The 72089-nt window shown below is 37.0% G+C and overlaps 4 protein-coding genes across 5 annotated transcripts; 1 reads left to right on the top strand and 3 right to left on the bottom strand.

Annotated features, from left to right (window-relative positions):
• The first annotated feature begins 16674 nt into the window (after positions 1–16674).
• LOC118490510 lies at positions 16675–17503 on the top strand. The gene is made up of 3 exons (XM_035988183.1): positions 16675–16960; positions 17058–17321; positions 17478–17503. Exons 1-3 carry the CDS (start codon positions 16903–16905, stop codon positions 17501–17503), a joined length of 348 nt encoding a protein of 115 aa, XP_035844076.1. The 5' UTR covers positions 16675–16902.
• A 9089-nt stretch (positions 17504–26592) lies between these two features.
• On the bottom strand, positions 26593–36490 carry LOC110932078 (disease resistance protein RPV1). The gene is made up of 7 exons (XM_022175439.2): positions 35908–36490; positions 34665–35760; positions 34298–34573; positions 31690–34191; positions 27774–27863; positions 27486–27609; positions 26593–27185 (listed from the first exon to the last, which is right to left on the bottom strand). Exons 1-5 carry the CDS (start codon positions 36384–36386, stop codon positions 27822–27824), a joined length of 4395 nt encoding a protein of 1464 aa, XP_022031131.2. The 5' UTR covers positions 36387–36490; the 3' UTR covers positions 26593–27185; positions 27486–27609; positions 27774–27821.
• Positions 36491–52287: 15797 nt separating this feature from the next.
• On the bottom strand, positions 52288–52800 carry LOC110932077 (ALG-2 interacting protein X-like). The gene has a single exon (XM_022175438.1). It carries the CDS (start codon positions 52798–52800, stop codon positions 52288–52290), a length of 513 nt encoding a protein of 170 aa, XP_022031130.1.
• An 8176-nt stretch (positions 52801–60976) lies between these two features.
• LOC110929728 (disease resistance protein RPV1) lies at positions 60977–66655 on the bottom strand. Of its 2 annotated transcripts, XM_022172914.2 has the most exons (7): positions 65980–66655; positions 64745–65840; positions 64361–64654; positions 62158–64281; positions 61870–61993; positions 61446–61569; positions 60977–61354 (listed from the first exon to the last, which is right to left on the bottom strand). In XM_022172914.2, the coding sequence occupies exons 1-4, from the start codon at positions 66456–66458 to the stop codon at positions 62206–62208; spliced, it is 3945 nt and encodes a 1314-aa protein (XP_022028606.1). In that variant the 5' UTR covers positions 66459–66655; the 3' UTR covers positions 60977–61354; positions 61446–61569; positions 61870–61993; positions 62158–62205. The 2 variants fall into 2 exon arrangements, with proteins under 2 accessions (XP_022028606.1, XP_022028605.1); XM_022172913.2 differs by having other exon boundaries at positions 60977–61569.
• Between the last annotated feature and the right edge of the window lie 5434 nt (positions 66656–72089).

Below are 72089 nucleotides of genomic sequence, written 5' to 3'. Positions count from 1 at the left end.
ATTGCCATTTTGATCCAATTCCAAAAAATCAAAAAAATTCCAAAAAATCAAAAAAATTCCAAAAAATAATAAAAATTCTAAAAAATCATAAAAACTCTAAAAAATCCAAAAAAATCTAAAAAAATCCAAAAAATCCGTTTTGGCGCGAACCGTTTCGACCCGTACCGTTTCGAAGCTGAACCGTTTCGACGCGAACCTTTTCGACCCGTACCGTTTCGAAGCCGAACCGTTTCAAGCCGAACCGTTTCAAGCTGAACCGTTTCGACCCGTACCGTTTCGAACCGAACCGTGCCGTATCGAACCGAACCGTGCCGTATCGAACCGTGCCGTATCGAACCGAACCGTTTCGAGCTGAAACGTTTCGACCCGTACCGTTTCGAAGCCGAACCGTTTCGACCAGTACCGTTTCGACCCGTACCGTTTCGACACGTACCGTTTCGACCCGAACCATGCCGTATCGAACCGAACCGTTTCGAGCTGAACCGTTTCGAACCCGAACCGTTTCGAGCTGAACCGTTTCGACGCGAACCGTTTCGACCCGTACCGTTTCGAACCGAACCGTGCCGTTTCGACCCGTACCGTTTCGAACCGCACGGTTCGGTTCGAAACGGCTCGGTTCGATACGGCACGGTTCGGTTCGAAACGGTACGGGTCGAAACGGTTCGGCTTGAAACGGTTCGGGTCGAAACGGTTCGGTTCGAAACGGCTCGGTTCGATACGGCACGGTTCGGTTTGAAACGATACGGGTCGAAACGGTTCGCATCGAAACGGTTCTGCTCGAAACGGTTCGGGTTCGAAACGGTTCAGCTCGAAACGGTTCAGTTCGATACGGCACGGTACGGGTCGAAACGGTACGGGTCGAAACGGTTCGGCTTGAAACGGTTCGGCTTGAAACGGTACGGGTCGAAACGGTTCGCGTCGAAACGGTTCAGCTTCGAAACGGTACAGGTCGAAACGGTTCGCGCCAAAACGGATTTTTTGGATTTTTTTAGAGTTTTTTGGATTTTTTAGAATTTTTATTATTTTTTGGAATTTTTTTGATTTTTTGGATTTTTTTTTTATTTTTTGAATTGGATCAAAATGGCAATTAAAAACATTTAAAATGAAAATCCCCAAAATACCCCTGGTTAAAGATGGAGTTTTTGGATGGAGTTAGGCAAAGTGATCAAAATGGCAACAAAATGTAAAAGTCAGGGACCCATATGCGCAAAAAAAACTATTTGGACTAAACTAGCAAATTTAGAAAAAATTCAGGGACTAAAATGACAATTTACTCTTTTAAAAATATGAGTAAATTGTCATTTTAGTTCTTGAGGTTTATCTAAATTTGTTATTTTAGTTTAAATAGTTTTTTTTTCGCCTCTGGGTCCCTGACTTTTTCCTTTTGTTGCATTTTAATCATAAACCCTAACTCCATCCAAAAACCTCATTTTTAACCAGGGGCATTTTGGGGATTTTCATTTTAAATCTTTTCAATTGCCATTTTGATCCAATTCTAAAAAATCAAAAAAATTCTAAAAAATAAAAAAAATCATAAAAATAAAAAAAATTCTAAAAATCATAAAAATTCTAAAAATAAAAAAAAATCTAAAAATAAAAAAAAAACAAAAAATCAAAAAATTATAAAAATTCTAAAAAAATCAAAAAAATACTAAAAATAAAAAAATCTAAAAAATCAAAAAAATTCTAAAAAATAAAAAAAATTCTAAAAACTCAAACAAACATATGATTGCAAATGTTGATCATTCTTTTCTACCTCTTCTGTAGTAGTATTTCATTAACGTTTTAGTTTGCTATCTATATCTATGTTTATAGGCTGTTTCTGATGTTATATTTGTCTTTTTTACCACATACATGTTGTATATTTTGAAGCACATCCCCGATCCCACCTATTCCCATAATAAACTCTACTGGTAGTTTTGCTATTTAGTGGATTTATTGAACTTGGTTGTTGTTGGATTGTTGGTTTAGTTTACTGTCTTTGGTTGGAGAATAATACAGAGTGGTTTAAAGGGGTTTAGTTTACTGTCTTTGGTTGGAGAATAATACAGAGTGGTTAGCTTTAAAACCGTTTAGAATAAACTTGAATGATATGTGAATTAGTTAACAAGACCAGTTATATGTTTACTAAATTAATAAAATCTAATTTGGTTAGTCAACAATTCTAATTTATTTACTATCATGTCCAGTAATTTACCCAACTTTTCTCTTCTTTTATATATGGTTTCTCAGGTAATAATTAATGAACACAAAGTCTAATTTTGTAACTCAATGTGACAATTTAAACTTTTTGATTCTTGAACATTTAGTTTGACAATCTCTTATGAAACAAATTTACTAGGTAACTTGTTTGTCATTTTAAATTAATTGAAAGTATACCTTGTTATATTTTATATCAGTAAATATTTCTGTGCTATCGATCGATCATATGTTTAACAACATTTGAAATAATGTTTGGGTATGATGAAGATGTAGACACATTAAAGAAATGTCTGTTGCTTGGACTAAAGCCTATAAGTTTAGCCAATGACTGCATTCACCAAAATAAAGCCAAATACGATTTCCTAATAGAAATTAGATTATTTTTTTTAAGATTTTTTTATTTTTTAGAATTTTTATGATTTTTTTGATTTTTTAGAATTTTTTGATTTTTTAGAATATTTTTTATTTTTTTGATTTTTAAGATTTTTTATTTTTTTTTTTTTTTTGATTTTTTAGAATTTGTTTGAGTTTTTAGATTTTTTTATTTTTATGATTTTTTTTATATTTAAGAATTTTTTTGATTTTTTGGATTTTTTAGATTTTTTAGAATTTTTTTTATTTTTTAGAATTTTTATGATTTTTAGAAATTTTTTTATTTTTATGATTTTTTTTATTTTTTAGAATTTTTTTATGATTTTTTTGGATTTTTTAAAATTTTATGGATTTTTTAGAATTTTTTTTGATTTTTTAGAATTGGATCAAAATGGCAATTAAAAAGATTTAAAATGAAAATCCCCAAAATGCCCCTGGTTAAAAATGAGGTTTTTGGATGGAGTTAGGATATGTGATCAAAATGGCAACAAAAAGGAAAAGTCAGGGACACAGATGCGAAAAAAAACTATTTGGACTAAAATGACAAATTTGGACAAAACTCAGGGACTAAAATGGCAATTTACTCTAAAAAATACAGTTTTTGTATGGATAAGAACAATTAGAACAGGTCAGATGCCTTTTTTCCATTGATATCCTAGGTGGAGATACAATAGGAAGTTTATTTGGCTAGGAAGGCTATGAAGTAATCTTGACCATTCATTTAGTTAATCAAGGGCTAAGATTTAATGATGGAAATTGAAGGGAAGAAACGAGGCGCGTGAGTTTGTTTAGGGCATTCTAGTCAATCCAAGCCAATAGTTTCTCTCTCCTCCAACCCCCCCCCCCTAATTTGTTAAACGTTAATAACTCTTTCATACGACATTATTTTTTTTTAAAACGAGTATACTATTGCTATATTTTCAAAAAAAAAAAAAATTAAAACGCAGTTGCGTAAAACGCAATAGAAAAACCCTCAGTTACGTAAAACGCAATGAAAAAAAAACCTAAAAAATGACATTTTTCTAAAATGCAATGCATCAAAAACACAAAGAAATGACTTATTTGTAAAACGCAATGGCCAGAAAACAAAAAGAAATGTCTTATTTCTAAAACGCAATAGCCAAAAAACTCAAAAGACAATGTACTTTCTAAAACACAATGGACTAAAAACACATAAAAATGTGTTTTACCTAAAACGCAATGCACCAAAAACACAAAGAAATGTCTTATTTGTAAAACGCAATGGCCAGAAAACACTTAAAATGTCTGTTTTCTAAAACGCAATGGACTGAAAACACATAAAAAAGTGTTTTACCTAAAACGCAATGCACCAAAAACACAAAGAAATGTCTTATTTGTAAAACGCAATGGCCAGAAAACACTTAAAAATGACTCATTCTAAAACGCAATGGACTGAAAACACCTAGAAAATGTGTTTTACCTAAAACGCAATGACTAAAAACACTTAAAAATGTGTTTTTTTCTAAAACGCAATAGCCAGAAAACACATAAAACTCTCTTATTTCTAAAACGCAATGGCTAAATCAAAAACCCAGATCATAAAAATGAAATTAAAGAATTTCTTACATGGATCGAAGTGATTTCTTCAACAATTGACGAATTTTGAATGATTGAAATACTTATCAGCGCTCGAATCGAACGAATCGAGGGATTATCTCCAAAATCACCGGAAAAAACGAGATTTTTTTTTAAATTAAACTGGGTTTTCTTCAAAAAAAAAAAGATGAAGAACACGTTGATCGGGTGTTTGAATCATTGATTGGTGATGAAAATCGCACTATAATGTAGTGATTATTGAGATAGAAAATGAAGAAATGGTTGAAGATGGTGGGTTTTGAAAATGGTGGGTTTTGAAGTTACTGGGTTTTGAAAAGGAAGAAGAAAGGGTTGGATTGACTAAAATACACTTTTTCTTTATTATAAATGTTGTCACATGTCCTAATCATATTACTTCCTACACTTCCTAGCCAAAATAAACTTCCTATTTGATCTTTTCCCTTGATATCATATCAATTCTTTTTAAAAATACATAATTTACACTCTTTTACTTGTTTATTTATTGCACTAGTATTACGCCCCCGCGTTGCAGCGGTTGTCATAAAACTGTGTCAAGTAGTACCGATGCTATACAACTATAAGCAATCACCAATGATAATTATTAACTTCATTGGTTAAGGTGTCCTATTTGGACCAAGCTAGCGGGACACAAACAACTTGTCACACCCCAACCAATGGCGGAAACATCAGGATGAGACGAAGTGTGAAGATTGCTCGAGACATCATAACGCTATTTGTGACAATAATTTAATAATCCAAATTTCATTTCCAAACTTCAAGTAGTCATCAATACAAGATCCTAAATAACAACAAGTTTAATCAAGATAACAAACCAACATAACCAAAATTCGATACAACATATTAAACCTAACGTCTAAAGTGTGTATCTAGGCATCGTGCTACCTCTTTCATTTCATCATCATCAACCTGTAACATGTTTAAAATACAATTCAATGCAAAAGCAAAGGCGGGTATACAAGTTTGGTACATACATAGCATAAGATAAAAGTGTGAACAATCCCTCATAGCAAGCATGCGATTCAAGATAAACATTAAATATGGCATGTGTCTAACATATCAAACCAAGAAAACGCAACTTGCTCATGACATAACCAAAGTTTCAGTAGAGGCGGGTCGTTAATCCTATAGCGCTACATATGTCAAGGTTTGGCTCGTACGAAGTTAATGATAAGTTCAACACATAAGAATCACCCAAATTTAAAGTATCAAGTCATCACATATACAAGCATGTTATAGGAATGTTCATGTGTTTAGACAAAAGTTCATGTGTAAGTTTCAATAGGTAAACATGTTACACCCCAAAAGTGGTAAAAATAAAAGGGGGAAATACGAGTATACTCACATTATTGCAATTTCTTCCGATTATCCAAGTGTCGACGAGTGTGAGGTTAGGATGATGGAACACCGATGTCACCCTATATGGGCAAGCGAAGGTGTATGAGTATTCGGAAATTATGACGGAGGATTCGAAGTAGAACCTAGAGTATAACTAGTCGATTGTTAAGTATATATATTTTTTGTACATAAAGTTTATACAAAGATTTTAATCTAAGTTTATCAAAAATATTATAGAAGTTTTGTCAAAAGAAAAGAAATTAAGTAAATAATTTAATTAAATGAATTTACATTTATAATTACTGTCATAAAAATTTAATTTAATCCAATGCGTTTTCATTAGTGGTTCGACCGTTAACACAAAACAATAATAGTGTATATTTCATTTATAAAGATATTAGAACTTCGAAAGGTTTTGTTTTATAAAATTAACGCGTTTCGATTTACGGAATTTTACGAAAAAAACGGGCAGAGTTTCCTCTGTTTTTGGACGATCCCGACAACAAGGTGTCGATTATTATTTTCAAAATTCAACAACAATAAACGAAACAATATATTTATATATATGTTTACATTTTTGTTACAAGGTACATAGCGTTCGCGATTAAAACAATACTTAGATAAAAAAAAGAACATAAATAATATTCGCGACCTTATTATACCGTGGCTCGTGTTTAACCCGCTGACCCGAACTCGATTCTGACCGTTGACCGCGGTTTGACCGAGACCCGAGTCGGCACCAAAACTGAAACATAACCAATGAACTCGATTAGAATTAAATCGAATTTGAAGCTTAAATAGACAAAACCTAAATTAAAATGAACCGAACGAAGACCGAGCAAATCGAAATGAGCCGAACCAAAACCTGAACTGACCTGAACCAAGCCTGAACCGGCTGAACCGAGACTCGAACCAGAGCCAAAAATCTGACCCGATCTTAACTGCCGGAACTGAACGGGAATTGAATCGAGTAAATCAAAACGAAGTTAAACCAACTGACCTGGACCGGAACGAATGGTGAATCTGGACCGATGTCGCTCACCCGAGGCTCGAGTGAACAGAAACCTGAACTCGCGATTTGGACATGACCCGAAACTGAACCGCAATAGAACCTGACCCGAGACGTGAATGTCGTCGGACCGAGCATTCCCTCTGCCGCCGCCGTGCGTCGTCGTCGGCTTCTTCTTTTCACCTCCTGACCCCTCTCTCTCTCATGCTCTACGTCTCTCTCTCTCTTTCTCGTTCGTGCAGACGCCACCATATGCCACCACCGAAGATGGTGGTGGCCGGCCGTTCATTCAACAGAGGTGGCGGAGTGGATGGTGAACAACGAAATTGGGTGTTCGGACCAGGAAGGCATGAAGTGAGGGTCGTGATGAGTGTGGCCCGCCAGAAAACGATGCCGGAATCATCGTCGGAAATCGGGTTCCGGTGGCTGGACTATGAGGAGAGAAAGGGGCTAGGGTTTGGAGTGGAGATCAAATGAGGAAGGAGGAGGTTAAGTTGTTTATGTAGTTAGGGTTTTGTGGTGGGTTGGACCCAAGCCCAATAATATTTCTTGAACCCGTTTTCATGCTCGCACTCGTAAAATGTCGTGTTATTTTATATGAAGTTGAAAATACGTAAGATGGTGCCGGTAATCGATATTAGTCGCGTACGATAGTCGGTTGCGTTAAAAACGCGTAACGCGCATCGTTTGTTATTATTATTTTTTTTATTCGTTTTTCGATCTGAATTCGACCGTAGATTCTAAAAAAAAATAGAAAAACCAACACGTATTTTCTAAAAATGAAAAAAAAAATACGGAAATACGGGGCGTTACAGTCTCCCCTCCTTTAGGAAATTTCGTCCCGAAATTTATTCAAGAGGAAGACTTTAAGAAGGAAGGAAGGAAGGATAGGTTTTGTCAAAAGAAGTTTATTCGATTAAAACGAGTGAGGTAGATTGCATAGGAGGTTTTAAGGGTAGTGTAAAACCTTATGTAAAATTTTGCTTTTTGAGTGGAACAAGAAAGTTTGGTACTTTTAAATAAAGTATTAACGGCCTACTAATATGTTTACCAGGGATAAGAATAGGAAGATGGTTTCTAAAGGTAAAGAGATAGGTTAGGTTGCGATTGTTTGAACAAGCTTGATTGTGAACGAGGTTTGTATGAAAGGAAAGGATAAAGGAGAATAATATGAGTATAGAAATGAACGAATGACCCTTAAAGAGTGCAAGTATAAGAATATCATAAGTGTTGGATAGATGAACGTAGTGTGTTAAGAATAAGGTTTCGTCGTGGATAATCGGATATAATGCGTTTGTGAGTTGTTAAAGTTTACGTATTAGGTCTAAGTAGGTCTGCAAAACACTGAATTTCTCATGGCACGTTTTACGAAAGTTTGGTAACATGGTGGAACACTTATATATAGGAAGTACCAGCGGCGTATCCACCATGTTTTGGCCATGTTACGTCTGTTTCGTTATTCGTGTCATGTTACGTTCCGTGTTTTACCATACACAATAGCACACTCTATGGTTCTTATACGCCTATCACTATAATCCCGTGTGCACCCGTGATTATTTTGATCGTCGCATGATCCGCATAGCTTGTACTAGTTGTGTATGAATCGGGGTATACATAAAAAGTTTAGAATGTGTACGTACAAGAATATAGTATATAAGCAAGTCCATGCTTAAGTATGTATGGGACCCACGTAAGCAAATCCCTCGGATTACGCTCACGTACGGGTACTAATGTATGAATCATGAGTATGAATGAAAGTATGTGCATAAGTTTAAGTATGAATATGCATGTATGTATGAGCATAAACATAAAACATGTAAGTAGTATGTATACAAGTATAAGCAGAAAGCGTATGAATATAAGTGTAACGAAGTTGTACAAGTGTAAATGAAAACATAAAGCGTATGAATATGAATATGAATACGAATGTAGTATAGACATGAATGTAAGGAAAACGTAAGTGTATAATTGTGAGTGTATTTATTAACGTAAAACGTACGAATTTTGAATCGTGAGTATAACATAAATGTGTAAGTGTGAACATAAGTGAAGGCGTAAAATGTATAAGCATGGATGTAGAAAATAATGATTTTGGTTTATAGTATAAATCGAAATACACGAGTTTATGTGTGTAAAAGATCAAAAGTTTTGAGTATGAAAGAAAAAGTGAACGAGTGACACGCGTGAGATTGTTGTGAGATATTGACCTAACGTATAAAATGGTATGCATATGTAGTTGTTTGCGTAAAACGTGAAGTTAAATAGATTGAGTTGTCATGAAATGCAGAATCTAGTTTGTGAATGTAAGGGAATATAAAACAGCTATTGGTTATGTGAAACGTGCTTTGTAAAAAGAATGGAAATGCTACTACGGTTTTAAAAGAGATTACATAACTTGAAAATTTGTCGGTCCTTATGAAGTTTCCTTGCCCACGTGTTTTGAATTTAATTGACGTATCGAGTGAGGTTTTGAAAAGTTCTAGAGATTAATAAGTTTGCGCAGTTTTACGTAACTTTGTATTAGAAAGTTTCGAAGTTTACGGATTTTCGTGAAAAGTTGATCCTTTAGAAAAAGGAACTTGGTATATGGACTTAGTGTTTGCTGAAAAAGCGTCTTCTAATAAAATATTTTATTGCTTTTGAAAGAAGTTTTAGTAAATGCCGAATAATATCTGTAATATTTTATAAGTGTTTCAGTAGTTATGTTGAATACAAAATTTTGTGAGCAATGGTTTTGTTGGACCGATTAAGTTGATGAGTAGCATTTCGTGAAATCCTGAATGTCGGGGAATAAGTGTTTATGGTAAAAGCTAAGAATTTTGTGTGTGCGAGTGATGTGAAAATAAATTATAGAATAAGAGGTACGTTTAAATAAAATAAATGAAGCATTTTGAAATACATGATAAATGATTTAGGTATGAACATGATTGTGTTTACATAATATAGCCTATTAGAAGATAGCATTGGTAACGATCACCTAGGTAAGGGAATCACCCCTAACTCGTTGGTGAGGTCGTTGTAAGGTGAGAAATAAAGCGGAGTTAATCGTCAAGGTAAGGAAATCACTCCTATCTCGATGATATGTCTCCACTCGTTACAAAAGTGTAAATAAAATTTCGTGAAGACATTCATGCAAATAATGTATAATCGTATGAAAAGTAATAGCATGATGCATGCGCAAAAGTGAAATCTCAAAATTGTGACAACCGGTAATTAACGCCTCTTAATTACGTGATTAACAAACATCTAAGACGATAATAAATAGTGTTTAAGACACATATTAACTTAATTAGGCTCGTGGAATGCCTATGAATGCCTACTCGACTATACAGTACGCAAATGATAATCTGCGGAGAAAATGCATAACGATAAACGATAACGAACTAATGCCGTACAAAATACTGACAACGCCGACAAGTACGAATTTTATGCGAGTACTATATACTTATAAATTTAGTTTTTGAATTTTTCGTACTTTCAAAACATCACAAACGAGAACGATGCATTTTACGCGATTTTTAACGCACCCGAAAAATGAGCGCGCCAACGATGAGTACCGATAGAATTTTTACATACATATGGCACTAGAATTGTATTCAATGATAATTTACGATGATCGGGTTGAAAACGGGTTCGTTTATGATAACGGGCTACTAAAAACACGGGATTGGGCTTGTGGGCCTTGGGCCCAAGCCCACTTAAAACATGAGTTAACCCTTTGTATATATATGTAGTGAACCCTAACCCTCACATTTTTGATCAGCCGCTTTGCAAGAAGTTCTCTCCCATACTTTTGTTCCCTGCATTCTCTAACACACACACGCTCACAAAAGGAGAAACCTTATCTACTTCAACCCTCAGACACCTCCACATATCATCATCCTCCCTCATTCCTCTCTTGATTACACTCACAAATCAAACCCTTAAACAAGACACAACACCTTCCTCTCTCGATTTCCTTTGCCGGCGAGTCATGAGGAGGAGCCGGCTCCCTTCTCCGACAACACCCATCAACAGACGCCCCCCCCCTTCAGTTGACGGCCGACCACCACTGTGGTGGCGGCGCAAGGTGGTGCTTCCGATGAGACAGATAGACAGAGAGTAAGACAGAGAGAGAGAGTGAGACGTAAGAGAGAGAGAGGGAACGACAGGAAGGAGAGAAGTCTCCGGCCACCGTGAGCGGTGACGGGTGTCTCCGACGGCAGTGGTGGTGCGGCTATGGTGGTGTCAGCGGCAACATCAAGCAACGACACCCCTCCACTTTTGACGAGTTCCGGTGAGTAAGTCCAGTTGATTTTCTTTTATTTTTTACTCAGATCCGTTGGATCCATTGCAGTTAAACCATCTGTTCTCGTTTTTTTTCTAAAGTAAAGTGGGGATGGTGGCTGAGGTGGTGCTGGAGCGGCACGTCATCGGCGGCGGCGGAGGTGATAGTGGTAGATGGTGGGGTTCGGGCACAGACAACCGGTTCAATAAAGCCGGTTTTGGTACAGGTCAAACGGTCAGATTACGAGCTCGTTCTGGTCAACATCTGGGTTCGGGTCAATCACGGTCAACTCAGTCATTGGCTCGGTCAACTGGTCAACACGGGTCAAACCTGGTCAACGCAGCCAAAAGTCAGCCAACGCGAAGATCTGGTAAAGTTTTAGTGACGCGAAAAGTAGTTTGGATTGATTTAGTTTTTTTTTTATTTTTAGACTACGCGAAACCGAGCTCGACCCGATTAGTTTACACTTATACATTTGCGACTTAGTATGTTCTTTGCGTTTTTAATGAAAATTATACATATATAGTATTTATGTTAATGAGATATTGTTGAAAATTTGTTGAATTTTGATAAAATATATGGACACTTTGATTGTCGGGATCGTCCAAAAACAGAGGAAATTCTGTCCGTTTTCCGTAAAAACTCGATATACGAAACATATTTTGTTACATAAACGACACCCATCAGAAGTTAAAGTGATTCTTTCAAAGATAAATATGTACGTATGTTATTTTGACAAACACTAGTTATAACTTAGCGAAACCCGACACTTATGTATATAAATATAATTTTCTATATTTATTCAAACGTCGATATTTTCTGAGTACTTTTATAAGATATATATAACGTTTATATTTATTTCGAACACCGATACTTCCGAATACTTTTATAAAATAAATATAACTGTTCATATTTATTTCAAACGGCGTTACTTCGTGTTAGATTATAAAATCAATTTAATCGCTTATATTTATTTTAAATGTCGACTTTAAACTTTCTTACGAACTAAATATAGTTTTTATATTTAGTTCAAACGACTGAATTCGGAGTTTATATTTTAAACTCACGACTTAAAATATATGTATATATATACACACTTTTATTTCCATCTTACGACAACTACGATGACACGAACCTCTATCCACCTACGTATTTCTATTCGCGACAACTAACACGATGCCGTAAGTATATTTATATTTAAAAATATAAATATATATATATATATATATATATATATATATAAATATATCTTATCACACTCGAAAACTAAGCCGATCTCGAGACTTAGTTTTATCCCGATTATAACGGGATCAAATAACCAAGATTGGTTATTCTAAATCAAAACAATAACACCTTTATAGAATCGTTTACTTAACGATTCGGTAGAGCTCGGACACGTAGTTTAGCTACGTCAATTTAGTTAGAAACTTATAATTATTCCTTGATTAGGAATGCTTTAGTTGCACGCTAGCGAGTTCACATTCGTGGGATGACACTACGGAATCACTTTTAACTAGCTTTGCACAAGGATGTCGAGGTGAGTTCATAACCCCCACTTTTTACTGTTTTACATTTTTATAAAATGTTTTCGGGGGTGGAAAGACATGCAAGTTTTGCAAAATCACACAAGGTTTCGATAAATGAATATTGCATATTTATAAACCATTTTGCAACATGATTTTAACAAACTCAAATGGTTTACGAAAAGATTATGCTAAACATATCGGTTTATAAAAACATTAGTGTTTTTCGAAACATGCATGAGTTTTAATAACACGAATGGCGTGGGCAAAGGCCCAAGGACATGGGCAGAGGCCCAAGGACATGAATAACTCTCACATTATACGTTAACTAGGGTATGGTTAAGCTAGGGAATGAACTGTTAGATCAGGTGAGCGAATAGTAATCTCTCTTAAGTGCCATTAATCTTGTATAAGACCGAGGGCAAAAGTGGTAGATCTATCGGGTGTAACGAGCCCCACTCTTGGGTCCTTGTGTGGCCCATGTAGTGCTTTTGTTGTTCTAACCGGGTGGACCGGGGGAAATCCGCTAGGGTTGAGTGCTTCCTATGTCGCCACACATATTAATGTCCTTGCAAAACATTAATGATCTGTTCATAGACGCTTACATACCAGTTTTAATACTCAGATTTTCAAATGTTTTTAAGATTCATTTGAAGTAAACTCACAAATACATGGATTTACAAACTTTGGTAACGTTTTTCAAACTATACCTAAGTAAGAGGACACGCTGATCCTGCTTACAAAGGTTCGTTTGGGCTCGGCCCATTCTCTCTCGTGCAATGCACAAAGACTCTCGTGGGCTAGACTCACATTTTTCATATATCATGCCAAGAAAATGATTTTACTATATTTTCTCAGCAACTTTAAAACCGGTTATCAAAAAGATTTATTTTAAATCTTTTCAAAACAAACTATGAACCCGCTCAACTTTATGTTGACTTTTTCGCATGTTCTTTCTCAGGTTACTTTTTTTCAGAAACAATGGCACGGTTGGAATAGGGGAACCATGTGGAGTCGAGTACTTAGTGGCGTTCAATTTCTAGAAGTCTTAGCTTTTTTTTTGCTTCCGCTGTGCAATGAAGATACTGGTCCAGTCACGCCAAGCTCTGATATTTCGGGGTGTGACAGATTGGTATCAGAGCTATAGGTTTTAGCGAATTAGGTTTTTGTAGAAATACCTAGGCTTTAACCTCACTTTCCTTCTGGGGACTTAGATTATTAAGACTTTAACGCATACAGAACGTCTAGGACTCGAATATGGGTTCCAACCGTTGCCGAAAACAATGAGTCCACAATATTGGTTTTAAACATACACAAGTGTTGTGTTTGATACACGGTACACGAAGTGATTACATACAGTAAGCAAACCTGGAGGGTTGATAACACGCATATAGGACCTTTGGAAAACTCTTGATGAGAAACTTATGTCAAAATTCATTAAAGGTCCTTACGTAGGAACTGCGATTATTAACTCGCGCAAAGACCATTATATTATGTCGTCTATGCTATCTTAATTACCCGAGCAGGTAACCTACGTGGAACGTAACGCTATTACGCAACTATACTTGAAACTTAAACTACACGTCAGCGGACGTCGAAGTACATCACATACGATTTCCGAGGCTAGGCCTTTGGAGAACACACTTGGGCAAGACAACAATGATGCTAATTTTGTCAGCGAGAGAAGTACTGCTCGAAATGCAGCACTTTGCCACGTGAACATGCAAACGACACGAATCACACTGAGGTACGCTTAAACAAGATTTCATAACAATCGATGCTTAGTCTAAAGAGACTCACAATTGCTGGCGCTGCAAAAGAAGTCACATGTCTTCGCATTTCCCCAACTTCATTCATGGCGATTGTGCTACGTACAGCATTCCATGGTAATGTCACATAACAAACAATCATCACGTGAACTTCCAGGTAAAGTCCTTAAATTCCTTTATTTGAAATTCCGAAATTTTGCATATAGTGAGTAGATTTTTGTATTTCTACTCCCCCTAATAGTCATTTCATCATGAAGATTTTATTTCATGATAGTGAACACTCGTTTGCCTATTTCTTGACAAATTCGTACGCTACACATGCCTTGTTTGTTACGCATGTGGTTTCACTTCGAATGGTCGTTTTGTCAACATCTCGTATATTATTTCGCTATACTTGATCTTTGCATTGCGATTTAAATGACCCGCATTATTGCGAAGCGTTGACTCTTTGATATCGAGTCGATAGTTTCTTGGAAAACTCATTTTCTTTTGAATGGCATACATGGTTATTTTTTTTTTTTTTTTCGGTGTGGCCATGTCGAAACTTTCTTGTTGATACATGAATTCATTGTTGGAATGTGTCTAAACCAAGTTCAATTGTTGAACTTGCTCGTAATGCATATTCGATTCAAGGTCCCATATGGTGGATTGAGGCCACCATATTCAAAATAATCCCAACAAGCACTTCATTTGTTTTGAACCATAACAGGCTTGTTTGGTCTTCGACTTCATTGAATCGTTTCCTTGATCACAATCACCTTGTGGTGACGTTCTCACAAATTTGAAGCTTGCGCTAATCTCGTTTGCACACATCATGTACGGATATAATTTAGTTATTTATTTGTTTATTTATATTAAATCCGTTTTGTTAATTGTCATATTAAAGCAGTCTTAATACAATCGTGTATTAAGATAATGGTACACAAGTTCATGTCATATTTCGGTGTACCTCTTAACGGATCATTCATCATCGATCGATCGAACGTTTTGCGATATTTATTGCTCGTTCATCTTCGATCGAAAAACATTATTTATTCGTTTCATTTTCAATTGAAAATCCTATGGGATTTGTTTGGAACATCCACATTTATTTCGTGAGCCTTCATTTGATTTAAAACACGGTGATACTTGTTCGATCACCGCTATTATTGAATTGTTTCATTCACTACGACACCTTGTGGCGTCGGTATAAACTTGTAGCTTGTGCTAATCACGATCAGCCGTTTCATGCGAAACTATGTATGCTTTTCGTTTGACTCATCATTTAAATGGTCTTGATGCAACTATGTATTAAGACGATGATACACTAAGTTCGGTTGTATTTCTTTTCGGTGTATCCTTGCAACAAGTTGATTTTATCCATTTAATGGTTCGATGGTTGACAAATAAATTCGTGATTCTATTTATTTGAGGTTGTTGGATTCGAATTTCAATCATACAACAGTCAACGCAAGTTTCCGTTAGTAGTGAAGTCTTTGTTTCAAAAATTGATTTGCATATTGTGAACGTTCAATTGGAATTCTATTGGTCGAAATTCCTCTTTTGTTGAACCCGGTAAACTTGGTCGCATTGGTGATACTATCACAACATCTCGTTCACTTGACATCGATTTCTAGAACAAACTCAATTGAACCGTTGGGTTCCTATTGATGCAGAATGTCTTTACACCCATGTAATTCAAACCAGTCTTGATTCTATTACGCGGTCATTCACTTTGGTATTATTCGGACTTACCTGCGAACGACACAACTCTGAGGAGATAACATAGTCTAAATTTCGAGGACGAAATTTCTGCAACAGGGGGAGAATGTGACAACCGGTAATTAACGCCTCTTAATTACGTGATTAACAAACATTTAAGACGATAATAAATAGTGTTTAAGACACATATTAACTTAATTAGGCTCGTGGAATGCCTATGAATGCCTACTCGACTATACAGTACGCAAATGATAATCTGCGGAGAAAATGCATAACGATAAACGATAACGAACTAATGCCGTACAAAATACTGACAACGCCGACAAGTACGAATTTTATGCGAGTACTATATACTTATAAATTTAGTTTTTGAATTTTTCGTACTTTCAAAACATCACAAACGAGAACGATGCATTTTACGCGATTTTTAACGCACCCGAAAAATGAGCGCGCCAACGATGAGTACCGATAGAATTTTTACATACATATGGCACTAGAATTGTATTCAATGATAATTTACGATGATCGGGTTGAAAACGGGTTCGTTTATGATAACGGGCTACTAAAAACACGGGATTGGGCTTGTGGGCCTTGGGCCCAAGCCCACTTAAAACATGAGTTAACCCTTTGTATATATGTAGTGAACCCTAACCCTCACATTTTTGATCAGCCGCTTTGCAAGAAGTTCTCTCCTATACTTTTGTTCCCTGCATTCTCTAACACACACACGCTCACAAAAGGAGAAACCTTATCTACTTCAACCCTCAGACACCTCCACATATCATCATCCTCCCTCATTCCTCTCTTGATTACACTCACAAATCAAACCCTTAAACAAGACACAACACCTTCCTCTCTCGATTTCCTTTGCCGGCGAGTCATGAGGAGGAGCCGACTCCCTTCTCCGACAACACCCATCAACAGACGCCCCCCCCCTTCAGTTGACGGCCGACCACCACTGTGGTGGCGGCGCAAGGTGGTGCTTCCGATGAGACAGATAGACAGAGAGTAAGACAGAGAGAGAGAGTGAGACGTAAGAGAGAGAGAGGGAACGACAGGAAGGAGAGAACTCTCCGGCCACCGTGAGCGGTGACGGGTGTCTCCGACGGCAGTGGTGGTGCGGCTATGGTGGTGTCAGCGGCAACATCAAGCAACGACACCCCTCCACTTTTGACGAGTTCCGGTGAGTAAGTCCAGTTGATTTTCTTTTATTTTTTACTCAGATCCGTTGGATCCATTGCAGTTAAACCATCTGTTCTCGTTTTTTTTCTAAAGTAAAGTGGGGATGGTGGCTGAGGTGGTGCTGGAGCGGCACGTCATCGGCGGCGGCGGAGGTGATAGTGGTAGATGGTGGGGTTCGGGCACAGACAACCGGTTCAATAAAGCCGGTTTTGGTACAGGTCAAACGGTCAGATTACGAGCTCGTTCTGGTCAACATCTGGGTTCGGGTCAATCACGGTCAACTCAGTCATTGGCTCGGTCAACTGGTCAACACGGGTCAAACCTGGTCAACGCAGCCAAAAGTCAGCCAACGCGAAGATCTGGTAAAGTTTTAGTGACGCGAAAAGTAGTTTGGATTGATTTAGTTTTTTTTTTATTTTTAGACTACGCGAAACCGAGCTCGACCCGATTAGTTTACACTTATACATTTGCGACTTAGTATGTTCTTTGCGTTTTTAATGAAAATTATACATATATAGTATTTATGTTAATGAGATATTGTTGAAAATTTGTTGAATTTTGATAAAATATATGGACACTTTGATTGTCGGGATCGTCCAAAAACAGAGGAAACTCTGTCCGTTTTCCGTAAAAACTCGATATACGAAACATATTTTGTTACATAAACGACACCCATCAGAAGTTAAAGTGATTCTTTCAAAGATAAATATGTACGTATGTTATTTTGACAAACACTAGTTATAACTTAGCGAAACCCGACACTTATGTATATAAATATAATTTTCTATATTTATTCAAACGTCGATATTTCTGAGTACTTTTATAAGATATATATAACGTTTATATTTATTTCGAACACCGATACTTCCGAATACTTTTATAAAATAAATATAACTGTTCATATTTATTTCAAACGGCGTTACTTCGTGTTAGATTATAAAATCAATTTAATCGCTTATATTTATTTTAAATGTCGACTTTAAACTTTCTTACGAACTAAATATAGTTTTTATATTTAGTTCAAACGACTGAAATCGGAGTTTATATTTTAAACTCACGACTTAAAATATATGTATATATATACACACTTTTATTTCCATCTTACGACAACTACGATGACACGAACCTCTATCCACCTACGTATTTCTATTCGCGACAACTAACACGATGCCGTAAGTATATTTATATTTAAATATATATATATATATATATATATATATATATATATATATATATATCTTATCACACTCGAAAACTAAGCCGATCTCGAGACTTAGTTTTATCCCGATTATAACGGGATCAAATAACCAAGATTGGTTATTCTAAATCAAAACAATAACACCTTTATAGAATCGTTTACTTAACGATTCGGTAGAGCTCGGACACGTAGTTTAGCTACGTCAATTTAGTTAGAAACTTATAATTATTCCTTGATTAGGAATGCTTTAGTTGCACGCTAGCGAGTTCACATTCGTGGGATGACACTACGGAATCACTTTTAGCTAGCTTTGCACAAGGATGTCGAGGTGAGTTCATAACCCCCACTTTTTACTGTTTTACATTTTTATAAAATGTTTTCGGGGGTGGAAAGACATGCAAGTTTTGCAAAATCACACAAGGTTTCGATAAATGAATATTGCATATTTATAAACCATTTTGCAACATGATTTTAACAAACTCAAATGGTTTACGAAAAGATTATGCTAAACATACCGGTTTATAAAAACATTAGTGTTTTTCGAAACATGCATGAGTTTTAATAACACGAATGGCGTGGGCAAAGGCCCAAGGACATGGGCAGAGGCCCAAGGACATGAATAACTCTCACATTATACGTTAACTAGGGTATGGTTAAGCTAGGGAATGAACTGTTAGATCAGGTGAGCGAATAGTAATCTCTCTTAAGTGCCATTAATCTTGTATAAGACCGAGGGCAAAAGTGGTAGATCTATCGGGTGTAGCGAGCCCCACTCTTGGGTCCTTGTGTGGCCCATGTAGTGCTTTTGTTGTTCTAACCGGGTGGACCGGGGGAAATCCGCTAGGGTTGAGTGCTTCCTATGTCGCCACACATATTAATGTCCTTGCAAAACATTAATGATCTGTTCATAGACGCTTACATACCAGTTTTAATACTCAGATTTTCAAATGTTTTTAAGATTCGTTTGAAGTAAACTCACAAATACATGGATTTACAAACTTTGGTAACGTTTTTCAAACTATACCTAAGTAAGAGGACACGCTGATCCTGCTTACAAAGGTTCGTTTGGGCTCGGCCCATTCTCTCTCGTGCAATGCACAAAGACTCTCGTGGGCTAGACTCACAGTTTTCATATATCATGCCAAGAAAATGATTTTACTATATTTTCTCAGCAACTTTAAAACCGGTTATCAAAAAGATTTATTTTAAATCTTTTCAAAACAAACTATGAACCCGCTCAACTTTATGTTGACTTTTTCGCATGTTCTTTCTCAGGTTACTTTTTTCAGAAACAATGGCACGGTTGGAATAGGGGAACCATGTGGAGTCGAGTACTTAGTGGCGTTCAATTTCTAGAAGTCTTAGCTTTTTTTTTGCTTCCGCTGTGCAATGAAGATACTGGTCCAGTCACGCCAAGCTCTGATATTTCGGGGTGTGACAAAAATGGTTCAAAATTGGCAAAAGATCGAAAATAATAAAGCGTGAGTTTGATAAAAGGAAGCTCGGATGGTTCCAAAACGGAACGTTGACTAACCAAAGTGGTCGAAGAGTCTTTTGAATTTGAGAGCATGCTTTGGCCTAATAGGTGTAATACTCTCGCCGACATGTCGGTTAACGGTATTTACCCTTCCGGTTATTACATTTTCCAATTCAATCGACAATTCGAGCCTTGGCGGGATTTATAAAAAAAATCAAGGAGTGGAACTATTCGACAAGGTGCGGGTTTCACCCCTAACTTGGCGATTTCGTATCCTAAGTGTGGTTGGTACTCGTCGGGTCAAAATTTAATTTCAACACTTTGACGAGGGTCCACTAGAATTAAAATTTTGAAATTTCCATTAAGATGTGGATTTCACTCCTAACTTAATGGTGAATTTCATGCAAAAATAGAATCGAGCGACATGAGAGTCGTTTACCAAATTGTGGGTTTCACGCCTATTTTGGTAAACTCGTCTCGTTTGTGTAATATGAGTGTTGTCAGATTCAGAATAATCGAGTAAAATGCAGGAGGGAAAGAGTATGTTAAAGGAATAAACAAACAAATATAAACGCACAATGAAGCATATTAGGAATAGCACACAATGGGTGGGACAATAAAACATGTATTAGCACATAATAAACCAAGTATAGCATGTCAAGTGTTAACACATAAGCGACATATATGCTTAAAAGATCATAAGAGAATAAATAAGAGCAAATAAGGTAGCCTGCAAGTAGTTTCAAGTAAACATGAGAATAAAGCTCTAAAACTATAGACTAGGTTAAAGCATTCCTACTTTTCCTAATTCCCTATAGTTATGGCTCTGATACCAATCTGTCACACCCCAACCAATGGCGGAAACATCGGGATGAGACGAAGTGTGAAGATTGCTCGAGACATCATAACGCTATTTGTGACAATAATTTAATAATCCAAATTTCATTTCCAAACTTCAAGTAGTCATCAATACAAGATCCCAAATAACAACAAGTTTAATCAAGATAACAAACCAACATAACCAAAATTCGATACAACATATTAAACCTAACGTCTAAAGTGTGTATCTAGGCATCGTGCTACCTCTTTCATTTCATCATCATCAACCTGTAACATGTTTAAAATACAATTCAATGCAAAAGCAAAGGCGAGTATACAAGTTTGGTACATACATAGCATAAGATAAAAGTGTGAACAATCCCTCATAGCAAGCATGCGATTCAAGATAAACATTAAATATGGCATGTGTCTAACATATCAAACCAAGAAAACGCAACTTGCTCATGACATAACCAAAGTTTCAGTAGAGGCGGGTCGTTAATCCTATAGCGCTACATATGTCAAGGTTTGGCTCGTACGAAGTTAATGATAAGTTCAACACATAAGAATCACCCAAATTTAAAGTATCAAGTCATCACATATACAAGCATGTTATAGGAATGTTCATGTGTTTAGACAAAAGTTCGTGTGTAAGTTTCAACAGGTAAACATGTTACACCCCAAAAGTGGTAAAAATAAAAGGGGGAAATACGAGTATACTCACATTATTGAAATTTCTTCCGATTATCCAAGTGTCGACGAGTGTGAGGTTAGGATGATGGAACACCGATGTCACCCTATATGGGCAAGCGAAGGTGTATGAGTATTCGGAAATTATGACGGAGGATTCGAAGTAGAACCTAGAGTATAACTAGTCGATTGTTAAGTATATATATTTTTTGTACATAAAGTTTATACAAAGATTTTAATCTAAGTTTATCAAAAATATTATAGAAGTTTTGTCAAAAGAAAAGAAATTAAGTAAATAATTTAATTAAATGAATTTACATTTATAATTACTGTCATAAAAATTTAATTTAATCCAATGCGTTTTCATTAGTGGTTCGACCGTTAACACAAAACAATAATAGTGTATATTTCATTTATAAAGATATTAGAACTTCGAAAGGTTTTGTTTTATAAAATTAACGCGTTTCGATTTACGGAATTTTACGAAAAAAACGGGCAGAGTTTCCTCTGTTTTTGGACGATCCCGACAACAAGGTGTCGATTATTATTTTCAAAATTCAACAACAATAAACGAAACAATATATTTATATATATGTTTACATTTTTGTTACAAGGTACATAGCGTTCGCGATTAAAACAATACTTAGATAAAAAAAAAGAACATAAATAATATTCGCGACCTTATTATACCGTGGCTCGTGTTTAACCCGCTGACCCGAACCCGATTCTGACCGTTGACCGCGGTTTGACCGAGACCTGAGTCGGCACCAAAACAGAAACATAACCAATGAACTCGATTAGAATTAAATCGAATTTGAAGCTTAAATAGACAAAACCTGAATTAAAATGAACCGAACGAAGACCGAGCAAATCGAAATGAGCCGAACCAAAACCTGAACTGACCTGAACCAAGCCTGAACCGGCTGAACCGAGACTCGAACCAGAGCCAAAAATCCGACCCGATCTTAACTGCCGGAACTGAACGGGAATTGAATCGAGTAAATCAAAACGAAGTTAAACCAACTGACCTGGACCGGAACGAATGGTGAATCTGGACCGATGTCGCTCACCCGAGGCTCGAGTGAACAGAAACCTGAACTCGCGATTTGGACATGACCCGAAACTGAACCGCAATAGAACCTGACCCGAGACGTGAACGTCGTCGGACCGAGCATTCCCTCTGCCGCCGCCGTGCGTCGTCGGCGGCTTCTTCTTTTCACCTCCTGACCTCTCTCTCTCTCATGCTCTACGTCTCTCTCTCTCTCTTTCTCGTTCGTGCAGACGCCACCATATGCCACCACCGAAGATGGTGGTGACCGGCCGTTCATTCAACAGAGGTGGCGGAGTGGATGGTGAACAACGAAATTGGGTGTTCGGACGAGGAAGGCATGAAGTGAGGGTCGTGATGAGTGTGGCCCGCCAGAAAACGATGCCGGAATCATCGTCGGAAATCGGGTTCCGGTGGCTGGACTATGAGGAGAGAAAGGGGCTAGGGTTTGGAGTGGAGATCAAATGAGGAAGGAGGAGGTTAAGTTGTTTATGTAGTTAGGGTTTTGTGGTGGGTTGGACCCAAGCCCAATAATATTTCTTGAACCCGTTTTCATGCTCTCACTCGTAAAATGTCGTGTTATTTTATATGAAGTTGAAAATACGTAAGATGGTGCCGGTAATCGATATTAGTCGCGTACGATAGTCGGTTGCGTTAAAAACGCGTAACGCGCATCGTTTGTTTTATTATTTTTTTTATTCGTTTTTCGATCTGAATTTGACCGTAGATTCCAAAAAAAAATAGAAAAACCAACACGTATTTTCTAAAAATGAAAAAAAAAATACGGAAATACGGGGTGTTACACAACTGACGTGACGTCCCGTGTCCAAACAATATACATTTCACAATGGAACGTACATTATATGGTTCAATGAAATCATGCGTGATCTACATACACATATGGCTTTCCTTTTTTCCAATCAATTATTATAATGCAACACAAACAAGAACCAAATAATCTCTAAATACATCTTCCATATAACGAAATGAAATTCACAGGGTTTGAATTCAGACCGATTTTTTGTTGTAGGTTTTTTTATAAGCTCCTATTCTCATACTTCAAAACTCTTATTCAGTTATTCTCATCATTTTTTCACTCTATCTCTGTATACATATCTATGTATATATAGAGATAGAGGGAAGAGGTAGGCTAATATTAACACTTTTTTTTTAATTAAAGAGAATATTGTACATTAGTATATTTTTACAACTAATGAATGATATATTAATATTACGATTCCTAAAAAACATGCGCTGTTGACTACAATCATTATAATAGGGATGAGCTTGGTATTGTACAGTACCAAAAGCATCAATCCGGAAATCGTAAAAGATAGGTTCAATATCGAAAGTGCTTGGTATTCGAAGGTAAATCAACCTGAAATTTTGGGCTCACAAGGCCCAATTAAATCACAATCAGTTATTGCTACTAGCAACCCATCTTGCCAAAGGCCAATAATACGAGAACATGCAATTACGACTCCAAACAATCAAAGCTCCATGTCGCGTGAACTAGTTTGTGCGGCTCAAAATAGTAGCAGGCCAATCAACGTGAACGGTAACAGTGTGGAACAAAATAATTTTATGACGCCTGACCCGGTTGTTCATAGATCTAATCGCGCAACGGTTACCCCGATACGTTTTAATGATTACGTATTAAATTCGAGTATGATTGATGAAGATTTTTTATTACTTGCGGATGATGAACAGGTTCGCTTTGACGATGCAAAATCTAAACTGGATTGGATGAAAGCAATGCGTGCAGAAATCGAATCAATTAATAAAAATAATACTTGGTCGTTAACCGAGTTACCGCATGATGCAAAAGCGATTGGATTAAAGTGGGTTTTCAAGGTTAAACGAAACGCGGATGGCTCACTAAATAAACACAAGGCTAGACTCGTGGCGAAGGGTTATGTTCAGCAACCCAGAGTCGATTTTGACGAAGTGTTCGCGCCAGTTACTCGACTTGAAACAGTTTGGTTACTTTTATCTCTCGCAGCGAATAAAGGGTGGGAATTACATTATCTAGATGTTAAATCCGCGTTTCTACATGGCGAATTAAAAGAAGAAGTTTATGTCGTTCAACCGGAAGGGTTCGTTAAAAACGGCGAAGAGCATAAAGTCTATAAATTATCAAAGGCGTTATACGGGTTAAGGCAAGCTCCACGTGCGTGGAATACGAAATTAAATAATATTTTATTAGATATGAAATTTCACAGGTGCTCGCAAGAACAAGCCGTGTATACCGAAGAACCGTTGGAACGGGCGTCTTATTAATCGGCGTGTACATAGACGATTTAATTATGGCAGGTTCAAATTTGAAACTTATTATGGAGTTTAAGCGCGGGATGGCTAAAAACTTTGAAATGTCGGATTTGGGAAAGCTTACTTATTATCTTGGAATTGAAGTGTCGCGGAGCAATGACGGGATAAAAATTAAGCAAGAGGCGTATGCAAAGAAAATACTGACGGAAGCCAGTATGATTAACAGTAATCCTACTAATGTTCCCATGGACCCGAATGTGGAAGTTTTCTAAATTTGAAGACGAAGAAGATTTTGATGCAACGAGATATCAAAAAATTGTCAGCTGTCTGTCTCCGGTACCTTTTACAGACTCGACCAGATTTGGCGTTTTCGGTCGGAGTAGCCAGTCAGTACATGCAATGCCCGAGGCAATCTCATGCAGCTCTCATTAAGCAAATTCTTCGCTATTTAAATGGTACTTTTAGTTATGGCATTACCTATACTCGAGGAGAAAATATGTTGGTTGGTTACAGCGATAGTAGTCACAACATAGATCCGGATGATGGAAGAAGTACTACGAGACACGTTTTTATTTTGGGTCTTCCCCAATTACTTGGTGTTCTCAAAAGCAAAGTACAGTTGCTTTATCGTCGTGTGAGGCGGAGTATATGGCGGCTAGTGCAGCCGCGTGTCAGGCGGTTTGGCTAAAAGAATTGATTGGTGAATTACTCAATAAGAAAATTCAAGCGGCGGTGTTACGTGTTGATAATACATCGGCGATAGCTCTCGCGAGGAACCCGGTTTTCCATGGAAGGAGCAAACACATAAAATCCCGATTTCACTACATTCGGGAATGTGTTGATCGTGAAGATATCGTGGTCGAGCATGTTAGTGGCATCGATCAAAAGGCGGGTATTTTAACGAAAGCTCTTGGGAAGATCAAGTTCAAGGAGATGACTGAAAAGCTTGGAGTTGAAGACGTGTCAGTTACGAGTTCGAAATTCCGGGGGTGATTGTTGGAAATTTCGAATTAAAAGAGATTCCTTTGTGTGCAAGGCTAGGAACCATGGAGTGGATAATTATTAGAATATTTAAACGTGTTTAGGTTTAATTATTTGGTGATAATTATCATGTCCAATATAATAGGTTTATTAGCAATCCTAGTTATAATCTAATAGGAGTGTTTAGATTATAAATACACCATGCTTTGGGTATTAGTGATTGTAATTCAAGTTTTGAGTCAGTTTCTTGAATAATAATAAACGTTTGGGTGTTAGCCAAATACTTTGCAATTTCCGATTTCAATTTCTGTTCAATACCGATTCATCTTGAGCTACAACAGGTGTTTATTTTATGTACGTTTTGGATTGGTCTACGTTTCGACGTAAATTTTGTTTGGAAACAAGTCGGGTCAAATGTAATATATTTTCATTCAACGGCATGAATTCGGATTACTCTATGTTTTAACGTAAATTTAGTTCGGATACGAGTCGGGTTGATTGTAGTCTATAATTTATCACGTCGCGTACAGCGCCGCCGCAACGCGCGGCGGGTAAAAAAACTACATATGTCCTGAAAGCAACACTAACTTAATAACCGACTCTGTATTCAAATAACAAACTTAATCTTCAAAGAAGGATTACAGCAGCAGAGTCTTTTAATTCGCCAATTTCATACCCTGTTCCATGCTGTAAACATTTCTGTCCATTCTCTGTTTTATTTTTATTTCATTGCAACATGTTCAGTTGCTTCCATCAACACGGGTTAACAATCACATATATTGTAATATTGTTTAATACAATTCTGTAAAAAAGGCGAGTGAATTTGATGAAAGTCCATTACACTTTTTTGTTATTTGCCCACACAAGCCTTTTTCTTTAGGCCTGCTGCAGATCGTTGATTAATGGTTGATGGGTCAGATTGGAGACCAATGACTACAATTAGTAGCAAAATAAGTTTATGATTACCGTTGTTTGATGTATCACCTGCATCCATCTCCATAAATTTGAAAGGAGTTCTGAAGCATATTTATGTGAATGAAAGCCTATAAATGATCTTATATCACTTGCAAGGTCTTACTGAACTTTATTTAACTTGATCATGTCCAACCTGGCATCAAAACCCACACATTTTCATCAAGTACACAGTTTGACTTACTAAATAAGTCAACTATGTTAACTTATCAAACTTCACATTCTAAAATTTTTGTAGGTAGTTGGGGGATCATACTTTCATTGCACAATCATACTCTCAATAACCATATACCTAAATTATAAGCAGATTACTAAGAAGCAAATTATTAATAAGAACCTAAATAACCTGATGTGGGTGAACAAGACTCAAAATATTAATCTTCAAACTAGAAAGGTTTAGAGAAATAAACGCCCTTCAAAATCAACTTTCACATGGTCTGTTACTCCATATTTTCGACGAAATGCCAATTGCCAAATAGACTTGACCTTTTTCATTTGCCTACACAAGCCTTTTCTCAAGTCAACTGCGGATTGGAGACTAGTGGTTGTTGGTGCGCTCTGGAACATGATACTTATGAGCTTTAGCTCCAAAATGACAAAATGAGTTTATATTATCAACTGTTTGATTTGCCTCAAAGAACCTGCTTACAGCAAGAAGGATTGGTGCAATGTTCGATATGATGTCCTCTTCTTGTTTGTCTTCACTCTGATCTTCCTAGTCACTGAATCTTGTCACATTGAGCCATTCTTTTCCAAATTCTGCATCTTTCACTCTGCAGCGACGTGCAAATAACCAAAACATTAAGTAGTATCACGTGCATCAATATATCTGGATAAATTTGAAGTGAATTCTTAAGCATATTTATGTAAATCAAAACTGTTATTTGATCTTACATTGTTTATAAAATCTTACTGCACTTAATTTAACATGATCATATCCAACCCGGTATAAATATCCACCAGTCTTAATCAAGAACACAGTTTGACTTTCTAATGAAGTCAAATAGGTTAACTCAACTTTATAATTGAACTTAATAAACTTCACATTTTGAAATTGTCGTAGGGGATCATACCTTGAATACATGAGCAAATTATGAATAAGAACCCTCCAGCTTTCACTCTTTGTCACTGCTAACCCTCCTATCTTGCTTCCTTTACCCAAACAGCCCTCCAACTTATCTTTCTCATTATTTAGACCTGAAAACAACACAAACTTAATAACCAACTCTAATAACATGTTTCAAAATCTTGAATTAATAACATTTCAATCTTTGCATTGAATGGCCATTCTCTTGGTTTTTATTCTTAATATTTTATATTAACTAGGTATCATCCCATTGATTAGAAAAATGAGAAAGTACCGGTTAAGAATTCAGTGTGTTGTGGGCCGGAGTGCATGTTATCCACAGCTATATGTACCAGAAGGCCATGTATTCTGAAATTTGCGTTACCCACTACTAGAAAAAAGATAATTTTTAACGCACTTTTCCGTCACAAATGCGTCACAAATTGACATTTGCTACGGATTTGCAACAAAACCTTGATGTTGGAAAAAGCCCCGTCGGAAAATATTTACTACGCAATTACTACGCAAATTTTAACGTATTTCCTACAGAAATATGGTGTTAGAAATTTGTGACGCATTTACTACGCATTTCCTGTATATCAAAAAATTGCAACCAATTTGTGACGGAATATCAAAAAATTGCCAACGCATTTGTGACGGAATATCAACAAATTGCAACGCATTCGTGACGGAATATTTAAAAAAACAAAAAAAAAACTGGAAAATTCCATTTTTTTTTGCTAAAATTTGCAGGAAAATCAGCAAAAAAAAAAAAAAATACTGATAAGCAAATGATACATCGGCCTTTGGTTTGACCCGTTATCTAACGCGTCCTAGAAGACAACTGTAATTTGAGGAGAATGTACATCAGTTTGTTCACAGTAACCCGAAATCCTTGCAAATCTATCTTGAACTTTTGGATACCCCCCAATCCTAATCTCTCCTTCAACAACGCCACTTGTTTTCCTTCCAGCAAGAACATCAAGAAGTGTTGTTTTTCCAGCACCACTTACACCCATTAATGCTGTAAGAACACCGAGTCTAAAAGACCCAGTAACATCACAAAGTAACTGAAGTCTTTTCCCAGTGAAGCCATGCTCTCTCATTTCCTAACACAACAATCACCTATAGCATAATCTGAACGAAAGATAACATTTAAGATCTAAATGAGATAACTTTGACCATTTACCAGTGTGGGTTCAACATAGTATTGTAGATCTTGAAAGGTAATTGTTAGTGGTTCAAAAGGTAACACCATTTTTCCTGTAAGATAAGTGCACAGATAAAAATTGAACTTGAAACCAATTCGGATAAGTTTAGAATATGACCTTGTTCCATCTGGGAGAAAGAAATTCATTCACAGCAAAGCTTATTTCACCATATGACAGGGACAAAACTAAAATCCCCATTTTATCCAAGCTGGCATTGAAGCTGTAACCAATTCACATCCTTAGTTAAATCTGTAAACATTTATAGGGCTAGATATATAAAAATAAATTCAGGGAACCTACGGTGTGGTGAAGCCACCAAACGTCATCAGAAATTAAAAAAAAAAAAACAAACTTTAATGAAATCTAAGGTTTAAAAAAGCGAGAAAAAACCGCCTCACGCGGCCCGGGTTTTCGGAGCTGCATTCGTGTCCGTACGAGCACAATCAGAACTCATTTTTTGCACCCCCCCCCCCCTTGCGTGCGGGTAGGACTTGTGGTAAAACATGTCATAAAGCTACAATGGAGTAGTAAAGGCTTTACCTTATAAACAACCACTCACTTTGTTCCCACATTGGTGTGGGGACAAAGTATTTACCACCTTTTGAGACTTTCATTCACACACCCAAAACTTCCAACAAGTAGAATAGGTCATATTGATGTGTATAATATTTTATTATTATTTTGAGCGCTTCGAATACGTGAAGCTCTCGTTTTTCGCTTGAAGCTTCGCTTAAAGCTTTTGGAACCAAAACGCTTCGGAGTGCCTCGCGCTATTTTAAACCAAGGTTTAGGGGTAAATTTCGACCATCTGACCCGCTTCCTTTCTAGCTAACTTTTTATTTTAACCATTTGACCCGTATAAAACAAAAAAAGGACCATCAACAAGTTTTTTTATGTAGATGGGTTGAAACTCGAAAACCTATCACCTAAGATCTTATGAAGAACTTGAAAAGGCTCTCAACTAGTTTAGAAACACAACAAGATCCTACAAAATGTAAGCTTCGATATATGTTTGGCTACATCAAACAAAATACAGGAGCAGCCTATATCATATGTATATGTGAACAAACCTAACAACCCATAACATGTTCCAAACTATATACCTTCATCACAACAGTTGTTGAAAGATAGGCTAAAAAGTTAAAAACATGAACATCTTCAACAGAGTAGAGAGACAATCAAACAAACAAAAAGTCAAACCGGTTTCGCGACTTATGTATTGCAAACTAAAGGAGCGTAAAAAATGTTAGCTTCCATATATGTTAAGCACCTATGATATTATTTTATAATAAAAAAGATACTAAAGACCAGGTAACCAATTTCTATTGTTTGATTAGAAACTTATGACAGGCTCTCGGGCAATAAGTGTGTACAACCAGAACACTTGTTTAGTTCAAAATTCTCGATCAAAACTAATAATACTCTAAAATTGAATAACAACCAGAACAGAAACGATGATAATTTCTTACATCTTGAACTTTCTCAGCCTCTGCATCTACTGCTCCACAGGGAGATGTAGAGACAATTTTGATCTTCAAGTTTATCCGCACTATAATCAGCAAAATGAGGCCATTTAATTAATTCACACATAAATATATACGACTGCAAATGCGAATAAGCAACAGACGATTTCAAGTTTTCAACACAAACATCACATAGAGTTAACACTTCATACCAAAATCAATAAAATAAAGACTTCAAACAGATTAATACACTCCAATTAGTATGCTCTGAAATAGAATATGAGCATCAAACAATTTATTACCAATTTACAGATCAATTCAATTCTTCAACGAAGCATGAACATATCATCAAACTACAACAACTTCACAAGCTGGATCAAATCAATAGAAGCAGAACTTTAAAAGTAGAACGCTTACAAACACCGAGAAAAAGCAACACAGGGTTAATAAGTGAGAGATGAGTTAATGATACCTAGGGTTTCATAACTTTCGTGTCTAGATCCTAAACACACTAACAGGTACAAATTACCAAATAATACATACATACATCATTTCAACATTAATCTACAAAATTCCAACAACACACATCAAAAATTTACAATCAATCATAACAAAAATCACAAAAAAAAACCTAATTCAACAATCAAATTCACAAACAAAAATACCTAATTAAACAATTCAACAATCAAATTCACAGAAAAAAATAATCAATAACGAACCTGAAACCCTAGGTTTCGAAAAAATCATTTTTGCGGAGCAACAACAACAAGAGTACTGAGCCTCACAGTACATCTCAATGATGAACGCAACCACGAGAATCAAAAGCGTCATTCCGGCGATCAATGCGGCCTTGCCGGTGCTCTTGAGGAGCTTTTTCGCCACAAAACAGGTGTCGGATGTGACTCTTTTGCCTCTGTAAACAATTGTTGTTTCAGATATCGAAGATGAAACCCTAGCAAGCACTCCGTCTCAACATTATCCCCTCGCCTCCATGATCGATCGCAAGAGTTGAGAGATATTTTGATTTGGTTTGTATTCGGTTTTTAGGGTTCTAAAGATTACGTGTCGAAGGTTCTAAGGATTTAGATTACGTATAATTATCTAGAGTCCTTAGAATATTGTTTAAGTGTCGATTGTTTCCCTCGTGTTTAAGAAGTTACACGTTTAGTCCTTGGTCATTAAAGCAAAAAATTGTTCGTCACAAATGCGTCACAAGTGGCTACGCATTTCCTACGGAACACTTAATAGTTTCAAAAATTAATCTTGTAATAGGCTTTCGTTAACAGAGTAGTAAGTATGTATTTGATTGAAAAATTGATCAAGTCAATAATTTTCAAAATACTTCCGACACGTTTGTGAGAAATTGTGACAAAGTTATGATGTATTTTGCTTTTGTCACTATTGTGTAGCAAATTCGTTCTAAACATTAGACTTTTTTGTTGTCGTCGGAAATGCGTAGCAATTTTGTCAAAATTTGCTACGCATATTTTTCCGTAGGAAAACTCCGTAGCAAAACGACCACTTTTCTAGTAGTGACCGATGTAAAATCATATGACTCAAGCTGCCACCTAGACCCAAGAATACGCAGACCTTTCAATTGAAAAGTACTCTGAGGAAGATGCTTTATGCCTGTGCCTTCTATATTCAACTCTTTTAAACAATTTATACGACCAATTTCCTCAGGCAATTTTTCAACCAGAACACAATATGGGAGATGGAAACATTTTAGACGTTTCATCTCACATATGCTGTTTGGAATATCACGTAAGAATAGACACTCCGTCAAGTACAGCTCCTCTAAACACTCTAATCTGCCAAGATCCTCAGGTAACTGCTCAAGAAGCCAACAAGATTTAAACCGGAGAAGTTTAAGACGTTTCAACATACAAATCCTATCAGGAAGATGTTTGATCTTTGTTGACGACAAAGTTAGCTCCTCTAGAAACTCTAACTGGTCAAGCTCGTTGGGCACCTCTGGAATAAAGCCTTCGAGTGTAAGCTTCTTTAAACATTGTAAACCACAAATACTTCTCAAAGATATACTTCCTGATAAACTCGCAAGGCTTGTGCAACCACAAAGACCAAAAGAAATAAGCTTCCCAAGATTTCCGGACGGCGAGAGTAGACTTTCATTATAAACACAATGAAGCTGGAACTTAGGCAAATTAATGTCAGGGTGCAATGAAGATGTATCTAAGGATGTGACAGTTAGAATTAACTCTGTTCTAGGATCAACCTCAGGAAACCCTTGGTTAACCAACAGAGGTGCAAACATGACCCAGCCACTTAAGTTTGAGCAGGCAACCTTTATTAGACATCCAACAGGAACATGAACTTCTACCAAATCATAAAAATCTTTAAGATCTAACTCCTCAAGATTTGGAGTCAGCCCAAGGTCAAGGGTTCTCAACTTAGAACAACAAATTTTAAAGGATCTGAGCTTAAAACTTTCAATGGGCATGTGAAGTTCTACCAAGTCCTCACAATGGTTAAGATATAACTTCTCGAGATTCCGAGCCCCCTTAAGGTTAAGTGTTTTCAACTTAGGAGTACAGAGGTGGAGGGTTTTGAGAATCAGACTTTCAACGGGCATGTGAAGTTCTACCAAATCCTCACAATTTTCAAGATCCAACGTCTCAAGATTCCGACACCCCTTAAGGTTAAGTGTTTTAAACTTAGCATTACCGAAGTGGAGGCGTTTGAGCATCAGACTACTTTCAACGGGGATGTAAAGTTCTACCAAATCCTCACATTGTTCAACACCCAACTTCTGGAGATTCTGAGCTCCCTTAAGGTTAAGTGTTTGCAACTTAGTATTACCGAGTTGGAGGCTTTCGAGCATCAGACTTTCAACCGGCATGTCAAGTTCTACCAAATCCTCACATTGTTCAATCTCTAACCTCTCGAGATTCCGACACCCCTTAAGGTTAAGGGTTTTCAACTTAGTATTACCAAGGTGGAGGCTTTTGAGCATCAGATTTTCAACGGGCATGTCAAGTTCTACCAAATCCTCACATTGATCAATATTTAACGTCTCAAGATTCCGACAAACCTTAAGGTTAAGTGTTTTCAACTTAGTATTACTGAGGTGGAACCTTTCGAGCATCAGACATTCAACAGGCATGTGAAGTTCTACCAAATCCTCACATTGTTCAACACCCAACTTCTGGAGATTCTGAGCTCCCTTAAGGTTAAGTGTTTTCAACTTAGTATTACCAAGGTGGAGGGTTTTGAGCATCAGACTTTCAACCGGCATGTCAAGTTCTACCAAATCCTCACATTGAACAATATTTAACGTCTCAAGATTCCAACACACGTTAAGGTTAAGTGTTTGCAACTTAGTATTACCAAGGTGGAGGCTTTTGAGCATCAGATTTTCAACGGGCATGTCAAGTTCTACCAAATCCTCACATTGATCAATATTTAACGTCTCAAGATTCCGACACACCTTAAGGTTAAGTGTTTGCAACTTAGTATTACGGAGTTGGAGGCTTTTGAGTATCAGACTTTCAACGGGCATGTCAAGTTCTACCAAATCCTCACATTGTTCAATCTCTAACCTCTGGAGATTCTGACACCCCTTAAGGTTAAGTGTTTTCAACTTAGTATTACTGAGGTGGAACCTTTCGAGCATCAGACACTCAACAGGCATGTGAAGTTCTACCAAATCCTCACATTGTTCAATCTCTAACCTCTGGAGATTCTGACACCCCTTAAAGTTAAGTGTTTTCAACTTAGTATTACTGAGGTCGAGGCTTTTGAGCTTTAGACTTTCAACGGGCATGTGAAGTTCTACCAAATCCTCACATTGTTCAACATCCAACTTCTGGAGATTCTGAGCTCCCTTAAGGTTAAGTGTTTTCAACTTAGTATTACTGAGATGGAGGCTTTTGAGCTTTAGACTTTTAACGGGCATGTGAAGTTCTGCCAAATCAACACATCCTTCAAGATGTAACCTCTCGAGATTCATATTGAACCCAATATTCAAGGATTCCAATCCACAACCACGGAGGTCAATGAATCTAAGATTCTTTAGAACCTATCAAGAGCAAAACCTAAGAATGAATTACATGTAATGACAACACCAATAGATATATCGCATTATAAAGAGTGATGTAAACAAAACTAATTAATTATAATTCTACCTTTTCTCCCACTTCCCAATGTTGATCCGCATTGCTGTGCAGTATATCAAGGCCAACAAGATTATTTGGTTGAAATTTTTTGGGAAAACACTTAAAAGGGTAATTGTACAAAGACAAATATCTTAACCCATTTGGTAGGCATATCCTATCTTGACCAATATCATGAAATAGATGATCCATTTTAAGAAATCTAAGTCCCCTCATTTTTTGAAGACCTTTCTTGGCAACATATAGATTGACCAAACGCAGGTTTATACACTTTATTGCTTTAGTACCCTGTAATAAGAAAGCACATACATGAACCTCGTGTCATAAGAAATAAGTATGTGTTAGTTTTCTTTACCATACAAATAAACGTGAAACTTACCTTATTATTAACCAATATATCTTCAATCTCCTCTTTAATCCACAATCGGCTATGTCTGTGAGGCTCATTGGGGTGCAAACGACGAACAATATTCTTACCCATTTCTTCTATATGGTCATGCATATCCAAGCACCCATAACGAGTTACAGTTATAAGAGATTTTTGCTCAAGAACTTTTAAACCACTTCTGGCATGAAATCCGCAGCTTTCAAGCGCTCTGACTGCTCTTTCTTTCCACCAACCTTTTAGTATACATGCAACATCTAGAAATATTTCCTTGTAATCCTCTTCTAGTCCGTCATAGCTTACTTCCAATATCTTCAGAGTTTCCTTTAATGGAATTGTTTTTAGTCGGTCTAAAGCATCTCTCCATTCAAGCTCATCTTTACCACGTAAAAATGAACCCAGAACTTTGATCGTCAACGGAAGACCAGCAGCGTAATGTATGACTTGACATGCTAGCTCTTCATAACCTTGGTTTGGTATCAGTCTCCCAAATGCATACCTATTGAAGAGGCAATTTGCTTCCTCACGCGATAACAGATTGACGTGAAGAATCAAGTTCTTTGGCACTCCATATGCCAGCAACACTTGTTCTTCTCTTGTTGTAATGATAACTCGGCTCCCCGGCTTAAACCAATTAGGCTCACCAGCTAATGCCTCAAGTTGGTCTATATGATCCACATCATCTAGAACAACAAGAACCTTTCTGCCACGCATCATCCTTTTCATGTCAGATGCACCATTTACTATGATGTTTGGGTCATTTAACACATCTGAAAGTACTTGCTTTTGCAACGACTTCAAACCACAGGGGTTTCCTGACATTTCCCTTACATTCCCAACAAAGCTTGAACCTTCGAACCGAAAGGATATTTGATCAAAAACAGCTCTCGCCAAAGTTGTCTTCCCAGCCCCTCCCATCCCCCATATCCCTATCATGCGAACATCTTCTTCAATATCAATTTCTAAAGATGAAACCACATCTTTTGCACGTGTCTCCATGCCTACTAATTTCCCATCAACGCTCGAGTTAGTGAAACGTAGCTCTAGTGAGATCTCTTCCACCATTTTTGTGATCAATTTCGCTTCATGCCTGTGTGTCAAAGAAGATTCAAATAGATATCTCAAAATCCCGCATGAACAGTTAATCTCAAATCTAAAACATACAATCATATATAATTGATACACTCATGTTTCATAGATTAAAAATAAACAGAGATCTGTAGAGGGAATTATGTACCCATCAAAGATGTTCTTCAACTCCCACCCAGCGAGATCTGCAGCTTCTCTAAGAGCCTTTTTCCATTTCTCAGCAGATTCTTCCTCTTTATGTTTCTCAAATGCTTTTTCAACTGGGCCACTTTGTTTCCTGACTTCGGTAGGTTCCACATCATAGAAGACCGGGAAAGCAGTGTGCTCGTTCGTCTTCTGGCACTCCATAATCTTGACAAGTTCGTCTAAGCACCACGATGAAGAAGCATAGTTCTTGGAGAAAACAATAATGTAAAATTTCGAGTCCTTGATGGATCTGATGAGCTCATCACTGATCTTTTCTCCTTTCTTGATTTCTTCATCATCTCTGTATGTGTAAATGCCTTTCTGCGTAAGAGCGTGATAGAGATGATCAACAAAGTTTCTACGAGTGTCTTCACCCCTGAAACTTAAAAAGACATCGTACTTGAAGCTCTTTTGAACGGACGAAGCTGAAGTAGATGCCATTGCAATGAAATCTTTGATGGGGAAAGTTGTATAAGCTGATTGCAAACAAACACGGAAGTGATGAATGGCGTTGATATTATGAAGACTACTCTTACAGCACTGATTGAGAATTTGGCAGTCGGTTTTAAAAAAAAAGGTACAATTAATTATTTGGAAAAAGGAAGGCCACTTATTTGGTCAAAACTACAATAATTTGAGTTTTGAACAGGCAGGAAAAAGGAAGGCCACTTATTTGGCGAAAACTATAATAATTTGAGTTTTGAACAAGAGGATAATTAGGCCTATATGTCTTAAAAAAGAAATAATCGTACGTGAAAATACAACGGCGTTGGAGGGCTCCGTGGTGAACCGTGGTGGCACCACGCGTGGAACACCGCCGCCATTAAAGGTGACCACGCGTGGTGGCCACAACACGTCGTCGGCATCACGCGTGAAGAGAGAGTTTGAACTTTGGAAGCTTTGGGGTTAATCTGATAATCACTAAATCAACAAAAGGGCTTTGGTAAAAGAGGGCGTTTGGTTCGCGAAATGATTTGGAATTGGAATTGGAATTGGAATTTGTATAGGAATTAGAATTTGAAGGAATTGGATTTGGAATTTAAACATTCCAATTGGAATTGGAAATTATTGAAATTGGAATCTCAATTCCATTTTTGTTGTGTTTGGTTAACAAATGAATTGGAATCCATCACCCCGGCACCCACAACTACCAGTTCAGGTCAAAACGGTTCGCGTCGAAACAGTTCGATTCGAAACGGTACGGGTCGAAACCGTTCGCGTCGAAACGATACGAGTCGAAACCATTCGCATCAAAACGGTACGGATCGAAACCAGTATGGGTCGAAACAGTACGGGTTGAAACGATGTGGGTCGAAACGGTCGAAGATTCCAATGAATTTACTTTAATTACTTCACATATAGGAAGGATTTTGAATTCTTTTTTTTTTTCGAACGGACTACTGTAGTATCATCGTGCCACCAGCGGAACCACCCGATCATATCTATCTCCACTAGGCATAATGCTCATACACCAATTCAGGAGGAAACCCAATAAATATGAGAAAAACCCCCCTTGTGGGAATCGAAACCAGAACCTATTGGTCCACTTATCCCACCCCCAAGATGCCATTAGGCTATAAAGCCATGGGCAAAATGAATTCCTTTAGTTAAAGGTATTCGAAGGAATTCATGCCTAATTTCAATTCCAATTCCATTGTCAACCAAACACATGAAGATTGGAATTGGGATTCCAATTCTATCAAATTCTGGGAACCAAACATCTTAAGAGATGAAATTCAAATTCCAATTTCCTTAAATTCCATTGAATTCATGCGAACCAAACGCCCCCTAAGGCTTTGATAAAGGATTAAAACAAGTGTTTTGGCCACACTCCTGGATTCGCCTGAATCCGGCAATATGCACAGCCAGATAAACGAAAGGGAAGTGATCTGATTTCTTGGAGTTTCTTTTTAAGGGTTTTGAGGTAAAGCCATTCTAGTTGTTTTGTTCAGTTTCAAATTTTAAACTCTATATTTCTAATCCTTTTAAAACAGTACACATAATAATACTTAAATAGTAAACATCATATTATCAGATTACAAAAAAAAAAAAAAAAAAAAAAAAAAAAAAAAAACCCAATCACTAGTGATTGGCACCCACACTAAATTCCATCACTAGTGATACTAGTGATGGAATGATGCTCGATGAGGTAGCGTTTGATAATTGGGTGTAGTGAGTGATGGAAAACCATCACTAGTGGAATGCCCCTACCCCACTAATATAAAAAAACACTATGATGTGACCCGATTGTGAGGTGTTCGGCCTTATACCCATGGTTGTGGGGCATGTGTATGATTGATTTCCAGAAGATTAGAGGCTCAAAACCTTTATAAAATTCTGCTTTAAAAAGTCCTAAATGACTTCAAAGAGTTGGAACCATCCAAGCTCTTTCAACCTAAAATGTTAAAAGACTTGTGTTTTGGTGAAGGTGTGAACAACGAAAGCCTTGGCTTTCCAACCATGATTCCACCTACCTCACTTGTTTTAGTGGCAAGAATACCTAAGTAGCTTCCAAGAATGAAAGTAAGATAACTCTGCCTCACTTCCAACATTTGCCATGTTGGGTATGACAGGCCCGGGTTGTTCTTACTTAGCTACTTAGCAAATTAGGTAGTTGTATTTTCTTACTTTATTCATGACCGACCGAGTCATCAACTATGTTGATGACTTTGTGCTTTGTTAAATTATATAATGAAGTTTAATATATGTTCACCATCCTACCTCCTTGCATGACCATTTTCACTGTTCCTTACTTTATATTCATCCATATATATATATATATATATAGGGGGCTGCTAGAATGAGAACCACCCCGAGTTGTAAGAACCGCGAGAACCACACCATCCGGGTCGCCGTTTACCATGATTTTTTTTTACAACTAGATGTGTGTATTATAAACACAGCCGTAAAAAAAAAAAAAAATTAAACGCCGTGGCCGAGGGGGTAGTTTTTTATACCACAAGTTTGGTGTTTTTATTTTTTTTTCTTTTTTCTTTTTTTTTTACACCAAACTTGTGGTGTAAAAAACTACCCCCTCGGCCGCGGCGTTTAAAATTTTTCTTTTTTACGGCTGTGTTTATAATACACACATCTAGTTGTAAAAAAAAAAATCATGGTAAACGGCGACCCGGATGGTGTGGTTCTCGCGGTTCTTACAACTCGAGGTGGTTCTTATTTTAGCGCAATTCTATATATATATATATATATATATATATATATATAGGGTCAGGATTTAGAGAAAAAGGTAGAAAGTGCGAGAACGGTGAGAACGCTTATTGATCGTCCGATCAAAACAATCTATGGACTAGATTGGCACGGTGGCATTTTGGTAAATAACATCATTTTTATTACGTGGACGCGCTTCATTAAGGGTAAAAAAGGTAAAACACCATTTCTCACATAAACGCCATTGAAAAATAAAACGCCAAATAAATACAAAACGCCAATTTTATCATTGCGTAATTTTTTCTGGGTTTTTATTTAAGCCCCCTGGCTACAAAAACGCCACAAAATATGAAACGCCATAATATATAACGTCAAACCTTACATACGAATAAATGTTAATTACATTTTTTGTTATAAAAATAATATCCCGCCTAAACTACGCGTCAAAAAAACTTCTATAAATAGAAACGTCTCAGCACCTTCCGTTTATCACACCAAAAAAACACACGAAAAAACACAGTGGTTGCTAAAAAAATACAACTCAATGTAAAACGCCAAAAAATACGACGGCAAAACATCTTTTCTCTGATACTCAGTAATGTTCTGCATGAAGTTTTGTTGAATGATTTGTTACGTGAATGTAGAAAGATTTTGCTGCATAAGATGGACAAAATTGAAAAAAGAGGGACTGATGACACCCAAATGTCATTCTATCATCTTTGTTCTTGAAGAAGATTTGGATGATAAGAAGAGACCTATACCAGTGTAAATGCTACTTTGGCCTCGATGATTATAATGAAGATGATGGGCAGATAGCATCCCCCACAAACGGTTGATCTATATCTCCAACATCCACAAAGACACTTCAACACATGAACAAAGAAAATAAACAATGTCAAACCCAGAACGCCATTTATTTGTCACAGTTCTTGTAGTTTCAAAAGACAAAAGAGCCTGATGACACTAAATATTTAAATCATAAATTGCTTCTACTTTGTTTTTTTTTTCTTTATCTGTTCTTTGTTTTGTAATTTCAGTTAATAAACAACAAAAGTATTTAAATAGTATATAATAAAACGCCAAAATGAGCAAATGCTTGTAAAACGCCATAATGCCATAAAAACGCCCCCAAAAAACTAACAAACTATAATAAAATTACTTTGAACAACTACTATTATTAAAAAAAATAATAAATAAGCGTGAAACAATGTGCAAAGAATATAAAACAAAAAAAGTCCAATCGTTATCTAACCGCCATTGGAAAACAAAACGCCATAATTACAGCCGTCAAAAGATTTGACGTGCTACACCATGAAACACAGTTGAGTCTGAAAACAAAACACAGTAAAACTGTAAAAAACAGTAAAATGAAACGACGGAAAACATAATTACTAACATTTATAATATTAAAAGCCAAATTCTTGGGAAATTAAATTTATTTAACTTTTTCAAAACGCCATAATTACCTGTAACGCACGGGAAAAAAAGCTAATATAAAAGAAGACCATGAGAACACAAGATCAAACACGCCAAAAAATTTGACTAAAACGCCACATATTATCCAAAACGCCAAAAACTTTTAAAATGGCTAAGCTTATTGCATGGAGGTTTGAAAGAAAAGAGAAACGATTCATCATAAATTTCTCTGATAGGAGAAGGGTAAAGGTAAAGACAATCAAAGCCATGCTTGGAATGAATGAAAAGGTTCAGAAGGATATCATGGCCCTTGGGGTTCCAATGGACAACGATTGTGAAAGAACAAGAACTGTAATAAAAAGACTGAAGAGAAAATGTCCGGCAGAAGATGAAGATGATATTGACGATATTCCTATACCAAAACTTAGCAGTTGGGTAATGCATAAGGAAGAAGGAACGCTTGAATTGACTTATAAAAACGGGATGCAATATTCAAGGCCAATGGAAGAAATGTTGAAGATAGGTTTTCTATCTATCATTGAACAACTCTGTGATTTAGCACCTTCAAACGATCCAAAATCCAAAGATGCAGTGATATTCAAGAATAGGTTGCAGCAAAGAAGAGAGGAGCTAATGGCGTTATACGTAAATATGAAATTTGATGATGAAGAATCTGAAGAAAGTGATGAACAAAGCGATGGGTACATCTCTGATGTAATCCCACCTACGGAAGACTATTAGTTAATTTTGATTTCGTATTATTGTAATTTTAAAAAATATTAATCTATGGTAATCAATTATTAACAAAAAGATACAAAACGCCAAAAAATGACATGGAAAAAGTCATAATGCCAAAAAAATTAAGTATGTGACACAAAAAGAATTAATTCAACGAGAAGAAATCTGAGAAAAACAGTAAAACGCCAAATAATTAATAATTCTAGATAACGACAAAATGACAAAAACCCCTCGGACCCTGATCATGCCACGTGCCACGTGTTGAGACAGGATGCGTTCTCACACTTTTGAGCGTTTTCTCCTGAACCCGTTTCTATATATATATATATATATATATATATATATATATATATATATATATATATATATATATATAAGAGTAGGAGTTGGGTAGAAAGTGTGTTTTTCCTAGAAAGTCTAAGAAGCAATAAGAACGCGACATGTGGCATTGAAGGATTTTATCTAAAAAGGCATTTATGTACTTTCACAATCTATTTTTATTTTAGGAAATTATCTTCAATAACTATCCATAAATTTCGGAATTTTTTGTTTTCGATTTCTAATCTCACTTAATATCAATCATTTCTTCGTTTTCTTGCTGGAATCTATCAGCATGTTCTTGGTACTGTGTTTTAACAGTTTGTTCTTGGTGATGTGTTTTAACAGCAAGCAGATTCATACAGCTGTGTTTTATTATTCAGATTCATACAGTTGTGTTTTAACAGCAAGCATATTCATACAGTTGTGTTTTAGCATTCAGATTCATACAGCTGTGTTTTAACAGCAAGCAGATGCATACAGTTGTGTTTTAGCATTCAGATTCAAACAGGTGTGTTTTAACAGCAAGCAGATGCATACAGTTGTGTTTTAGCATTCAGATTCAAACAGTTGTGTTTTAACAGCAAGCAGATGCATACAGTTGTGTTTTAGCATTCAGATTCATACAGTTGTGTTTTAACAGCAAGCAGAGATTAATACGATGTGTTTTCTTGATGTTTCTTGACACTATGTTTTAACAGCAAGCAGATTAATACGATGTGTTTTCTTAATGTTTCTTGACGTTGTGTTTTAACAACATGTTCTTGGTGCCCTGCATGATTAATACCTGCGACTACGGGGTCTTTCGAACGGCTTCTGACAACTGATCCGGTGCTCTCCATCCTTTCTAAAGTTATCTTCTTCCATGATTGTAGTTATTTTTGGTAGGGATTGGAGTTTCGAAGTTGGGTTTGGAGAGAGAGAGAGGGAAAATCGTGTGAAATTAGGGACTGGGTTTGACTGACGGTTATCTAATTGATTTAAAACACGATATATTGACAAAATTGTCATTGACTTCATCTTAACCATTAAACACACCCATTGGATGGCCCAGATCGCTTTATAGACTTTCTAGGAAAAACACACTTTTCGCAGGATCCCTACTCTCTATATATATATATATATATATATATATATATATATATATATATATATATATATATATATATATATATATATATATATATATATATTATACGCTAACAAAAACCGCAACTCACACACCTTCATTTCCCTATAGGGTAACTTCAGTGTTCCAAACTCAAGAAACTCATCCAACTCACTTTGTGGAATCGCTACGTAAACCGAGTATACATGCCCTCTTTCCATTTTTACACTTTTGAATGCAATATATACTACCATATCACTCTTATGATTTCGGTATCAAAGATTATCATACTATAATGTAACAAGACGATTGTCACACCCCGATATTTCCATATTTTACCGGTGGGCCCGGTAGGGGAGTATCGTGACGTAGTTGATATCATTATAGTCAAACAACACAATATTTAAATGCACAGCGGAAGCAAAAGATAGATTTATTTCAACCGAATATAATTGTAATATTAAGTATCACAAATAGTTGAAAATAATCCACAGGTGGATCAAAATAAAAAGGAAACACTGTTCAACAGTTTTATAACATCCAAGCTTCCGAGACTTATTATGGATGCTAGGAGAAAGCCAGCCTATTACGAGTAGTACCTCCACTTAACCTTTTTGAGAAAATACGTCAGTTTACACTGGTAAATACAATTAACTGACTCATTTGGAAAAGGTTTAATAAAATTGATTTGAATGCACGTGGCACAAACTTTTTATAACTTGGGATAATTATTTGAATATAGCACTTGTAAAAGAATTACATGTTCCTTATGCGTTCAGTAGCCCGATCCGTAGACCGGGTTAAAGATCAATAGACACACCATATTATTTATTTAGGCACTGACGGGTGTACGCCTACACCCCGTGCTTAGGTCGTGGCCATTTCGTAAAATGATGCCAAGGATATCCGGGACATGGTCATTAACCCCCCAAAGACTTTAAGCAAACAAAACAATTTAAACGGGACATTTCAATGATTTAACCTTCATACAATTAAAGATTCAATGCCCGACCAAGCGGTATTTTATATACCGTACCCAAAGCCCGTACAGGGAAAATAAGTTAAAAATATTTACCTTTGCAAGTATTTATCACAATTAGCAATGCGGGTAGCTTTTACCGGGTCTCCTATTCTGGAACAAAGGTATATAATAACCTGTTAGAATCCTAACCGGTCTTTAATTAAGCCTAAACTTAGACTGGTTAGTTTTAAAGGAAGATACGGTTCGTACGCATGATTAAGCGAAGACCGGAATAGAATGTGATTTAGACCCGACAAGTTTGAAGACTTGTATAATATGGGTAAGCTAAACGCATTGTGGATTTTGAGATAAAAATGATAAGGTTTGACCCGTTTCGGCTAATTTATGCAAACTAGTTACATAAACCGAACCGAATGCGTAAGAAGCGTAACGGGTAACTAATAGGGTCCTAAATAGGTTTCCTAAGTTAATATGACTTATATATGTTGTGATATCAGTAGGATACCTTCCATTATCCCCAAAACGAGTTTAATCTCAATTTAAGCTCCGTAGGGGTATTTTGGTCATTTTAAAGATTATAAAAGAGATTAATTATACTTCTGTGTTTCGGGTCTGAATTAATCAGTAAATTAACTTATTTTAACAGGTTATATCAGTTGGTGTTAAGTCTTATATGACAAAATGGTTTTAAACCCATACTAGGTGTTTAATACGCGTAAAAAGCCGTTTTAAGCGATTTCCAAGTTATATCAGGAAATCTGAGTTTTTTGGTCAGTTTACAAGTTCAAAACACTTCATTTATTAAATAAAATCAGTAGCAATTGGATTGGTATCAAAAGGATTTGTAAAACTCATTTTATGGCCTAAAAGGGTATAATCGGTATTTACCGAATCAAGGCAATAATCCTGGCTTATGATCAGTTTTAAAATAATTAAAAATCTTCAAAAATCCCAAAATATTATATTACATCAGTGGGTAAATGGTTTGGTGCCAAAAATTGGGTTTAGATAGGCTTTACGCTAATTACGCCGTTTAATTAATAAAAAGCTTTCTAATTACGCTATTGAGCATAACTCCTAATCTAGACCTCCAACTGATGTGAAAATTTAGGGACATGTTTATAATTTAGTAACAAAGATTATTGTCCTTTCATATTTCCAAAATTCTCGTTTTATGGTTAAAAGGGCATTATGGTCAACATTAAGCACTTAACGGAAACGTGTAAACGAATCGGACAATCAATGAACCAATCACAGAGGGTTATACCATCATGTAGCCTGGTCCTAAGGAAGCTCTAAGGCATGTCTAAACCCACCTAAATCAGGTCAGAACTGAAGTCAAAGCAAAAGTCAAAGTTTTGCGACTGTCGGTTCCGCACCGAGCCTTAACAGAAAATTGTCGGATCAATCAAGCTTAGACCAGTTCTTATACTTATTACCAAGTTATATGAATGATAAAATAGGTTACACGCCTTCTACATTGTTAATTATGCGTTAATTCGAAAATTAACCTTCTGTTGACTTTTTCTAAACAACTTTGACCCGACAAATGGTCTAGTTAGAGCGGGAATCAGAGGGTGCCCTTTTAAGGGTTTAATGCCCACATAATTACCAACTTATAACTACCTTAAGTTTGAAAAATCGCTGGACCATTAGTGATTAATCAATAAGTCAAACCTTAATTACGACGGTTTGACTTTAAGCTAATTAACTAAGCAAAACATGTTTAAGGGAGGTCAAGGATACTTACAAATGTCTAATGCACGATTAGTGATGCTTGAGGAAGCTCCTTGTGCTCCAGAAATGATCAGAAATGGAGTTGTGAATGGATGCTCAAAGTGGCCAACATGAGGGTCCAATATATAGTGTTTGAATTTGTCCAAGATTGTGCCAAACAAGTCTATCCTGGACCCTTGATCATCCACAAGTGTCCCTAAGGCCTAAAAACCATCTTAGGAAGCACATGGTATTGAATCAAGGCAATTTAAGTCGGTTACAAGGCTGAACAGACAGTTGTCTGTGTTTTCTGCATCTGGCAGTCGCAGACGGCCCGCGTAAGGCCTTGGCCTATCCTTACGCGGCTCGTGTGAGGGTGATGATCAGGTTAAACAAGTTTCAACTTTTGCATTTTGGCCCCCGATCCTTTTAAAAGTTGTTTTAATCTCTTGTTTTGCACTTTGAGCCCTCATATTTGATTTCCAAGGGCTTCAAGACTTATACCATCTTTGTGAAGTCCTTGGTCACTTTATGTTTACCTGAAAAGTCATCAATTTCAATGTTGACGCTTCCAACCCCTCGAATACGAATTTTATCATAACTTTCTCATACGATAACGAAACTTGGTGAAATTTTTATCATGCATTTTAGTGAGCATAATTAATCGTTACAAGGCTTCGGGTTTGCTAAAAGGTCACTCAGAGGTATAACTTAAACATGTTGACACATTTAACCCTTGTAGTTTGTAATCTCCCACTTTCTTTCACAATTAGCTTCGTGTGATCCATGATTCATTCGTTTAAGGGTATAAACATCATGTAGGGTTATTGTAAAGTATATTTATCCATTGTTGACATTTTGAACCCTTATTTTCACATAGTTTCTTTGTTTGTCAACTTTAGTCCTTCTAGAGTATTCTTCCACACGTTCAAGGCTTATGACACGTGTTAACACATTATAGGACATGAATTTTCGAGGTGTTACATCCTCACCCCCTTAAAAGAAATCTCGACCTCGAGATTTACTGAAACAAATGAGGGTACTTTTCTTTCATTGTGGATTCTACCTCCCACGTGTACTCGGGACCTCTACGGGCATCCCATTTTACCTTCACAATCGGTACATGCTTCCTTCGAAGCTTCTTAACCTGTCGTTCCTTGATCGACACAGGTTTTTCAACAAACTTCAAGCTCTCATCGATGTGCACATCTGTATGTGGTATGACTAGTGATTCATCAGCTAGACACTTCTTCAGATTGCAGATGTGGAATACATTATGAATACCACTGAGCTCTTCAGGCAAATTTAACTTGTAAGCCACTGATCCGACACATTCGATAATCTCGAATAGTCCTATGCATCTGGGGCTTAACTTGCCTTTCTTGCCAAAACGCATTACCCCTTTCCAGGGTGATACTTTAAGCAACACTTTGTCACCTACCTCGAATTTCCAAGGTTTACGCTTTAAATCTGCGTAGCTTTTCTGCCTATCTCTGGCAGCTTTCAGGCGATCACGAATCTGGACGATCTTGTATGTCGTTTCAAAGACTATTTCAGGTCATGTCAATTGGACATCTGCAACTTACGCCTAACAAACGGGCGTTCTGCACTTTCTACCGTACAAGGCCTCGAAAGGCGCAGCCTTGATGCTTGTATGGTAGCTATTGTTATAGGAGAACTCGACTAATGGCAGGTGATTATCCCAACTATCACCTAAGTCAATCACACATGCACGAAGCATGTCTTCCAAAGTTTGGATTGTACGCTCACTCTGCCCGTCCGTTTGAGGATGGTAAGCCGTACTGAAATTTAAGCGCGTGCCCAAAGATTGTTGGAAACTCTTCCAAAAATGTGATGTGTATCTAGTATCTCTGTCAAAGATAATAGACACTGGTACGCCATGTAGAGATACAATCTTATCTACGTACAATTGGGCTAACATGTCGGAGCTATAGGTCTCTTTTATGGGTAGGAAATGTGCTGACTTAGTCAGTCTATCTACTATCACCCATATAGTATCATTTCCTTTCTTTGTCTTTGGCAACTTGGTGATGAAATCCATTGTCACCATCTCCCACTTCCACATGGGAAGTTCGGGCTGTTGTAGCAAACCTGACGGCTTCTGATGTTCAGCTTTGACTTGCGCACACGTCAAACATTTAGCTACATAGGTAGCTACAGACTTCTTCAAGCCTATCCACCAAAAGTTTGCTTTCAGATCCTGGTACATCTTATCAGCTCCAGGATGAATGGAATATTTAGAACTGTGGGCTTCCTGGAGGATAACATCTCGAAGTCCTCCATAAACTGGAACCCATATCCGTCCATTCAGCCTCAGAATTCCGTCCTTGCCATAGGATAACTGTTCTTCAGTTACTCCTAGCTTTTCATTAGGATAGTTAGCTTCCAGCACAGCTTCCTTCTGCGCAGTTAACAACCTTTCATTCAAACTATTCTTTACCTCAATGCTCATGGCATTGATTCTTATAGGCTTCACTCTTTCCTTCCTGCTTAAGGCATCAGCAACCACATTTGCCTTGCCTGGATGGTATCTTATCTCACAGTCATAATCATTCAAGGTTTCCATCCAACGTCGTTGCCTCATGTTCAAGTCCTTCTGATTGAACAGATGTTGAAGGCTCTTGTGATCAGAATAGATCACACACTTGATGCCATACAAGTAGTGCCTCCATAGCTTCAGTGCAAATACAACGGCACCCAACTCCAAGTCATGGGTGGTGTAATTCTTTTCATGCACCTTTAACTGGCGTGAAGCATAGGCAATAACTTTGCCTTTCTGCATAAGCACACATCCCATCCCGGTGTGTGATGCATCCCAATATACTACAAACTCATCGATTCCATCAGGCAATATCAGTACTGGAGCGTTACTCAACTTCTGCTTCAGAATATCGAAGGATTCCTGCTGCTTAAGACCCCAGTCAAACTTAATATTCTTACGCGTCAACGAAGTTAAGGGTGCAGCAATCCTTGAGAAGTTTTCAATGAACCGCCTATAATATCCGGCTAAACCTAGAAAGCTACGAATCTCTGTAGGCGTCTTCGGCTCTTGCCAATTCATGACAGCTTCAACCTTAGCAGGATCTACTCGGATTCCGCGTTCACTAACCACATGTCCAAGAAATTGGACTTCACGAAGCCAAAATTCACATTTAGAGAATTTGGCATAGAGCTTCTCTTGATGAAGTAGTTTCAGAATGCAATGAAGGTGCTTCTCAAGGTTAGCTTGGTTCTTCGAGTAGATGAGGATATCATCGATGAAGACGATGACAAATTTATCCATATAAGGCTTGCAAACGCGATTCATGAGATCCATGAATGCGGCAGGTGCATTAGTGAGCCCAAAAGGCATCACTAGGAACTCGTAATGACCATAACGAGTCCTAAATGCGGTCTTGTGTACGTCTTCATCTCTAACCTTCGGTTGGTGATAGCCTGACCTTAAGTCAATCTTAGAGAAGTAACTTGCCCCTTGAAGTTGATCGAACAGATCGTCGATCCTGGGCAATGGATACCTATTCTTGATAGTGACCTTATTAAGCTCATGGTAATCGATGCACAGACGCATCGATCCATCCTTCTTCTTGACAAATAAGATTGGTGCTCCCCAAGGAGACGAACTAGGTCTAATGAAACCTTTGGCTAGCAATTAATCTAGTTGTGTTCTCAATTCCTTCATCTCTGTTGGTGCCAACCTATAAGGCGCCCTTGCTACTGGTGTTGCTCCAGGAATAATGTCAATCCTGAATTCTACTTGCCTATCTGGTGGCAAACCAGGTAGTTCTTCAGGGAAAACTTTGGGATATTCCGAAATGACGGGGATATCCTCAATCTTAGGCTTCGGCTCATCAATGGTCACTTGTGCCATGTAGATGACACAACCCTTCTTCAAACACCTAGAGGCCTTAAGCATAGACACTTGCTCAGGCAGTCCATACTGGGTATCTCCCTGAATGGTAAGTGATTCACCAGACGGAGTCTTGATCACCACTTGTTTCTTATTGCAGACAATCTGGGCTTGGTTATGAGATAACCAGTCCATGCCTAAAACTATGTCGAAACCGGCTAACTTCAAAGGAAGTAGGGATAAAGGAAAAGAGTGGTTCTTAATGGATATGAAACATCCATCTAATATAGTTGAGGCTGTTTCTAAGGTGCCATATGCTAATTCCACCTCATACTTCACACTTAAGGTTTTAACAGGTAATTTCAACAATTCACAAAACTTATTATCTACGAACGACTTATCAGCGCCTGAATCAAATAACACTCCCGCATAAACATCATTTATGAGGATAGTACCTGTGATCACATTGTCGTCCTGGACGACTTCCTTGGCATCCATCCTAAAGACCCTAGCATTGGTCTTTTTCCCTTCCTCAGCTTTCTTTGCATATTTGGGGCAATTTGTCTTAATGTGCCCTTTTTCGTTGCAACTGTAGCACGTTGCGTCCTTCAGCTTCTTGCACTCTAGGGTCTTATGTTCTGAAAATTTGCAAATCCCACATGGCCTCGGCTGAAATTGGGATTTTGAGTCAAGTCTGCACCTCCCAAAGTGGTGCTTCTTACAAACCTTACACTTGGGCTTATCTCCAGATTGATGCCCATCCTTCTTAGATCCAGACCCCTTCTTGTGGTCATTGTTTCCCCTGTGCTTCTTGTCTGACCGTCGTGAACTGTCATCTTCACGCTTCCTTTTCTCGGCATCCGTGTTCCTCAGCGATCTCTGCCTGACCGCGTCCAATGTGAGGGACAAGGATATATCAGCTGCAGACCTGAATGTAGCTGGCCGAGAGGCTTTTACACTTGCCTTAATCTCTGGGGCTAAACCCCCAATGAAACGAGCTATTCTTTTGGGTTCCGGGGTCACCAGATAAGGAACCAACCTTGACAATATTAAAGCTCGTAAGGTAAGCTTGGCAATCCAGATTTTTCATTACCAATGACAGAAAATCCGACTCAATCTTTTTAACCTCATGCTGAGGACAGTAGTTCTCCCTGATGAGGGTAACAAATTGTTCCCATGTCATATTGTACAGTGGAATCTTCCCGGTGGCCTGAATCAACGATCTCCACCAGGCTAAGGCCTCACCTTTGAACGATTGAGATACAAACTTTTCTACATCCTTATCAGCGCACCCGTTGATATCCACCACAGTGTCCATTTCATCCAACCATGTCATACAATCAATTGCCCCTTTCTCCCCAGTGAAATCCCGGGGTTTGCAGGAAACAAAGTATTTGTAAGTACAGGACTTGGTACGTGGTTTATCATCAAACACTATCTTCTTGGATGGAACACTGTGTTGATTAGATGAATTTCGATCACCATCTTTCTTTTGTTCCTCTTTCTTAGAGGGTGGCTTGCTAAGAGCCTCTGAATGAGTTTTAGGGACAGATTTAGGGGGCGGAGTGGATAGGGCCTTGCTTCGAGTCCTGCTAGATCCACTATACTGTTGCTCCATAGCTTTAGATACAGCTGTATCAATCAGTGTACGGAGTTCTTCTGGTTACATTAATTCTAGTATTCTCATTATTCCCCAGGGGATGACTGTTGATCTCATCCGAGCCAGCCATTTATCTTGAACTGTTACATAAGATATTGACAATAATTTATTTGTGAGTTTATTATGGAATTGTCTTTTAAGGTAATTTTATTAACCGTGGTAAACGTAGACCATATTTGGTTAATTCGTTACTCACATTTATTTAGGATTTCTATTATAATTTATCCTAATTATAAAACAATAACAGTATTATTAGTAGCACAAAAGGCCTAGTTACAGTGACATTTTTAAATCATAAGCCATGATTTCAGAGAATCAAGGCATTAAGGTTTGAACATAGTCCTTTACCTTTTTCTGACAGGGAGTCGTAGACTACTACTGTCTTTTGTCTCATGTGGCAATGAGCATGGCCCGTAGGCACTATATTACCAATGGATGGCCAAAATATGATCATTTCAATTGATGATTTAAACTCATGATATATAGATCATTATTTTAGGTTAGGAATCTTTTGAAGAATCCTATTATAAGAATGACGTGTGTGATTTTGACGGCATCTGCCAGGAGCGTTAACATGTTTTCAGATGTTAACAGGGATTTGAATCTTTTAAAACAGGTCTTACCATCTTGGCCCAGTCTGATAATGATATGTAGGCTAGGTTGCACCTTTTAAGATTCTTATTAAATTTTTAATAGGCAGATTATTTTTAAGAGGAACGATTTTAATTTATTTATTTCCTGTATAATATATATATGCATAAATGACAGAAATGAAATTTTCAAACTTAACATTCCATTTAAAAATTAAAAGTAGTACACTTTGCCCTAAACGGGACTTTTTACAGAAACAACTTGCCCACGCAGGAGCTACACTGATAATACAAGTCCTCGCAGGGACTGATTACTAAAATAAGTGTCCACGCAGGGACTAACAAAGACAAGTCCACGCAGGGACTAAGTACATAGATAGATGGCCACGCAGGGACTAAACACACAGATAAATGTCCACGCAGGGACTTCATTTAAACAAGGAATTACAACAATACATATTGGGATTTATTGATCCCGCTTCTTCTTTCCTTTCAGCAAACTTGCTAAGCCATTTAGGAATCCCCGATTGTTCCTACGTTCTTTCTGAAAGTCTCGTTCCACCCTGTTCAGCCTTTGGAGGATTTCCTCTTGTTCCGGTGGGGAAAACCGTGGCGGCTGCGGCTGGTGCTGAAATGGTGGTTGAGCAGGTACTTGATACCCACGAGTTGGGTATCCCACTCCCCAGGGTGCTCCATATGGTCCTTCTGGGTGAAGGGCATTGTAGTTTACTGCCACTTGGTATGGGTCGGCCTCGGCATAGTTATAGTTGGTGTGTGCCGGCTACTCGAATGGATTGTACGCCGTTGAACCGGCGTACGTGGGGATTGGATTACCAAATCCCGATGGTGGCGGCGCGATGGGTGTAGAATTCACCTCTGATGCTGGAACTGAAGGCCCACCCATTAGTGGGTCCTCCTGTAGTGGCGGGTAGTGGCTGCCACTCGAATGATGGGGAGTACTAAAGTGAAAGCCCCCCTCTCGTACGGACATTCGTACGCCTGATCTTCTACGCCTCGGTGGTTCCGGAGGTGCTTGATATACTGCCGGCGGTGGTGGCGGTGGCGTGACCGCCACGAAATGCGAATCCTCAGAGGGATCCTGCTGCTGCTGTTGCTGCTGGTGGGGCGATGAGTGATGAGAGGGTGTAAAGTACCACTCATATTGGTTAAACCTTGCCTGGTAACTGTCTGGACCACGGTAGGGTGATCCATGAAAAGACGAACCATCAGAGACCTCAATAGGATGGTTGGGGGTCCCGGTCGCAGGCTCGACGGGATCCGTGTCCTCGTCCATGTCTATTGCTTGGTCTCCCGAGAAATGGTCTTCAGGTCCTAGTGGGTTAACACCCACTGGTTCTTGTATGTAGTTGGGTTAAACCGGCTCTGAAAGACAGGAATGGGGTCGCCAAAGGAATGGTGCGATAGGGATCGCTGTAACGGTATGAAGGAGTGGCGCGAGCCTTCGGGCTCGTTTTCTGATTGCGGCCCATAGGAATTGTAGTAAGGAGGCGTTGAGCTATGCGAGATCGATCGTCTAGCCGGCTCCACATAAGTCCTCCAGGGTTCTTGAGGATCGGCACTCCTAGTAGTGGAAGGAGTCCGCCGGTGCGAAGGCCCGGCTTCGTGATCGTTGGGGGCGCTGATCGGCGCCTTTCCTCGTCCTCCTCTCCTGAATCTCGGCGGCATATTTCCTGTCAAATAATTGAAAGATACAACGAAGAAATATAACGGACAAAGTTAAAATTAAAAACAATTTGGATTATTTCTAAGTTCTTTGTCTAGACTCGAAAATTTAGGAATGTGCAATTGTGTCATTGAGATTAAACACAAAAAGGCTAGTGTTTAATTCACTCAATGTTGGCTCTCATACCAACCTGTCACACCCCGATATTTCCACATTTTACCAGTGGGCCCGGTAGGGGAGTATCGTGACGTAGTTGATATCATTATAGTCAAACAACACAATATTTAAATGCACAGCGGAAGCAAAAGATAGATTTATTTCAACCGAATATAATTGTAATATTAAGTATCACAAATAGTTTAAAATAATCCACAGGTGGATTAAAATAAAAAGGAAACACTGTTCAACAGTTTTATGACATCCAAGCTTGCGAGACTTATTGTGGATGCTAGGAGAAAGCCAGCCTATTACGAGTAGTACCTGCACTTAACCTTTTTGAGAAAATACGTCAGTTTACACTGGTAAATACAATTAACTGACTCATTTGGAAAAGGTTTAATAAAATTGATTTGAATGCACGTGGCACAAACTTTTTATAACTTGGGATAATTATTTGAATATAACACTTGTAAAAGAATTACATGTTCCTTATGCGTTCAGTAGCCCGATCCGTAGACCGGGTTAAAGATCAATAGACACACCATATTATTTATTTAGGCACTGACGGGTGTACGCCTACACCCCGTGCTTAGGTCGTGGCCATTTCGTAAAATGATGCCAAGGATATCTGGGACATGGTCATTAACCCCCCAAAGACTTTAAGCAAACAAAACAATTTAAACGGGACATTTCAATGATTTAACCTTCATACAATTAAAGATTCAATGCCCGACCAAGCGGTATTTTATATACCGTACCCCAAGCCCGTACAGGGAAAATAAGTTAAAAATATTTACCTTTGCAAGTATTTATCACAATTAGCAATGCGGGTAGCTTTTACCGGGTCTCCTATTCTGGAACAAAGGTATATAATAACCTGTTAGAATCCTAACCGGTCTTTAATTAAGCCTAAACTTAGACCGGTTAGTTTTAAAGGAAGATACGGTTCGTACGCATGATTAAGCGAAGACCGGAATAGAATGTGATTTAGACCCGACAAGTTTGAAGACTTGTATAATATGGGTAAGCTAAACGCATTGTGGATTTTGAGATAAAAATGATAAGGTTTGACCCGTTTCGGCTAATTTATGCAAACTAGTTACATAAACCGAACCGAATGCGTAAGAAGCGTAACGGGTGACTAATAGGGTCCTAAATAGGTTTCCTAAGTTAATATGCCTTATATATGTTGTGATATCAGTAGGATACCTTCCATTATCCCCAAAACGAGTTTAATCTCAATTTAAGCCCCGTAGGGGTATTTTGGTCATTTTAAAGATTATAAAAGAGATTAATTATACTTCTGTGTTTCGGGTCTGAATTAATCAGTAAAATAACTTATTTTAACAGGTTATATCAGTTGGTGTTAAGTCTTATATGACAAAATGGTTTTAAACCCATACTAGGTGTTTAATACGCGTAAAAAGCCGTTTTAAGCGATTTCCAAGTTATATCAGGAAATCTGAGTTTTTTGGTCAGTTTACAAGTTCAAAACACTTCATTTATTAAATAAAATCAGTAGCAATTGGATTGGTATCAAAAGGATTTGTAAAACTCATTTTATGGCCTAAAAGGGTATAATCGGTATTTACCGAATCAAGGCAATAATCCTGGCTTATGATCAGTTTAAAAATAATTAAAAATCTTCAAAAATCCCAAAATATTATATTACATCAGTGGGTAAAAGGTTTGGTGCCAAAAATTGGGTTTAGATAGGCTTTACGCTAATTACGCCGTTTAATTAATAAAAAGCTTTCTAATTACGCTATTGAGCATAACTCCTAATCTAGACCTCCAACTGATGTGAAAATTTAGGGACATGTTTATAATTCAGTAACAAAGATTATTGTCCTTTCATATTTCCAAAATTCTCGTTTTATGGTTAAAAGGGCATTATGGTCAACATTAAGCACTTAACGGAAACGTGTAAACGAATCAGACATTCAATGAACCAATCACAGAGGGTTATACCATCATGTAGCCTGGTCCTAAGGAAGCTCTAAGGCATGTCTAAACCCACCTAAATCGGGTCAGAACTGAAGTCAAAGAAAAAGTCAAAGTTTTGCGACTTTCGGTTCCGAACCGAGCCTTAACAGAAAATTGTCGGATCAAACAAGCTTAGACCAGTTCTTATACTTATTACCAAGTTATATGAATGATAAAATAGGTTACACGCCTTCTACATTGTTAATTATGCGTTAATTCGAAGATTAGCATTCTGTTGACTTTTTCTAAACAACTTTGACCCGACAAATGGTCTAGTTAGAACGGGAATCAGAGGGTGCCCTTTTAAGGGTTTAATGCCCACATAATTACCAACTTATAACTACCTTAAGTTTGACAAATCGTTGGACCATTAGTGATTAATCAATAAGTCAAACCTTAATTACGACGGTTTGACTTTAAGCTAATTAACTAAGCAAAACATGTTTAAGGGAGGTCAAGGATACTTACAAATGTCTAATGCACGATTAGTGATGGTTGAGGAAGGTCCTTGTGCTCCAGAAATGATCAGAAATGGAGTTGTGAATGGATGCTCAAAGTGGCCAACATGAGGGTCCAATATATAGTGTTTGAATTTGTCCAAGATTGTGCCAAACAAGTCTATCATGGACCCCTGATCATCCACAAGTGTCCCTAAGGCCTAAAAACCATCTTAGGAAGCACATGGTATTGAATCAAGGCAATTTAAGTCGGTTACAAGGCTAAACAGACAGCTGTCTGTGTTTTCTGCATCTGGCAATCGCAGGCGGCCCGCGTAAGGCCTTGGCCTATCCTTACGCAGCCCGTGTGAGGGTGATGATCAGGTTAAATAAGTTTCAACTTTTGCATTTTGGCCCCCGGTCCTTTTAAAAGTTGTTTTAATCTCTTGTTTTGCACTTTGAGCCCTCATATTTGATTTCCAAGGGCTTCAAGACTTATACCATCTTTGTGAAGTCCTTGGTCACTTTATGTTTACCCGAAAAGTCATCAATTTCAATGTTGACGCTTCCAACCCCACGAATACGAATTTTATCATAACTTTCTCATATGATAACGAAACTTGGTGAAATTTTTATCATGCATTTTAGTGAGCATAATTAATCGTTACAAGGCTTCGGGTTTGCTAAAAGGTCACTCAGAGGTATAACTTAAACATGTTGACACATTTAACCCGTGTAGTTTGTAATCTCCCACTTTCTTTCACAATTAGCTTCGTGTGATCCATGATTCATTCGTTTAAGGGTATAAACATCATGTAGGGTTATTGTAAAGTATATTTATCCATTGTTGACATTTTGAACCCTTATTTTCACATAGTTTCTTTGTTTGTCAACTTTAGTCCTTCTAGAGTATTCTTCCACACGCTCAAGGCTTATAACACGTGTCAACACATTATAGGACGTGAATTTTCGAGGTGTTACAACGATCATTTGAAATTGCGGGATATATATGAGAATTTTTAAAATCCATAAAATAAATACATATCTGACCATTATGACAATAATTTGACATTTGACAAATGGTTGTGATGACAAATTATATAAAGATTAATAAGAATACAGGTCAAGTCGTGGGCCAAGAGATCCTCTAAAATCGTCGTCAATCACTCCCCGTTACCAAACTAAATATAATAATACCACGTTCATTACATGGGACGTATAGTTGATAAACTTACATTATATTAGAACTAAAAGAATCACTCGAAAGGAATAAAAATCAAAACCAACCTTTACTAGTTTGATGACAAAATGACTTCCTAATTTTTAAAATAATGAATCTTAAAGAACTTTTTCCATGTTTATAAAATAACACAATTATGAAATTAGGTTGATCTTGATTTTGAATTGAATCCAAAACTCATTTTAGAGAAATATAAACTGCAAACTAAGCCAGAAACTGGTTTTCCCCATTTAAAACTCCCTTTTCCCAAAAATAAAAGATCGATTTGATCTTTCATATTTGTATTTGTACACCAATGATAATTATTAACTTCATTGGTTAAGGTGTCCTATTTGGACCAAGCTAGCCATATTGACCCCAGTGTTGCGGGACACAAACAACTGACGTGACGTCCCGTGTCCAAACAATATACATTTCACAATGGAACGTACATTATATGGTTCAATGAAATCATGTGTGATCTATATACACATATGGCTTTCCTTTTTTCCAATCAATTATTATAACGCAACACAAACAAGAACCAAATAATCTCTAAATACATCTTCCATATAACGAAATGAAATTCACAGGGTTTGAATTCAGACCGATTTTTTGTTGTAAGTTTTTTTATAAGCTCCTATTCTCATACTTCAAAACTCTTATTCAGTTATTCTCATCATTTTTTCACTCTATCTCTGTATACATATCTATGTATATATAGAGATAGAGGGAAGAGGTAGGCTAATATTAACACTTTTTTTTAATTAAAGAGAATATTGTACATTGGTATATTTTTACAACTAATGAATAATATATTAATATTACGATTCCTAAAAACATGCGATGTTGACTACAATCATTATAATAGGGATGAGCTTGGTATTGTACAGTACCAAAAGCATTAATCCGGAAATCGTAAAAGATAGGTTCAATATCGAAAGTGCTTGGTATTCGAAGGTAATCTACCTGAAATTTTGGGCTCACAAGGCCCAATTAAATCACAGTCAGTTATTGCTACTAGCAACCCATCTTGCCAAAGGCCAATAATACGAGAACAGGCAATTACGACTCCAAACAATCAAAGCTCCATGTCGCGTGAACTAGTTTGTGCGGCTCAAAATAGTAGCAGGCCAATCAACGTGAACGGTAACAGTGTGGAACAAAATAATTTTATGACGCCTGACCCGGTTGTTCATAGATCTAATCGCGCAACGGTTACCCCGATACGTTTTAATGATTACGTATTAAATTCGAGTATGATTGATGAAGATTTTTTATTACTTGCAGATGATGAACAGGTTCGCTTTGACGATGCAAAATCTAAACTAGATTGGATGAAAGCAATGTGTACAGAAATCGAATCAATTAATAAAAATAATACTTGGTCGTTAACCAAGTTACCGCGTGATGCAAAAGCGATTGGATTAAAGTGGGTTTTCAAGGTTAAACGAAACGCGGATGGCTCACTAAATAAACACAAGGCTAGACTCGTGGCGAAGGGTTATGTTCAGCAACTCGGAGTCGATTTTGACGAAGTGTTCGCACCAGTTACTCGACTTGAAACAGTTTGGTTACTTTTATCTCTCGCAGCGAATGAAGGGTGAGAATTACGTCATCTAGATGTTAAATCCGCGTTTCTACATGGCGAATTAAAAGAAGAAGTTTATGTCGTTCAACCGGAATGGTTCGTTAAAAACAGCGAAGAGCATAAAGTCTATAAATTATCAAAGGCGTTATACGGGTTAAGGCAAGCTCCACGTGCGTGGAATACGAAATTAAATAATATTTTATTAGATATGAAATTTCACAGGTGCTCGCAAGAACAAGCCGTATACCGAAGAACCGTTGGAACGGGCGTCTTATTAATCGGCGTGTACGTGGACGATTTAATTATGGCAGGTTCAAATTTGAAACTTATTATGGAGTTTAAGCGCGGGATGGCTAAAAACTTTGAAATGTCGGATTTGGGAAAGCTTACTTATTATCTTGGAATTGAAGTGTCGCGGAGCAATGACGGGATAAAAATTAAGCAAGAGGCGTATGCAAAGAAAATACTGACGGAAGCCAGTATGATTAACTGTAATCCTACTAATGTTCCCATGGACCCGAATGTGGAAGTTTCTAAATTTGAAGACGAAGAAGATTTTGATGCAACGAGATATCAAAAAATTGTCGGCTGTCTCCGGTACCTTTTACAGACTCGACCAGATTTGGCGTTTTCGGTCGGAGTAGCCAGTCGGTACATGCAATGCCCGAAGCAATCTCATGCAGCTCTCATTAAGCAAATTCTTCGCTATTTAAATGGTACTTTTAGTTATGGCATTACTTATACTCGAGGAGAAAATATGTTGGTTGGTTACAGCGATAGTAGTCATAACATAGATCCGGATGATGGAAGAAGTACTACGAGACACGTTTTTATTTTGGGTCTTCCCCAATTACTTGGTGTTCTCAAAAGCAAAGTACAGTTGCTTTATCGTCGTGTGAGGCGGAGTATATGGCGGCTAGTGCAGCCGCGTGTCAGGCGGTTTGGCTAAAAGAATTGATTGGTGAATTACTCAATAAGAAAATTCAAGCGGCGGTGTTACGTGTTGATAATACATCGGCGATAGCTCTCGTGAGGAACCCGGTTTTCCATGGAAGGAGCAAACACATAAAATCCCGATTTCACTACATTCGGGAATGTGTTGATCGTGAAGATATCGTGGTCGAGCATGTTAGTGGCATCGATCAAAAGGCGGGTATTTTAACGAAAGCTCTTGGGAAGATCAAGTTCAAGGAGATGACTGAAAAGGTTGGAGTTGAAGACGTGTCAGTTACGAGTTCGAAATTCCGGGGGTGATTGTTGGAAATTTCGAATTAAAAGAGATTCCTTTGCTTGCAAGGCAAGGAACCATGGAGTGGATAATTATTAGAATATTTAAACGTGTTTAGGTTTAATTATTTAGTGATAATTATCATGTCCAATATAATAGGTTTATTAGCAATCCTAGTTATAATCTAATAGGAGTGTTTAGATTATAAATACACCATGCTTTGGGTATTAGTGATTGTAATTCAAGTTTTGAGTCAGTTTCTTGAATAATAATAAACGTTTGGGTGTTAGCCAAATACTTTGCAATTTCCGATTTCAATTTCTGTTCAATACCGATTCATCTTGAGCTACAACAGGTGTTTATTTTATGTACGTTTTGGATTGGTCTACGTTTCGACGTAAATTTTGTTTGGAAACAAGTCGGGTCAAATGTAATATATTTTCATTCAACGGCATGAATTCGGATTACTCTATGTTTTAACGTAAATTTAGTTCGGATACGAGTCGGGTTGATTGTAGTCTATAATTTATCACGTCGCGTACAGCGCCGCCGCAACGCGCGGCGGGTAAAAAAACTACATATGTCCTGAAAGCAACACTAACTTAATAACCGACTCTGTATTCAAATAACAAACTTAATCTTCAAAGAAGGATTACAGCAGCAGAGTCTTTTAATTCGCCAATTTCATACCCTGTTCCATGCTGTAAACATTTCTGTCCATTCTCTGTTTTATTTTTATTTCATTGCAACATGTTCAGTTGCTTCCATCAACACGGGTTAACAATCACATATATTGTAATATTGTTTAATACAATTCTGTAAAAAAGGCGAGTGAATTTGATGAAAGTCCATTACACTTTTTTGTTATTTGCCCACACAAGCCTTTTTCTTTAGGCCTGCTGCAGATCGTTGATTAATGGTTGATGGGTCAGATTGGAGACCAATGACTACAATTAGTAGCAAAATAAGTTTATGATTACCGTTGTTTGATGTATCACCTGCATCCATCTCCATAAATTTGAAAGGAGTTCTGAAGCATATTTATGTGAATGAAAGCCTATAAATGATCTTATATCACTTGCAAGGTCTTACTGAACTTTATTTAACTTGATCATGTCCAACCTGGCATCAAAACCCACACATTTTCATCAAGTACACAGTTTGACTTACTAAATAAGTCAACTATGTTAACTTATCAAACTTCACATTCTAAAATTTTTGTAGGTAGTTGGGGGATCATACTTTCATTGCACAATCATACTCTCAATAACCATATACCTAAATTATAAGCAGATTACTAAGAAGCAAATTATTAATAAGAACCTAAATAACCTGATGTGGGTGAACAAGACTCAAAATATTAATCTTCAAACTAGAAAGGTTTAGAGAAATAAACGCCCTTCAAAATCAACTTTCACATGGTCTGTTACTCCATATTTTCGACGAAATGCCAATTGCCAAATAGACTTGACCTTTTTCATTTGCCTACACAAGCCTTTTCTCAAGTCAACTGCGGATTGGAGACTAGTGGTTGTTGGTGCGCTCTGGAACATGATACTTATGAGCTTTAGCTCCAAAATGACAAAATGAGTTTATATTATCAACTGTTTGATTTGCCTCAAAGAACCTGCTTACAGCAAGAAGGATTGGTGCAATGTTCGATATGATGTCCTCTTCTTGTTTGTCTTCACTCTGATCTTCCTAGTCACTGAATCTTGTCACATTGAGCCATTCTTTTCCAAATTCTGCATCTTTCACTCTGCAGCGACGTGCAAATAACCAAAACATTAAGTAGTATCACGTGCATCAATATATCTGGATAAATTTGAAGTGAATTCTTAAGCATATTTATGTAAATCAAAACTGTTATTTGATCTTACATTGTTTATAAAATCTTACTGCACTTAATTTAACATGATCATATCCAACCCGGTATAAATATCCACCAGTCTTAATCAAGAACACAGTTTGACTTTCTAATGAAGTCAAATAGGTTAACTCAACTTTATAATTGAACTTAATAAACTTCACATTTTGAAATTGTCGTAGGGGATCATACCTTGAATACATGAGCAAATTATGAATAAGAACCCTCCAGCTTTCACTCTTTGTCACTGCTAACCCTCCTATCTTGCTTCCTTTACCCAAACAGCCCTCCAACTTATCTTTCTCATTATTTAGACCTGAAAACAACACAAACTTAATAACCAACTCTAATAACATGTTTCAAAATCTTGAATTAATAACATTTCAATCTTTGCATTGAATGGCCATTCTCTTGGTTTTTATTCTTAATATTTTATATTAACTAGGTATCATCCCATTGATTAGAAAAATGAGAAAGTACCGGTTAAGAATTCAGTGTGTTGTGGGCCGGAGTGCATGTTATCCACAGCTATATGTACCAGAAGGCCATGTATTCTGAAATTTGCGTTACCGATGTAAAATCATATGACTCAAGCTGCCACCTAGACCCAAGAATACGCAGACCTTTCAATTGAAAAGTACTCTGAGGAAGATGCTTTATGCCTGTGCCTTCTATATTCAACTCTTTTAAACAATTTATACGACCAATTTCCTCAGGCAATTTTTCAACCAGAACACAATATGGGAGATGGAAACATTTTAGACGTTTCATCTCACATATGCTGTTTGGAATATCACGTAAGAATAGACACTCCGTCAAGTACAGCTCCTCTAAACACTCTAATCTGCCAAGATCCTCAGGTAACTGCTCAAGAAGCCAACAAGATTTAAACCGGAGAAGTTTAAGACGTTTCAACATACAAATTCTATCAGGAAGATGTTTGATCTTTGTTGACGACAAAGTTAGCTCCTCTAGAAACTCTAACTGGTCAAGCTCGTTGGGCACCTCTGGAATAAAGCCTTCGAGTGTAAGCTTCTTTAAACATTGTAAACCACAAATACTTCTCAAAGATATACTTCCTGATAAACTCGCAAGGCTTGTGCAACCACAAAGACCAAAAGAAATAAGCTTCCCAAGATTTCCGGACGGCGAGAGTAGACTTTCATTATAAACACAACGAAGCTGGAACTTAGGCAAATTAATGTCAGGGTGCAATGAAGATGTATCTAAGGATGTGACAGTTAGAATTAACTCTGTTCTAGGATCAACCTCAGGAAACCCTTGGTTAACCAACAGAGGTGCAAACATGACCCAGCCACTTAAGTTTGAGCAGGCAACCTTTTTTAGACATCCAACAGGAACATGAACTTCTACCAAATCATAACAATCTTTAAGATCTAACTCCTCAAGATTTGGAGTCAGCCCAAGGTCAAGGGTTCTCAACTTAGAACAGCAAATGTTAAAGGATCTGAGCTTAAAACTTTCAACGGGCATGTGAAGTTCTACCAAATCCTCACATTGTTCAAGATCTAACATCTCGAGATTCCGAGTCCCCTTAAGGTTAAGTGTTTTCAACTTATTATATCGAAGGCAGATCAATTTGAGGTTTAGACTTTCAATGGGCATGTGAAGTTCTACCAAGTCCTCACAATGGTTAAGATATAACGTCTCGAGATTCCGAGTCCCCTTAAGGTTAAGTGTTTTAACCTTACAACATTGGAGGGAGAGGCATTTGAGCTCTAGACTTTCAACGGGCAGGTTAAGTTCTATCAATTCCTCACATTGTTCAACATCTAACTTCTCGAGATTCCGAGCCCCCTTAAGGTTAAGTGTTTTCAACTTAGGAGTACAGAGGTGGAGGGTTTTGAGAATCAGACTTTCAACGGGCATGTGAAGTTCTACCAAATCCTCACATTTTTCAAGATCTAACGTCTCAAGATTCCAACACCCCTTAAGGTTAAGTGTTTTCAGCTTAGCATTACCGAGGTGGAGGCGTTTGAGCATCAGACTACTTTCAACGGGCATGTCAAGTTCTACCAAATCCTCACATTGTTTAACATCCAACTTCTGGAGATTCTGAGCTCCCTTAAGGTTAAGTGTTTTCAACTTAGTATTACCGAGGTGGAGGCTTTTGAGCATCAGACTTTCAGCCGGCATCTCAAGTTCTACCAAATCCTCACACTGATAAATATTTAACGTCTCAAGATTCCGACACACCTTAAGTTCTACCAAATCCTCACATTGTTCAATCTCTAACCTCTCGAGATTCCGACACCCCTTAAGGTTAAGTGTTTTCAACTTAGTATTACTGAGGTGGAACCTTTCAAGCATCAGACACTCAATGGGCATGTCAAGTTCTACCAAATCCTCACATTTTTCAAGAACTAAGATCTCGAGATTCTGAGCTCCCTTAAGGTTAAGTGTTTTCAACTTAGTATTAATGAGGCGGAGGCTTTTGAGCTTTAGACTTTCAACGGGCATGTGAAGTTCTACCAAATGATTACATCTATATAGATTTAACCACTCGAGATTCATACTCAACCCAATATTCAAGGATTGCGACCCACAATTCCAGAGGTCAATGAATCTAAGATTCTTTAGAACCTGTCAAGAGCAAAACCTAAGAATGAATTCTATGTAATGACAACAATAGATATATCGCATTATAAAGAATGAATTCTACCTTTTCTCCCACTTCCCAATGTTGATCCACATTGCTGTGCAGCATTTGAAGGCCAACAAGATTATTTGGTTGAAAGTTTTTGGGAAAACACTTAAAAGGGTAATTGTACAAAGACAAATATCTTAACCCATTTGGTAGGCATATGTTATCTTCACCAATATCCTTGCACTCACAGTCACCATCACATCGATGATCCATTTCAAGAAATCTAAGTCCCCTCATTTTTTGAAGACCTTCCTTGGCAACAGATAGATTGACCAAGAGCAGTTTTATACATCTTATTGCTTTAGTACCCTGTAATAAGAAAGCACATACATGAACCTTGTGTCATAAGAAATAAGTATGTGTTAGTTTCTTTACCTTACAAATAAACGTGAAACTTACCTTATTATTAACCAATATATCTTCAATCTCCTCTTTAATCCACAATCGGCTATGTCTGTGAGGCTCATTGGGGTGCAAACGACGAACAATATTCTTACCCATTTCTTCTATATGGTCATGCATATCCAAGTTCCCATAACGAGTTACAGTTATAAGAGATTTTTGCTCAAGAACTTTTAAACCACTTCTGGCATGAAAACCGCAGCTTTCAAGCGCTCTGATTGCTTTTTCTTTCTTCCAACCTTTTAGTATACATGCAACATCTAGAAATATTTCCTTGTAATCCTCTTCTAGTCCGTCATAGCTTACTTCCAATATCTTCAGAGTTTCCTTTAATGGAATTGTTTTTAGTCGGTCTAAAGCATCTCTCCATTCAAGCTCATCTTTACCACGTAAAAATGAACCCAGAACTTTGATCGTCAACGGAAGACCAGCAGCGTAGTGTATGACTTGACATGCTAGCTCTTCATAACCTTGGTTTGGTATCAGTCTCCTAAATGCATACCTATTGAAGAGGCAATTTGCTTCCTCACGCGATAACAGATTGACGTGAAGAATCAAGTTGTTTGGCACTCCATGTGCCACCAACACTTGTTCTTCTCTTGTTGTAATGATAACTCGGCTCCCCGGGTTAAACCAATTAGGCTCACCAGCTAATGCCTCAAGTTGGTCTATATGATCCACATCATCTAGAACAACAAGAACCTTTCTACCACGCATCATCCTTTTCATGTCAGATGCACCATTTACTATGATGTTTGGATCATTTAACACATCTGAAAGTACTTGTTTTTGCAACGACTTCAATCCACGGGGGTTTCCTGACATTTCCCTTACATTCCCAACAAAGCTTGAACCTTCGAACCGAAAGGATATTTGATCAAAAACAGCTCTCGCCAAAGTTGTCTTCCCAGCCCCTCCCATCCCCCATATCCCTATCATGCGAACATGATCTTCAATATTAATGTCTAAAGATGAAACCACATCTTTTACACGTGTCTCCATGCCTACTAATTTCCCATCAACGCTCGAGTCAGTGAAACGTAGCTCTAGTGAGATCTCTTCCACCATTTTTGTGATCAATTTCGCTTCATGCCTAAGAAGATTCAAATAGATATCTCAAAATCCCGTATGAACAGTTAATCTCAAATCTAAAAAATACAATCATATATAATTGATACACTCATGTTTCATAGATTAAAAATAAACAGAGATCTGTAGACGGAATTACGTACCCATCAAAGATGTTCTTCAACTCCCACCCAGCCAGATCTGCAGCTTCTCTAAGAGCCTTTTTCCATTTCTCAGCAGATTCTTCCTCTTTATGTTTCTCAAATGCTTTTTCAACGGGGCCACTTTGTTTCCTGACTTCGGTAGGTTCCACATCATAGAAGACCGGGAAAGCAGTGTGCTCGTTCGTCTTCTGGCACTCCATAATCTTGACAAGTTCGTCTAAGCACCACGATGAAGATGCATAGTTCTTGGAGAAAACAATAATGTAAAATTTCGAGTCCTTGATGGATCTGATGAGCTCATCACTGATCTTTTCACCTTTCTTGATTTCTTCATCATCTCTGTATGTGGAAATGCCTTTCTGCGTAAGAGCGTGATAGAGATGATCAACAAAGTTTTTACGAGTGTCTTCACCCCTGAAACTTAAAAAGACATCGTACTTGAAGCTCTTTTGAATGGATGAAGCTGAAGTAGATGCCATTGAGTTGAGTGTATGCTAAGGATCAAAATGAAATCTTTAATGGGGGAATCTTGCATAAGCTGGCTGCAGACAAACAGGGTAGAGATGAAAGCGTTGATTTAAGAAGACAGATGACTCACCACTGATTGATAATTGGAGTGTGACATATTTGTTTGGAAATTGAAGAAACGGAGAAGTTAATTGGAGAAAGGAAAGCGGCCTTTTTGTTTCGTCAAGATTCCTAATCTGAATTTTGAAAATAAAATATGAAAAAGCACTTTTTTTGTGAGGATAAGAACAATTAGAACAGGTCAGATGCCTTTTTTCCATTGATATCCTATCAATTCATTTTAAAAATACATAATTTACATTCTTTTACTTGTTTTTTAGAGTTAACTAGATTCTTGCCATAGGCCGCGCGTTGCGGCGGCAACGACTTAGTTGTTTATAGCTAAGGACACGTTATGTGATGCGTTAATTATATGAAAACGTGTGTTTCCACGTATACGATCTAACTCAGTGTAACCTATATAAACATTGTAGTTACAAAAGAAACAGAACTGAACCCGGGGTGGTTCGTTTAGTGAGGGTTCCACATAACCACTACATCATCCTTATATTTGAATCAAGACCTAGCAACATCAACAATCAGTGACTCGAATTTACACTGCCGAATGACCAGAGTCCAGACTCGTTTCCAAACATAATTTACGTCAAAACATAGACCAACCAAAATCGTATGCAAAAATAAGCATGAAAACGTATTATACTTAACCAGAGTTGTTTCCGAAAAAATTTATGTCGAAACATGAATTTATATAAACTGAAACATGAATTTATAGCCACCCATAAAAATAAACATGAAACGCATTATATTGACCCGACTTGTTTTCGAAAAAAATACGTGAGAAAAGTTGCGTCGAAACATGAACTTATAATGACACATACTTAAAAAATAACAATGTGAAAATATAGTTTTTTTTATTTATTTTAAGCTAAACAATGAAAAAACGAATTAGAAAGTGGATAGTTGTACACGAAAAACAAACATCTACATACAAACCTACATATATTCATATATATATATATATATATATATATATATATATATATATATATATATATATATATATATATATATATATATATATCATATTTATTATATGCATGTATATAGAAAAAGAAAAGATAAATAAAAAAAATGTATATTTGAAAAGGAAAAATAAAGAATCAAAATGAAAATAAAAAAAATAGAAAAGAGAAAAAAAGTTGAGAACACCTAGTGAATAAAAAATAAAAAAAACAATGGAACAGAAAAACAAAATAAATACTGAGACTATTAAATGAAAAAAATACCACAAAAAAAGTAATGGAAAGGAATCGAACCTGAATCTATGTGATACAACAACAAACACTTAACCAATTCAATCAAATCTCATTTTGTTAACAACTTTCAGGTTATGACAATATATATAAAAGAATGGGTCGGTGGCTTTGATGTGACAGCCACCGACCATTCTCTTTAAGACTATATAAATTATTGTTTTCGTCCATGTGTTTTGTCAAAAATCATTATTTCAGTCCATTTGTTTAAAAGTTGCGATTTCAGTCTCTGTGGTTTCCCTTTCGTAACCATTTCAGTCCACATCGTAACCATTTCAATCTCTGTACTAACAGAATAAATGCATTGAAATGGTTACGAAAGTAAAACCACAGGGACTGAATGGTTACGAAAATAAAACCACAGGGACTGAAATCATAATTTTTAAATTAATTGACTGAAATAATGATTTTTGACAAACCACAGGGATGAAAACAGTAATTAACTCTGTTTTTTATTTACTACATTTTTGTTTGTACACTAGATTATTACCTCATCTATTATATATGTAGAGTTAACTTCACGTACAAAACGTACGAAAGGCATGAAAAAACCAAAAAAAAACCGGTGGCATTTTCGTAATTATTTACATTGTAGAGTAATTATCAAAATTACTTTACAAATGATCTTGTAGGGTAATTTTGATCTTGTAGAGTAATGTTGTAAAATGGTATTGTAGCGTAAATTTGATATTGTAGAGTATCATAATTACTCTACAAATAATCTTGTATGGTAATTTTGATCTTATAAGGTAATTTTGTAGAGTATCATAATTACTCTACAAATGATTTTTTAGTGTAATTTTGAATTGTATGTTGTTTAATAAACTTGCAGAGTGATTTTGATATACTTGTAGAGTAATTTTGATGCAGTGTAATTTTGATACACTTGTAGAGTAATCTCGATGCAGAATAATTTTGATACACTTGTAGAGTTTACCATACAAGATCAAAATTACTCTACAAGATCAAAATTACCCTACAAGATCATTTGTAGAGTAATTTTGATAATTACTCTACAATGTAAATAAGTACAAAAATGCCACCGTGTTTTTCATCAAAATCTTCAGTTCGTACGTTTTGTACGTTAAAGTTATTTGTATTTTATCTTTTGTGTATATACGCAAGTTTTTAAAGAATATTATATAGATTAGGTAGTTTATAGAAGAGGATTCCCTTCAATAATAACTAGTTTTTTTACGTCGCGCGTTGAGGCGAAACCAAGCAAATGATGATGTAAAACAAACGTGATTTGAAAATAAAACATGTTGTTTAGAAAGCCAGAGCATTAGAATGGTTTAGTTTATCATTGTACCATTTTATGATACAAAACAAATACTTTATTTTGAGTACAACTTTGTTTTTAACAAAACTTATAACGGAATGTCGATGGAAAAAATCAAGCAGAACTACGTGCTTAAGTTTTTAGAATAAAGTTATACACGTAAGTTATTAAAAAAGTATCAAATTATCTAATAAATTAATATATGTTCTAAAAAAGAAAAAATAATTATTAAAAATGATAAAGGAAATATATGGTTTTAAAAAAGGGGAAACAATTAAAATATGTTACTAAAAGTAAATATAATAATAAAGTATTATAATATATGAAATAGAAATAACAATAAAAAGCTATATATTATTTTAAAATAATGTTTTTATTCATCGTCCTTCGCTAACTATATATATATATATATATATAGAGTGGGGATCCTACGAAAAGTGTGTTTTTCCTAAAAAGTGTAAAAAGTCATAAAACACAATAATTTCAGGCATAAAACACACCTAAAACTCACAAATAATAGAATGAATATTACTAAAACACCATATTCAAACTCTAATAGTCCATAAAAACTTCAAACACGCCATCGTAGAACTATAAATATAAAACACACAATGCTAAACAACATAAAACACAATAATATTTGTCATTCCACAATCAGAGCCTTAACATCTAAAACACAACACAAAACCCACATACATGATGTTTTAGTAATCTTCATCATATTATTTGTGGGTTTTTGGTGTGTTTTATGGTTGACATTATGGTGTTTTATGACTTTTTACACTTTTTAGGAAATTTGGACTTTCTGGCCAACTCCTATCCTATCCTATATATATATATATATATATATATATATATATATATATATATATATATATATATATATATATATATATATATATATATATATATATATATATATAATAGTGAATGAACCAAATGGAGTTTGTACAGTCATGGAAAGTTATAAAGGGTCATTGTAGGTTGGGTCACGGGTCAAAGAGGTTTCACAAACCATAAATTTTTTTAAAGGATAACTTCATTAAAAAACGACCACTGAACTTACCTCCAAGACGGAGATAAGCCGCAAAAACAAAATTACATTACATCAAAACAAAAATTACACCAACCCTTCCAATCTACCGAGCCCTCTTTATGCCTGCTCCTATACCAAAGGTAACCCAAAGACTTCACTTCTGAAATAATTTTAAACACGTTCACCTCCATACTAGATAACACTTTCTTGTTTCTCGCTTTCCATATACGCTAACAAGTCAAAACGAATATGCCATACATTATGTCCTTCCTTTTTTCCGAAATCCTCAAATGATTTACCACCTGTAACAAAACATCAACCGAAAACGCATATATACCCGACATATTGCACCAATTACTTATGCCATTCCACACCCCAGCCGCCAAAATACAAGCGGTGAAAACATGATCCGTAGTTTCTTCAGTATCTCCACAAAAAACGCACATACTATCCCCATGCAAGATATTCCTCCTTTGAAGAGCACTTTTAGTTGGGATCCTATCTAGCATCGCCCTCCACATAAAGATATTGCACTTACTAGGGATCCACTTACACCACGAATACGCAATATCGCTAGACGTATCCTCTTCATTAGCCAACCATTTTCTTGCCTCCTTAACCGAGAACTCGGAAATACTCCCATTATCCCACACCCACCCATTTTGCTTGTCAATGATCCGAACGTCCAACAGCCTTCTATGACAATCAATTAACTCGTGCACCTCTACGTCCATTGTCGGATATCTTTTCCAAGCCCAGTTAATCGGCCCTATCCCATCAATAGTAGTAATCCTTTCGGCAACAGTGCATCGCTTATTTTCCTCAATCCGAAACAAAGCCGGATATTGGTTCTTTAGCGGTTCCGAGGATAGCCACGGGTCAAGCCAAAATTTTATCTCCTTACCATTACCCACCAAACCACGAACCGTATTTACAAATTGCATTCCATTATTCTTCAACCGATAACCAAAAGTGACAATTTTATTCCATGTACCCGAGATACTTTTCTTGCATGGAAATATTTCCCATCTTCTAACCGCACCATGCACAGAATCAACTACCTTTCTCCATAAAGGCCCTCTTTCTACCCGGTATCTCCAAAGCCATTTCAACAAAAGCGCATTATTATTATCCTCCAACTTGTTAAACCCTAACCCACCTTTTTGTTTCCACTTCGGAACTTTACCCCATGCCACCTAATGAACTTTATGTACCTCATCGGTACCTCCCCAAAGAAAGCGTTTAATAAGCGCCTCAAGCTTGTTAACAACCGTCACCGGAGCCTTATATAATGAAAAATAGTACACCGGTAAGCTTTCTAGCACCGATTTTATAAGAACCACTCTAACCCCAATCGATAAAACCTTCGCCTTCCATGCCGAGAACCGATTTTTGAAAACCTCTATCACCGGGTCCCAGTTAGCAATTCTACTCATATTAGCTCCAACTTGAATCCCCAAATACTTGAACGGAGTATCCCCCGCCCGACAACCCAAACCACTCGCCATATTAGCTACCTCCTCCAAGTTTCCCCACTCCAAACAAAATGGATTTATTAATATTTATTTGGAGCCCCGAACAAAGATGGAACACCCGTAACAATCTTCTTAACGCTTTAAAATTAAAAAGAGACCACTCACCCATAACCATCGCGTCATCCGCATAGAGAAGGTGAGATATTATAGGACCATCATTAGGAAGCCTTACGGCATCAAAAGAACCACTATCACACGCCTTACGAACCATACCCGAGAATGCCTCCATGACAAAAATAAATAAAAATGGAGATAACGGGTCCCCTTGCCGAATTCCTTTCTCACAAGCAAACTCGAACGTAGGTGAACCATTAACTAAAACCGACGATCGAGCAGAGGACAAAATACAATGAATCCACCTACACCAAATCTCTGGGAACTTCATTTGTCGCATAACCGATAACAAAAAAATCCCA

Source organism: Helianthus annuus, chromosome 3 (genome assembly GCF_002127325.2).
Source record: "Helianthus annuus cultivar XRQ/B chromosome 3, HanXRQr2.0-SUNRISE, whole genome shotgun sequence".
NCBI classification, from domain to species: domain Eukaryota; kingdom Viridiplantae; phylum Streptophyta; class Magnoliopsida; order Asterales; family Asteraceae; genus Helianthus; species Helianthus annuus.
Note: the sequence above shows the minus strand (reverse complement) of the source record. Positions and strands in the feature narration are given on the sequence as shown.

Excerpts from the sequence above, each read along its gene's own strand:
- LOC118490510 (XM_035988183.1), top strand. The coding sequence starts at position 16,903 with ATGGTGGTGTCAGCGGCAACATCAAGCAACGACACCCCTCCACTTTTG. Across the intron at positions 16,961-17,057 it reads TCCACTTTTGACGAGTTCCG|TGGGGATGGTGGCTGAGGTG; the intron begins GTGAGTAAGTCC and ends TCTAAAGTAAAG. Across the intron at positions 17,322-17,477 it reads TCAGCCAACGCGAAGATCTG|TATTTATGTTAATGAGATAT; the intron begins GTAAAGTTTTAG and ends ATACATATATAG.
- LOC110932078 (XM_022175439.2), bottom strand. The coding sequence starts at position 36,386 with ATGGCATCTACTTCAGCTTCGTCCGTTCAAAAGAGCTTCAAGTACGAT. Across the intron at positions 34,574-34,664 it reads ATATATTGGTTAATAATAAG|GGTACTAAAGCAATAAAGTG; the intron begins GTAAGTTTCACG and ends TTCTTATTACAG. Across the intron at positions 27,864-31,689 it reads AGTCATATGATTTTACATCG|GTAACGCAAATTTCAGAATA; the intron begins GTCACTACTAGA and ends TTCTAGTAGTGG.
- LOC110932077 (XM_022175438.1), bottom strand. The coding sequence starts at position 52,800 with ATGGACGAGGACACGGATCCCGTCGAGCCTGCGACCGGGACCCCCAAC.
- LOC110929728 (XM_022172913.2), bottom strand. The coding sequence starts at position 66,458 with ATGGCATCTACTTCAGCTTCATCCATTCAAAAGAGCTTCAAGTACGAT. Across the intron at positions 64,655-64,744 it reads ATATATTGGTTAATAATAAG|GGTACTAAAGCAATAAGATG; the intron begins GTAAGTTTCACG and ends TTCTTATTACAG. Across the intron at positions 64,282-64,360 it reads ATTGGGAAGTGGGAGAAAAG|GTTCTAAAGAATCTTAGATT; the intron begins GTAGAATTCATT and ends TGCTCTTGACAG.